The sequence below is a fragment of the Panthera tigris genome, chromosome E2, assembly GCF_018350195.1.
Source record: "Panthera tigris isolate Pti1 chromosome E2, P.tigris_Pti1_mat1.1, whole genome shotgun sequence".
In the NCBI taxonomy this organism is placed as follows: domain Eukaryota; kingdom Metazoa; phylum Chordata; class Mammalia; order Carnivora; family Felidae; genus Panthera; species Panthera tigris.
In genome coordinates, this window is record NC_056674.1 from 16,781,862 (window position 1) to 16,845,330 (window position 63,469).

The 63,469-nt window shown below is 37.8% G+C and overlaps 1 protein-coding gene and 1 long non-coding RNA gene across 2 annotated transcripts; both read right to left on the minus strand.

Moving 5' to 3' along the window:
- Positions 1–217: 217 nt before the first annotated feature.
- Positions 218–50,537, minus strand: LOC102956353. The gene is made up of 9 exons (XM_007096859.3): positions 49,054–50,537; positions 46,749–46,875; positions 45,667–45,765; positions 37,970–39,336; positions 18,812–19,142; positions 11,785–11,870; positions 9,376–9,502; positions 7,962–8,060; positions 218–2,136 (listed from the first exon to the last, which is right to left on the minus strand). The coding sequence occupies exons 1-9, from the start codon at positions 49,060–49,062 to the stop codon at positions 443–445; spliced, it is 3,939 nt and encodes a 1,312-aa protein (XP_007096921.2). The 5' UTR covers positions 49,063–50,537; the 3' UTR covers positions 218–442.
- A 3,541-nt stretch (positions 50,538–54,078) lies between these two features.
- On the minus strand, positions 54,079–55,681 carry LOC122234075. The gene is made up of 3 exons (XR_006211800.1): positions 55,570–55,681; positions 55,245–55,384; positions 54,079–55,039 (listed from the first exon to the last, which is right to left on the minus strand). It is a non-coding gene; the product is annotated as an uncharacterized LOC122234075 (long non-coding RNA).
- Between the last annotated feature and the right edge of the window lie 7,788 nt (positions 55,682–63,469).

The following is a 63,469-nucleotide window of genomic DNA, read 5'->3' on the forward strand; positions in this document are numbered from 1 at the left end:
TCCAATTTCACAGGAAATGGTGAAATAGAGATAGTACTCAATAAAAGATATATTTCAGATTACATTCCAAGGCTATAGATTGTTAAAATTGTTTAATAGGGGGTACCTGGGTGGCTTAGTTGGTTACGTGTCTGACTCTTGATCTCAGCTAAGGTCTTGATCTCAGGGTCGTGAGTTCAAGCCCTAAGTTGGACTCTGTGCTGGGCATGAAGCCTACTTTAAAAATAAAAAATAAAAACATGAAAATTAAAATAAATGTTTACTGTGTTTCAGAAGTTATTTCTGCATTCATTAATATAGGCTTTCTAAAAATGAGTTCATTATGAGCACAAGTAAAAGGATGTCCTACATTCATTACGAACATAATATGGGTTCTCTAATATTCCAGAGGTGTTGAATACAGTTGAAGCCTTTCTTATATTAAATCATATTCAAAGCTTTTTCAATTATGAAGCCTCATATGTTGAGTAAGTTGTGAATGACGTCTAAAGTCTTTACCACATTGGACACATGCATAAGGTTTCTCACCAGTATGGATCCTTTGATGTAGAGTAAGTTCTGAGCCACGACTAAAGGCCTTCCCACATTCCTTACATTCATAGGGTTTCTCACCAGAATGAGTTCTTAGATGTTCAGTAAGATGTGAACCACGAATAAAGGCCTTCCCACACTGCTTACATTCATAGGGTTTTTCACCTCTATGAATTCTCTGGTGCTCACTAAGTTGTGAGCCATAAATAAAAGCCTTGTCACATTCCTTACATTTGTAGGGTTTCTCACCTGTATGAATTCTCTGGTGATATGTAAGTTGTGTGGCACGAAAAAAGGTCTTCCCACATTCCTTACATTCATAATGTTTCTCACCATGAATTTTCTCATGTTGAGTAAGATATGCACCACGAATAAAAGCCTTTCCACACTCCTTACATTCAAAGGGTTTCTCACCTGTATGAATTCTCTGATGTTCACTAAGCTGTTTGCCACAAATGAAGGCCTTCTCACATTCTTTACATTTGTAGGGTTTTTCACCTGTATGAATTCTCTGATGTTGAGTAAGATTAGAATTAGAAATAAAGGCTTTTCCACATTCTTTACATTTATAGGGTCTCTCACCTGTATGAACTCTCAAATGGTAAGTAAGTTGTGAGCCACGAAAAAAGGCCTTCCCACATTCTTTACATTCATAGGGTTTCTCACCTGTATGGATTCGCTGATGTTCATTAAGTTGGGAGGCACATAAAAAGGCCTTCCCACATTCTTTACATCTGTAAGGCTTTTCACCAGTATGAACTCTTTGATGATAAGTAAGGTGTGAACCAAGAATAAAGGCCTTTCCACATTCCTTACACTCATAGGGTTTCTCACCACTATGAATTCTCTGATGGTAAGTAAGTTGAGAGCCAAGAATAAAGGACTTCCCACATTCCTTGCATTCATAGGGTTTTTCACCACTGTGAATTCTCTGATGGAGAGTATATTGTGAACAATAACTAAAGGCTTTTCCACATTTCTTACATTCATATGGTTTCTCTCCTGTATGAACTCTCTGATGTTCAGTGAGCTGTGAACCACGAATAAAAGCTTTCCCACATGCCTTACACTGATAAGGTTTTTCATTAGTATGAATTTTCTGATGTTGAATCAGATCAGAACTACGACCAAAGGCCTTCCCACATTCCATACACTCATAAGGCTTTTCACCATTCTGAATCCTCTGATGTTGAATATATGTTGGCTTTTTGCTGAAGGTCTTCCTACGTTTCTTAACTTCAGAGTGTTTTTCTTTATTATGGCTTTTCTCATGTGGAGTAAGGCATGACAGGTAGCTGAAAGCTTGTTCATATTCCTTACATTTGTACAATTTTTCCCTGGTAGGATTTAGCAGATGAAGAGTAGGTGACACAGAATGGCTTTGGGTGGCCTTTTCTCCATAGGTAATTTTCATGTGCATGTAAAGTCCTTCCTGACTTCCCTGTTGATCCTCAAATTTGCCTTTGCCCTCCATATTATCTCTAAGACCATTGTAATCAAAATTATGGCTGATAGGTTTCCTCCTATTTTCCCATTGCAGTGATTCCATTTCATAAGCTCCCTTTTCTGGAGATGACTTTTTGGTCTCACAACTGGATTCCAAGTCTGTAAGATAACAAGAGAGCAAATTCCTTCTTTTTTTTTTTTTTTTTTTTTTTTTTTTTAACAAGGGGAAATGAAACTTCTAAAATAAAAATGATAGGTAAAATAAAAATTCTGATAAGAACAAATGGCTTAAACAGTGCTGAAATATTTTGTGTAATTAAAACAAAAGGCACAAGGAGAATGCATAGAATGAGGGGAGTTTATAGGGAGCAAAGTAATTAGGAAAACAGTTTAAGTGTGTGGTTCTCAAACTTTGGAGTAGATTAGAATCCAACCAAAGAAGCTTATAAAATAACAAAAACACTCCCCTATAAACATTCAGTCAAATGTCTAGTTAGATATCCAATCTACCAACAAGACCTACTACCTGTCCTATTAAAAGTTTATCAAGGGACGCCTGGGTGGCTCAGTTGGTTAAGTGTCTGATGTTGGCTCAGGTCATGATCTCACCTGGCTTTGAGCCCCACATTGGGCTCAGGGCTGACAGCTCAGGGCCTGGATCCTGCTTCAGATTCTGTGTCTCCCCCTCTCTGTGCCCCTCCCCTGCTCACACTCTGTCTCTCTCTCTCTCAAAAATAAATAAACATCAAAAAAATTTTTTTAAGTTTATCAAGTACGACCACATCCACTACTATCACTCTAGGCCAAGCCACTTGCAATTGTCCCTGCAATCTGTTCTTCACACAGCAGCCAGAGGAATTCATTTACAATGTAATTCATATTACCTTATTCCCCTATAAAAATCTTCTGAGTTTACCATCTTAGAATAATATCCTAAGTTCTTACTTATTATGGCTCACAAGACCTTACTATGGTCCACAGACTCTACATGAGTTTGCCCTTGGCCACTTTTCTGATGTCATCTCTTGCCACTCCTAATTATTCATTTTGTTCTCACCACAATGGCTTCCTTGCTGTTCAAAAATACCAAGTGTATACCTCCGTGTTTACCTTTTGGAATGCTCTTTTCCCAGATACCTGCATGGTTTGCTCTCTCATTTCAGTTTTCCATTCAAATGACACATTATCAAAACACCCAATATAGAAATGCACCTATATTGCATTTATCACTAATGGATATACTAGTTTTAAAGTTTGTGCCTTGTCTGTCTGCCCACGCTTAATCAAAGCAATGACTTTGTTTCATTCTCTGCTTTATTTCTAGTACCTAGAGCCATTACTGGACACTCAGTATTTATCAGCAACTTTAAAAATACAAATTTTCTTTCATTTTTCATTTCCCCAGATGCTTCTGATATAAAAAAAAATTGAGAATACTGCTTAAAACCTTTCAATGGTTTACCCCTTTGTACTTCAAATAAAATCCAAATTCCTGTTCAAAGCCTAAAAGCCCCTGCATGATCCATTTCTTGATTAGTTTTTTCACCTCATTTTGAACCACCACTATCTTCAGGAACAATGCTCTAGCCTTACTGGTTTTATTGAAGTTCCTGGAACATATCAAATCCTTTCCCATTTCACACTCTCACATGCTGTTCTATCTGCCAGGAATGCTCTCTGCATGGCCAGTTCCTTTTTGTCTGAAATGTCCTAACTAAAATGGCAGCTGCTCAGAAAGACTATCCCTGAAAACTCGAATTGGGTTCATGATTTATCTTATTCTCTCATTTATCTGATTGTCTATACTTGTCATATAACTTTAATATGTAGAAGAACACTATCTAATGTGACTGGAACAGCAGCCACCATCTCTGACAACAATGCACATAAGCTGTAGAGTGTAATAGAGGATAGTGTTGAGAAAGGAAATAAACATAAATCAATAAATTGAAGATTGAACAGTCTTTAGAAATGAGTCAGAAATCCAAGGAAAACATGCTTTTGTTGAAAAGCAGAAAGAAATTGTAAACAACAACAAAAAGAAAAAACCCCACACAGCTCAGTTTAACATCAACTCATGTCAGCAAAATGTACTGAGATGAGAGTACCTGGCTTTTTACTTTGTCAGAGAAGCACAATATCATTTATAAAACACTAGGTAAGAACCCAACCGGAATATGGTGATCAAGGGAACAGTGTAAGGAACCAAATGAATCCAGTTTAGGTCCCAAACTGCTCTCCATGTCACATATAGTAACATGATTAAATAGTTCTTTTTTGATGTTTATTTATTTTTGAGAGAGAGAGACAGAGCACGAGCAGGGGAGGGGCAGAGAGAGAGGGAGACACAGAATCTGTAACAGGCTCCAGGCTCTGAACTGTCAGCAGAGAACCTGACGCGGGGCTTGAACTCACGAATTGAAAGATCGTGACCTGAGCCAAAGTTGGACGCTTAACCGACTGAGCCACCTGGGTGCCTCTAAACAGTTCTTTTTATTGTCGTTAAATTAATGGAAGAAAAAAATGAGAAAATACAAAAGGGGTGATGGCTGAAAATGACAAAATGGCGTCTGAAAAGCAGAAGTCATTTCGGGAGGCCTCTTTCATACTTGCCCCCCTCAACAACTCTGGCTGAATTGATTCTCTAAATCTCTCTTGAATCTGTTTCCTTATCCCCAATGCCATTACCAACACTCAGAAAGCCCAGAGAGCACCACACATTTGAAGCAGAACAATAATCCCCTCAGTCGTGTCCTGAGATCCCTTCTTCTAATTTCCATCTGGCAGTCAAGAGTGATATATTAAATATGTAAATCACATTATGTCACTGTCCTACTTAAGATTCTTCATTAGCTTGCAAATGCTTTGGGGACAAAATTCAATGAGAGATAAGAAATACATGTTATTTTATGGTCAAATACACACCCACAACATAAAACAAACAAGTCATGAAATAATCTTTACCTCTGCTACATGTGATGCATTCTGATATTTTTAAAAATTTTCTGCTCTATGTTATTGTATTTAAGAATCAAAACAAAACTGGGGCGCCTCCGTGGCTCAGTCAGTTGCACATCCAACTTTGGTTCAGGTCATGATCTCGATGTTCGTGAGTTTGAGCCTTGCTTTGGGCTCTGTGCTGACAGCTCAGAGCCTGGAGCCTGTTTCAGATTGTGTCTCCCTCTCTCTCTGCCCTTTCCCACTCACACTCTGTCTCTCTCTCTCTCTCTCTCAAAAATAAATATTCTTTAAAAAAAGAAAAAGAAACAAAACAAAACCAAAACAAAAAAAACAAAAATAAAAACAAATGCTGTTCACAACCTATCGGGTCATTTTTATAATCCCTAAGGTTCTGCCTGGCCTAGACCCTGGCAGACTCTCCAAACTCACACCTGGCACCCTTCCCTCACTAGGTTCCAACTATAAGGGCCTTCTTTGAATACCTCCTATTACACCAAGCTGCATCGCTCTATGGCCTTCAGGACACCGTTTCCTCTGCCAAGAATGTTTTTCTCTCTACCCTCGGCCTCCCTACTGCTTTACATCCTTTCAGGGCTCATCCTTTCACATACCTTTGCTTTTCCTCAAAAGTCCTTCCCAATCTCAGACTCCAGCAATGCCACACCTGCAATTCTCTCTTATAGTAAGACAGCCACAGCTCATGGGCTCATGATAGTGAAACTGAGCCCCACAATGGGCTCTGCACTGAGCATGGAACCTGCTTGGGATTCTATCTCTCTCCCCCTCTCTCTGCTTCTCCTACCTCCCCCCCCGCCCCCACCTCTCCACACTCTCTTGCTCTCTAAAGAAACAAACAAACAAACAAACAAACTAAACATAAACATAAAAAAAAAAGACAGCTACTCTACCCACTGCAGCCTACAAGGGAGGCCCCCCATAGCTTTGGATGCTGGTAAGACTGCCACATCCTGCTCTTAATGCTGGATTCTCCTAGGAGGTCTTGACTTCCATAAACTCTCAATGTGACAGTCCCACTACCTTTAGTTTATGACAGGAATAAGTACTCACCCTCCCCAAAGAAACTACTCCAAGACCTATCCTGTAATGCTTGGCATCTCTGGGTATCCCAATACTCCTGAAAAGCCCTGGCTTTCTGTATCCTTGTTCATCACTAGGCCTCTCATCCGATTCCAGGTCTAGACATCTTTTATTGTGACTCAGTGTTCTATTACTCTGACCACTAGGGCTCCAGGAACTCACTATATACTTTCTGCAAATACTCCACAACCTCAGCCTCCTTCCCTCTGTGTATTCTCTTCACCTCTTGCTCTGATTGCAACCTTGAGCACCCTGCTTCCCAGAAGCACTGTTTTCCTCCACCTCACTCCACCTACCGTCCCCTGAAGTAGACATAACAGACCTTGTTATTTCTAATTAGGACAGTACCTCCCAAAACTCAATTTCAAGTAACCATCCTTACTGACCACTACCACTCATATTTCCAGATCACTTACTCTTGTACCATCTCTCCAATATTTATCTCCACCTTAAAGACTCTCCTTCAAAATCAAAACAAAACAACTCCTTTGATTCTATGGTTCACCCTGTAGCTCCTATCCATTTACTGTACTCCTTCCTGGTAAAACTTCTCAAAAGAGATGTCTGTATTTCCTGTCAATACTTTTTCCCCTTTGTCTCCCACCCTTATAACTAACATTTTTCCCATATTTGCTTCCAGGATTTTTTTTTCTTGCACTTTTATACAGTTGAAATAATTCTACATATGTAAACTTAAACCATATTTCTTTGTCCTAATTATTAGGGCACTATTATAAAAAACTTCTAATACATTTTAAAACTCTATTTGTACTTTTGAGAATTCCTCAAATGGGTCCTCAACACTGCCTGGTGAGTTAAGTCATTACCCCACAACAGTTTTTATTGTTGGCTTATTTCTTCCCTAGTCTCTCATCTCGCCCCATCATCGAGAGATTTACCTTATATTTATCCCTCAGTCCTGACTACCATCTTGCAGGCTTTCAAATGCTTATCTAACTTCTCTGTCAAGAATATCTAATGGCCATCTCCAATGCACAACTCTTGACTTCCTTCTGCAGGCTTCCAAACTCTGATGCTTCTTTCTATTTCCAATCCTTCAGCAAATCCTATTAATTGTACCATCAGATATAACCCATTCTCATTTTCTTCACATATTAGACCCCATTCCAAGACACTATCATCTCTAAAGTGGACTCCTGAACTAGTGTCCTCTAACTGGCCTTCTTGCTTTCATTCTTAACCTCATTCTACATAAGCACCCAGAGTGATGTGTAAACAAAGATCCCTTACTCATCTGCACAAAACCCTTCAACAGCTCCTTATACTTAGAATAAAATCACATTCCTTGCAATGGCCTACATGGTCTTATGTGATCTGTTCTCTGCCTATTTCTCTGACCTCATCACTAATTTCCACTTTCACTCTCCTTGTTCTAGCCACGCTGACTTTGTTCTAGCCACGCAGCCAGAAGGCTGATCCTCAAATAAGTGAAGTTCAGCATCTCCTCAGGGCCTCTACACTTCTGTCCCGTGTGACTGAACACACACTTCCCTTTTTTTGCATGGCTAATTTCATTCAGGACTCAGTTCAAAATTACTTCCTCTGGGAGATCATCCCTGATTATCCTAATCTAAGAACACAGCAAGCTCTCCATAAACATTTGCTGGCTAGAGACACCAACTCAATTAAAAATAAATAAAAGGATTATCTTTGGAAGAAATGAAAAGTAACTTCCTCATTAAAACAAAAGGGGAATATGAGAGAAGAAGAATGGTAAATGGGAGTTGGAAAGGAAGTTCCTTTGGCAACTCATATTGATATCACCTTCCTGCTGAGACCTTAGGCTTCTTTCCACAGGCCTTTGAAGAGAGCTTCATGCAAACATCTCCAAGTGTTGCCACCTCACAGACCAGCTGTATTATTATGAGCAATAGCTGCTCCTATGTGACTTGCTCTTTATTCACCTGAGCTCCATCTTCTTGTCATGGCTCTTGTCACCATCCAGGGGTCCTTCCCTTGCTCCAATAAAGAAAACACATCTGGTTTAGGGATCGCACATCCAGCTTAAAAGAAAAGAAATGGGATATGGTCATGGTATAAGAGTCCCAGATTCAAATCCAGTCCACTGGTCATCAAAGACACTGAAGGAAGTGACAGAGGAATATGTGAAGGTCTGAAGGATGAGAAATAAGAAGGTACACAGTGGAGGGGCACCTGGCTGGCTCAATCGGTTGAGCGTCCGACTTCAGCTCAGGTCATGATCTCGCAGTTTGTGAGTTTGAGCCCCGTGTGGGACTCTCTGCGGACAGCTCAGACCCTGGTACCTGCTTTGGATTCTGTGTCTCTCGCTCTCTCTCTGCCCCTCCCCCACTCATACTCTCTCTCTCTCTCTCTCTCTCTCTCTCTCTCTCTCAAAAATAAATAAACATTAAAAACAATTATATAATGAGCACTGGGTGTTGTATGGAAACCAATTTGACAATAAATTTCATATATTGAAAAATATATATATAAAACAAAAGAAGGTACACAGTGGAGCTGTCTACTTCTGTTAGCTAGAATGAAAGGGGAAGTTATTCCAATAAGAGGGCTTAAAGCTATCAGCAGAAGGGAGGAGGGGAAAAGACAAAAGCAGAATCAATAATTGTTTTGCAGAATTGTTTTCCAGAATCAATATTTCCAGCCAAGGAGACACCTAAATAGGTGTTTCACCTGACAGTTCCTTGCTAAGTATGTCTAGCCCATTAGCTCCTTATGTGAGCCAGTCTGTGCCAGAATAGAGCTGAGGACCTGCACAGAAGCCCCCCTGAGCTGACCTGAAGTTACCTTAGCTCATTATAATAATAAGATGTCCTCTAGGGTGCCTGGGTGGCTCAGTCAGTTAAGCATCTGTCTTGATTTCAGCTAAGGTCATGATCTTGCAGTCGTGAGATCAAGTTCCATGTCAGACTCCATGCTGATCATGCAGCCTGCTTGGGAGTCTGTCTCTCCCTCTCTCACTGTCCCTCTCTCCTCCTCAAAATAAATAAATAAACATTAAAAAAAATAAGATCTCTTATCATGGATAGAGTTTTCCACCATTTTTTGAACATACGATGTACATACTGGCATGTTGACATGCTGGACATGCTAATTGAACCAAAAGTGTTTACTTACACAAACTCCCTGCCCCCACCCTGATACACTGCATAAAAATTTCCTGTAATAATCCCACAGGGAGACAGTGCATTCAGACCAATCTCCCTGTCTCTGTAGCAAGTAATACAAAGTTCTTTGCTTTCAACATTTCCTTGGGTTGTGTGCAATTTAGTGCACCTTGAGTTCGGTTACATCTCTACCTCCAAAACACTCAAACCTTTCTGTACAAGATGATCTTACCTAGTGAGATCAGGTTGCTGTAGTTCTCCAACATCACATCCCTGTACAAATCCCTCTGAGTGGAGTTAAGGCATTCCCACTCCTCCTGAGAGAAGTCGATGGCCACATCCCTGAAAGTCACCAACCACTGAAACAACAAATCCATTTATTGTTGGTGAAAATATGGCAATGACTTCGAGGTAAAATGAGGAAAGAAAGAAGAGGGTGTGAAGGAAGGGGATGACAATAAATAGGCCATGGCTGAACACATTGTAACATTAAAGAAATTAGGTGCCTGAACAAAGACAAAACTTCCAATGTATAGTAAGACAATTCTATTATCCAGAAAAGTCTAGGAATACAAAAGGCCAGATGAATGCAGTTCTCCAATTAAATGAAATATTACATGTAATCACACAGTATATTAAGCTTTTCAGATTCTCAAAAAATAATAAATTCTCAACAAATATGAGTTCTTTCCTTTTCTTCTCCCCTTAAAGAAAAATATAAACAAATTTAATGAAATCTTTCCAAACAATTTTTAACAAATCTCTAGGCTAAAACATAGAATTTGGATATAACTTAAGAATTTTTTGAAGATTAAGGCACCTGGGTGGTTCAGTCAGTTAAGCATCTGACTCTTGATTTTGGCTCAGGTTATGCTCTCACAGTTCGTGAGATTTAATCCTGAATCGGGCTCTGTGCAGAGCCTGCTTGGAATTCCCTCTCTCCCTCTGTCTCTGTCCCTCCCTGGCTTGTGCATACACACACACTCTCTCTCTCAAAATAAATAAATATTTTTTAAAAAAGAATGTTTTGAAGATTTGAATTCTTCAAGTCACAATATTATGTTTCCATTTTATGTATGAAATGATCTGCTTATTTGGGAGTATTTCATTTAATTCTCCAACGTCTTTGAGCTCTAAGAATCTACAGTTCTCAAGAGAGTAGGCATTTGGCAGGTTTTATTTCTACTTTCTGTGTTCCTAGGCTACAGCTAGTTTATGGATGCCAATCTAGGTGCCTCGGGTATCACTGACACATTCTGGCCAACTCCAAGGTAAACCTGACTGCTGGTCATCCTCTCATTGGTTCCTGGGTAATAGGACTGTGGTACATAGAATAACACCCTCCCCAAGATGTCCACATCTGAATCTCTGGAACCTGTGAGTATGTAACCTTATAATGCAAATGGAACTTTGTAGATGTGATTAAGGATCTTTAAAAGGGAAGATTATCCTGGATTATCTGCTTGGGACCAATGTAATCTTAAGAGTATTTTAAATGGTAGAGGGAGGGGCGCCTGGGTGGCTCAGTAGGTTGAGCGTCCGACTTCGGCTCAGGGCATGATCTCACGGTCTGTGAGTTCGAGCCCCATGTCGGGCTCTGTGCTGACAGCTCAGAGCCTGGAGCCTACTTCTGATTCTGTGTCTCCCTCTTTCTCTGCCCCTCCCCCACTCATGCTCTGTCTCAGAAATAAATAAACATTAAATGGTAGAGGGAAGCCCAGAAGGAGATGTGATAATGAAAGCAGAGGGCAGAATGATGACTGCTGGCTGTAAAAATGGAAGGGAGCCACAAGCCAAGGAACGTGGGCAGCCTCTAGCAGCTGGAAAAATGCAAGGAAATAGATTCGCCTCCAGAAGAACACAGACCTACCAACACCTTAAATTTAGCCTGTAAAACTAATTTCAGACACTCACCTCCAGAAATATAAGATAATAAACTTATGTTGTTTTAAGTCACTTAGTTTATAGTAATTTGTCATGGCATCAACAGGAAACTGCAAGAGGCAAGATCTCTTCCTTCTCGGGACTCAGTTCCTCACCCAATCTTAAAAGCCGTGCAGAAAATCTTATCATACACTGAGACTTAGAACACCCAGCAGAAATGCTGTCACTTCCAAGTGGGAAACCCAGGTCTATAGAGAAGATCAGTTTGCCATATGTCCCATGTAACTACCTCACCAAACCATTATACTAATACTGCTCTTAAGGGGAGTATTAGTATTAGGAATACTGCTTTTAATACTGCTTCCTTAGGACTCCTGGCAGAAGACTTTGCATGTAAAATATGTAGAATGATCTGAAAAAAATACTTAAACACTCTCTGGTGAGAGGAAAAGCATTTAGAGAAGAATGGAGCTCTTTGCTAGGATTAGCCACTGGAATGGGAGAAATTTGGGAGTGGTTCCTTCAGGCAGCTAAGCAAGGCAGAAAATTTGGGGATAAATAAATCTGGTGCTCACATCACACAACACATCACTTCAGGAAGGAAAAATGAGGGGCCCCTGGCTGGCTCAGTCGGTAGAGCATGCAATTCAATCTCGGGGTTGTGAGTTTGAGCCTCACATTTGGTGCAGAGATTACAAGAAAATTTAAAAAAAAAATCTTAAAAAAAAAAAAAAGGAAAAATGAAACAGTAACTCACATGGGGCATGTTTTCTAGAACTATCAGGACTGATTGGTTTTCTGGGTTCTTTTCCTGGAGATGTGCAAAGTTCAGAGAACGCAGGGCTGGAGAGAGAAACAGAAGCCATGAGATAAACCTTGCCTCAGAGCCCACAAAATAAGCACCTTGACACTAACTTTATTTCACATCTTTTTTTTTTTTTAATTTTTAATGTTTGTTTATTTTTAAGAGAGAGAGAGAGAGAGAGTGTGAGCCTGCCTGAAACAGGCTGCAGGCTCTGAACTGTCAGCACAGAGCCCGACGTGGGGCTCAAACCCACGAGCTGCAAGATAACGACCTGCACTGAAGTCAGATACTTAACCAACTAAGCCACTCAGCCACCCCTACTTTACCTCTTCGAGGGAGTTTGGAAAAATCTTAGCTTTCCTGCAAATCCAATGGAATACAGCTACAGCAGAAAGAATTCAGGCCAAACTTCTCCTGAATCCCCCTGATGCTGAATAGGACCTCACAGGGTGCTAGTTTTCCAGGGCATCTCACATCTTTAGGATAGGGGCATACCTAGGGAGCCCTGAGATCAGCTTCCCCAGATACCTCCCCTCCCCCCCCTCCCCCCGCATATACACACAAAGTGAGATGCTTTGCTCCCACAGCTTAAGGGCTCAATCCTACAAGACTGCTCCTGATTCCAGAAGTCAGTCTGAAATCCCTGGCCACCAGTACTTCTGATCACTCAGCTATAAATTGGGGCCTCCACAGTCCCCTCCTAGGTTTGATACTTTGCTAGGATGGCTCACAGAACTTAGGAAGCCACAAAAAGGATGAAGTATCTAGGCCTAAGGTTGACAAGAAATGCATAAAACCTGTAGGAAGAAAAACTTGAAATACTTCCTGAAAGACATAAAAATAGATTTGTGCAAATGGCTAAAACAGTATTTCCCAACATTGTTTTCTATCATTGCCCCTCTGAGGAGCCATTTTAGACATTTTTTCCTAGTTGTCCCCCTCCAGCATGAAATTTTAATAAGTCAGATACACTGTAATATATGTATTTATGTAAGTATATATAAGTTATATATAAGTTTATATAAATATATATAAGTTTATATAATATAGAGGAGCCTGGGTGGCTCAGTTGGTTAAGCGTCCAACTTCAGTTCAGGTCACAATCTCAGTTTGTGAGAGTTTGAGCTCAGTTTGAGCTCCACATTGGGTTCTGTGCTGACAGCTCCAAGCCTGGAGCTTGCTTCAGATTCTGTGTCTTCTGCTCTCTCTGCTCCTTACCTGCCTGTGCTCTGTCTCTCACTCTCTCTCCAAAAATAAAAAAACATTTAAAAAAAAAAAAAAAAGTATATAATATAAACAATGTAATTAAAATTTTAATATATCATTCAAAACCATTCTTTTCCAACAAAAGGTAAAACAATTGAAAAATTAATTTCTTAAAAATTATTTTTAGTGAACTTAACTTCTACTAGATAGAAGAAACTTTTAACTGGTCTCTTGATCTTCATTCACATATTGTCAACATTTTAACTTCTCAGCCCTTGACATAATTGGTGGGTTTCACAATGTTAAACTTTATCCAAGAACTATGATCCTGAAAAATAGCCATAGCCACAATGAGAGATACCCCCTCATCCTTTATAGACTAGGAAACAGGTGAATTAAATGAACCTCCCTTCCCTCTATGACTTAGATAAGACTGGAGGATGACCCTTCCCCCCTTTTTTAACCTATGAGAAGGCCAGGCAGAACCTCCAAATGGCCATTCTTTGTCTCATAAATGACTAGCTGAGCTGTTTGACCCCACTCACTAATCTGGACAAAAATGCCCGATAACTTTACTTGACCAAACTTTAGTCAGGCTTCTTTCCTTCTCTCAGGCCTTTGAACTTTGGCCTACCCTGTATTCTGAGCCAGCAAAGGATGCAAACAACCCTCTTAACAATGATACAAGCTTCAGAGAACAAAATCTACACTTCTGACTCCCCACTTGTCCCAGTTCTTTCTGGCTTTATCTTCCTTATAAAAAAAAATTCTTTTCTGCCTGACCTTTTAGATGCCTGCAGATCTTATGGTTGGAGTGTTCTCCCAATTACAAGTCTTCCTTCCCTCACTGCAGTGATCCTTTAAATAAAGTCATTCCCAGGGGTGACTTCAGCTCAGGTCATGATCTCACAGCTCGTGGGTTCAAGCCCCACGTCCGGCTCTGTGCTAACAAGCTCAAAGTCTGGAGCCTGCTTCTGATTCTGTGTCTTTCTCTCTGACCCTCCTCCACTTACACGGTCTCTCTCTCTCTCAAAAAATGAATAAATGTCAAAAAAATTTTTTTAAATAAATAAATAAAGTCATTCGTTAGCTAAGTCCAAATTTGTCTTTTATGAGACATGGTGAATAACTTTTGTAGAATCAAACATTACTTTTATTTAATCCTCAAATCCCAAGTCAAATAAAAAAGCATGATCATACAAACAACATCCACAAGGCAGCCAATGGGCATACACAAGGAATTATTTCAGATTAAATAAGACTAAAGAGATGTGATAACTAAATGAAATATTTGATCCTAGATGTGATTCTGGAATGGATCCCAGATCAAGGGAAAAAAGGCTATAAAGGGCAGTACTGGGGCAACTAGTGAAATTTTTCTATGAATTCTGAATTAAATAATTATTATATCTATGCTACATTTCCTGATTTTAATAAATGAATGATAGTGGTAGTCCTTGTACTTAGAAAAATACACTGATGTATTTTTATGAATAAAGGAACATGATATCTGAAAATTACTACCGACTGGTTCAGAAAAAAAGAACATATGTAGAAGGAAAGAGCAAATGAAAAGCTAATGTTAACAATTTAATAAAACTATAAGGGCATATGAGAATTCATTCTACTATTTTGGGGGTGTAATATTATATCAAAACAAAAATTTTTTGAATAAATGTTATGAGAACATTTATACTTGATTAAGATACTAAAGAGACATAACCAAATGTAACACATGAACCTTAAATATAGGAAATATGATAACCAAAATAAATTTACAAACATTCCCTATTTTGATAGTTGTAATGTTGCTATTGTTGTTTTGACACCATTATAAGTACATTTTCAGGTAAAACAGACTAATTATATTAACGTTGTTAGCAACCAAGAATGTCAGTATAAAAGGAGAGACAAAGTTATAAAATCAAATAGAAAAAAACCTTGTTATCATTGGTCTAAATGGAAATATGATTATGAATTCATGATTATGGTTTATACATTAAAAACAAGTTATTAGCTTTGTCCTCTGAAAAGCCTTAGAAGAAATGACAGCCCTATGACAATGAATATTCCTAATATCCAAACTGTAGTCTCTATATGCCATGATCCATAAGAGGAACCAGAACTCCTTAGAGAGATGGCTCATTTTGGATCTGGCACAGAAAATGTACAAGGTGAACTTGGGACAGCTTGTGCCAGAAAGTAAATAAGCTATCAATTCTTATATGATCATGTCAAAAGACATAGGAACTGACCAGAAGGGACTCCCACTGGCTAAAGAGAGAGCAGTTCAGGGTACCTGGGGGGCTCAGTCGGTTAAGTGTCTGACTCTTGATTTCAGCTCAGGTCATAATCTCACAGTTGGTGAGTTTGAACCCTGTGTCTGACTGCATGCTGACAGCACAGAACCGGCTTGGGATTCTCTCTCTCTCTCTCTCTCTCAAAATAAATAAATAAATTTTTAAAAGTAATAAATACATAGAGGGCAGTTTGAGATAAAAAGGAATAATGAGGGGTACCTGGGTGACTCAGTTGGTTAAGTGACTGACTCTTGATTTCAGCTCAGGTCCTCATCTCACAGTCATGAGATCAAGCCCTGCATTGAGCCCTGAGCCCTGATATTCTCTCTCTGCCCCACCAGCTCATGTGCACATGTGTCCTCTCTCTCTCTCTCTCTCTCTCTCTAAAAAAAAAAAAAAAAAAAAAAAAAGATTACAGTGGTTGGAAACCTATCAAATGTATTTCCAAAACCCATGAATACTCAAAATAAACTGACTCACTTACTTTTGGGACTCTTTAGGAGGTTGTAGGATGCCAACTAATTTCTTTGAAAACTAATATATAAAGGCAAAGAATTAAATAGATTATTGTCTTTCTATATGAACTGAATTTGAGAATAACCAAATAGTTTTGAAGCAAATTTCTTATTTATAGAAGTCCAACTAAGAAATGCAGAAGGAAGTGAGAGAATTTTTAAAAATCACTATATGTAGGGGCACCTGGGTGGCTCAGTCAGTTAAGCATCCGACTTTGGCCCAGGTCTTGATCTTGCCGTTCATGAGTTTGAGCCCCGTGTGGGGCTCTGTGCTGACAGCTCAGAGCCTGGAGCCTGCTTCGGAATCTCTCTCCCTCTCCCTCTCCCTCTCTCTCTCTCTCTCTCTCTCTCTCTCTCTACTTCCCTCTGCCCCTCCCCTGCTCATACTCTCTCTAAAATAAATAATAAAACAATTAAATTTTTAAAAATCACTGTATGTAATCTTTAATGAAATAACAGATCTCACCATCAATCATAAATGGATGTTATAAACTTTAGGTGTTTCTTGACCTTTTTTCCCCTTGTTTCCCCTAAAAAGGCTGAAAGAGCCTTTTTAGACACCTTTTTTTTCCCTAACCACTATTCAACTATAAAATTTTAATGCCATGGTTATACTGTATATGTGTTTATGTACTGTGTGGCTCCAAGGGCCACAAACCATTGCAATATCTTAAGAGTTTGCCCTGCTAAGAACCAAGTTTTATCCCCCGGGGGGGAGGAGGGTGGGTGGGTGGACAATACCTTCCTCTATTAATAGGTGAAAAAAGGAGAGCCTTATAAAAAGGTTAAGTGGACAGCCCTTGAACACTGATCAATATGGCATCACCAGAAGTGGGACACCAGACTTTAAAAGCCTCAGGATGTGATGTAATAGGAAGTACAAGGCACCAACTATGAATTATTTTTGTCTGAAAATGGGATTTAGGCAAAATATGATCTGGATTTGATCAAGTTTCTAGAACTAACTACTCATTTACAGAAATACGGGGCATAGGAGAACAAATTATATGACACCCTAAGGAAGCAATTAGCCAAAAGCAGAATGTAGAATATTCTATAAACCTAGTTTTTTTTAAAAAAGCAAATCAGTAATACCAATTAAAATAAAACAAAAGCAAAAAATAGAAGGGAAATTTACAGATTAAAGAAATTTAAGATGTTTGGCAACCTTATGCACTGTGTAGACCTTATCTGGATCATGATTTGAACAAACCAATTGTAAAAATCTATCTTTGAAAATACTGGGGAAACAAATATGTATGTATTGCATATATGATATTATGGAATTACTGTTAGTTTTTCAAGCTGGGGTAACATCACTGTGGTTATCTAAAAATATGTTTTTTGGTTATATATGTATACATATGGATAAAATTATACAATTTTTGAAATGCTACAGAAAAAAAGGAGGAAGGATGTAAGGCTATTTGCAAACGTTTTAAATTATAGGTGGGTATTGAGCACATTGGGTTTATATTACTTTCTATCCTGCTTGAAATTTTCCGTAATAAAGTTAAAATAAAAATCTTCAAATTTCCTCCGGAGGGCGTAGTTCTCTGTCATCAAAAATCTTAGAAATGGCTGATTTGCCATTGGGTGGAGAGAACAGGTGTAGTGTGGTTGGGAGTGGAGTTAGCCTAGTGAGCTCATCCCTGGAGCGCCATCATTTATGGGGATAGCTAATGCCTAAGGACAAGTCACTGAATGGCTGGTTCTTCCTTAAGATGTTGCAGAACGTACTGCAACATCTTGAAAAGTAAGAAACTTGAGGGGAGGAAGAAAATGGTAACTCATTTTAGGCAAGTCTTTTAGATGTGCAACATTCTTTTCCTTTCCTGTGTGGCTCTGTTAGAAAAAGTAGAAGGGACTAAACAATCATAGGCTACCAAGCCTTTCTCACAGCCAACAAAATATTTAGGATCATCTCCCACAACTTCAGGCCAGAGAAAGGGATTGATTTTCCCCACAGGGCTCTCAAAGTAGAATGGGGCATCCTATTATGGTGGTCTTCTCCCTTCCTAGGGCGCTTCAGGTGTAAATCCTCATTATACAGCTTCAAAATAGTCACGTTCTCAGCACAGTAAAGTGAGGAAACTGCAGCACCTGGAACCGCGCGATTCTCAACGGACTCTGTCCGTGTCATACGGGGGTAAAGTACACAGGTGCGAAGTATCCCTGGCCGCCAAAAGCATTAGAAGACGGCAGGCAAGCCCATCGCGCCGCCACAGAAAGGGACACACACATCCAGCACGGTGGAACGTTAAGGGTAACATATTCCCTATCCCGTCCTACCGGAACCAAAGATAAGGCGCAGAGTTTGCCAGCCGGGAGGGGCGCTAAGTGCACGCCCACATCACAGGGGCTGAGGGAAAAAGCTAATAGCACCACGCCTCTGCCGGTCTGAACCGAAGTGACGGTGCAGATATTGCCGGAGAAGAAGGTCACAGCTACTCCCCAGGCAAGGCCGACTTCCGTAAGGAATCAACCTGGAGCTCTATGACCTAATGGAAACGTAGTCCAGAGCCGGGATCGTCCCGATTCCTCACAGCACCGAGCCCCAGCTGGCATACCGGTATTCCCAGCACCATATGAGAACTTCTTTCTGGATGCTCCAAATTAAATGCAGCGTGCGGGTCCCAGTGAGACGGTCCACTCACCTGACCGCTGCAGACTGGATCCCTGCATCAAGACGTAACGGAATAAGTGTACGAAATGGCGCAGGGACGCGGTGGCCTCTGGGAAATGTAGTCAAAAATGTGACCACCCTCCCCCCACCCCCACCTCCCGCCGCTCGATCCAACAGAATGCAGAGGCACTGGCCACATTCTGCGGCCCGGAATCGGCCCGAGCCTTGAGTCTCCCTTGCTCGAATGGGGGAATCTCAGGCTACTACTACGTGTGTGCTGACCTATCTCATTGGACTCAAGTGGCTCCTCCAGAAAATCCCAAGAAGATTACCAGAGTTTGGGTCTTGTAGTGAAGCCTTCAGACAAATGTAGTCCAGGGCTGAAAAAGCTGCAGAAGGCCAGGAGGTAGGGTCCAGATTTCTCAGACAAGAGCTGTGGCTCAGACGCAGTAGCTGTGACCACCCGGGTTTCTGCTCAAGAGGCATCAGAGGTTTGACACACTTCACGGACATGTGTTTGTTATCCAAGTGTCTTCTGCAGGGGAAGAGACGTCTGTGGGGAATGTGCTGTGTATCAGATTGTGTTTTAGACTGTAAGAGGCATGTTAGTGGATATGCGTGTGATCCATTTGGGATTGTGAGAGTGTCTCGGGAACAGTGTGACTATAAGGGTGATGCCTGGGATTAATTAGACAATCTAAGTATTTTATGACTTACAAAATGCTTTTTCTTTGCATGGTTATGAATTTAGAATAGATTCCTATATAATTATAGAAATGTTAAATGAATGATACATTGTGAGTTCATCTGTAGCAGTGAATATGGGAAAAGAAGTGAATGCAGCACTGTGTATCTCAAAACTTCAGTTTTCTCACCTTTAAAATGAACCTTTATGTAAGTTTTTGGAGTACAGCTGCCCAATAGAACTTTCTGTAAAACTCAGTTCTATGTTTTGTATCTGCACTGTCCAGTATAGTAGCCACTAGCCACATATGACTATTCAAGCCCCTTAAGTGTGGTTAGTTTGACCAAGGAATGAATGTTTAATTTTGTTTAATTTTAATAAACTTAAATTTAAACAGTTACCAGTGGCTACCTAAATTGGAGAAACAAGAATTTCATCTGGCAAATAATTTGAAAAATGAGTTTTATATTGAAATGAAGAGAGATGGGAAAAAGTGTAATTTCAGCCTTAGTCTTTTTTTTTAGAGGAATAATTTACATAAAGTCTACAAATATTATATATACACCTCCATGATTTTTGTATACACAGGCAATCACCACACACAGATCAAGATAAAGAACATTGATTTCCAAAATGCCAGAATGTTCCCTTGTGCCCCATCCTGGTCAACTGTGACTCTACTTAGAAGGGACCATTATTTGGACTTCTCTAACACCACAGATTACTTTTGTGTATTCTTGAACTTCATTTGAATACAATCAATGTAATGATATGTGCCTGGCATGTTTTTGTCAACATTAAGACTCCGAGATGAGTCCTTTAGCCAGCAAATAAATATTTTTGGTTTTATGTGCCAGATGTTGTCTGTCACACCTACTCAACTCTGCTATTCTAGCATGAAAGCAACCATAGATAATATGTAAACAAATTAGTGTGGCTGTATTCCAAGAAAACTTTATTTATGGACGCTGAAATTTGGATTTCATATAATTTTTTACATATTGCAAAATACTACTCTTATTTTTTCAACCATTTAAAAATGTAAAACCTTTCTTAGGTCATTGGCCATACCAAAATAGGTGACGGGCCATATTTTGCCTGCAGGCTGCCATTGTCTAAATCTTGATACAATATATTCATTCTGTATTGATACACATTTGTGTGGGTTTCAGTTTTTTCTTTTCTTTCATTTTTTTTTTTTTAAGTTTATTTATTTATTTTTGAGAGAGAGAGAAAGCATGAATTGGGGAGGGGCAGAGAGAGAGGGAAAGAGAGAGAATGCCACGCAGGCTCTACACTGTTAGTGCAGGGCCTGATGCAGGGTTCAAACCCACAAACTGTGAGATCATGACCTGAGCTGAAGTCGGGCACTTAACTGACTGAGCCACCCAGGTGTCCCTCCAGTTTTTCTTACTAATAAATCTGTGGTCAATCTTACATATTTTGGGAGACATAGCATTCATTTCTATTAGGAATCCAAGAGTGGAATAGCTGGATCGTAAAGTAGATTTGTATGTACCTGTGGGGATACTGCCAAATCATTTTCCAAAGTTGTGTCAATTTACATTTCTATCAACAATGCAGAGGGTTCCAGTTGCTTCATATCCTTTTAGGCACCTGGTATTATCAGTCTTTTTAATTTTTACAATACTAGAAGGTGGATAGCGGTATCTCAGTGTGATTTTAATTTGCATTTCCCTGATGAATACTCACTTTAGCATCCTTTCATATACCAGTCACTTGGATAACTTCTATGTTGAGTTGTCTGTTTAACTTTTGACCATTTTATTAAAATGAGTTTGTGTTTTTTCTATTTATTCATAGGTATTTGTATATACTAGGATATGAGGTCTTTGTAGGACATTTGCATTATATCTTTTCCAGGCTATGGCTTGCCTTTTCACTCTAATAATGAAGTCTTTTGAAGAACAGCTGCTTTTAATTTAAATGAAGTTCAATTTATTAATATTTTATTTATAGCTGATGTCTCATTCTGTTTAAAAGCTTCTGCCTACCATAGGACCTGAAGATATTCTATTTTTCTTCTAGAGATCTTATTGTTTCACCTTTCACATTTATAGTTATGATTCATCTCAAATTAATTGTTTTGTTTCTTTCTTTTGAGCTGAGGATCAAGAGATTTTTCCCCCATACGTATAACCAGTTGCTCCATCACTATTTATTGAATTGCAGTGGTGCCTTTGTAATAAGTCAAGTGACTTTATATCTGTGAGCCTATTTCTGTACTATATTTCCTCATTGGTATATTTAGCTATCTTGCACTAATACCAAGCTGTCTTTAGAGTAAGTATTGAAATATCATGGTATACATTTTAAACTTTATTCTTTTTCATTATATTGGGCATTCTAGGTCCTATGCAATTCCATATATATTTCAAGAATCAGCTGGTTGATTTACACAAAGAAACCTGGAGGGACTTAACTGGCTTTCTTTGACCCTGTAAATGTAGGATGAATTGATATCTTAATACTAAGTCTTGCAATTCACAAATCTTAGCATATCTCTCTATTTCTTTGAGTCCTCATTAATTTATCTCAGCAACGTTTTATAATTTTCATTGGAAAGCATTTATGTCTTTATAAAAAACAGCTTTATTGAGATATAATTAACATACCATAAAATCCTCCCATTTGAAGTGTTCACTTCAGGGGCACATGGGTGGCTCAGTTGGTTGAGCATCTGACTCTTGATTTTGGCTCAAGTCATGAACTCATGGTTCGTGAATTTGAGCCCTGCAAATTGTTCACTTCAGTGGCTTTTAGTATATTTACAGTTATGCACCCAATTACCCCACAGTCAATGATTTTACATTTTCATCGCCTGAAAAAAGAATCCCACACCCCTTAGCAGTAATCCCAATTCCTGTCTCCTGTCCCCCAGTCACAGGCAACGATTTATCTTCTATCTGTATCTATAGAATTGCCTATTCAGGATAGTGCATATAAATGGAATCCTACAATATTTGTTTTTTTGTGACTGGCTTCTTTCACTTAACATAATTTTATCAAGATTTATCTTTGTTGTAGCATGTAACATTACTTTGTTACTCTTTATTGCTGAATACTCTTCTATTGTATGGATTTTCCACATACCTTGGGGGAAATCATTGTCTTAGTTAATTATGATGTTAGCTGTCGATTTTTCATAAATTCCCTTTACTAGAATGAGGAAGTTTTCCTCTATTCTGACTTTGTTGAGTGTTTTTATCATGAAAGGATAGTAGATATTGTTAAATTTTTTTTCTTTGTCAGACATCATGTGCTTTCTGTCCTTTATTCTATTGATTCATTACATTGATTTTTTGCATGCTACACCACCAACCTTGCATTCCTGGCATAAATCTCACTTGGTCCTGGTGTATAAATTATTTTTTTATTTTTACTAGATTCAATTTGTTAGTACTTTGTTGAGAATTTTTGTGCCTTTTTGTTATTTTCGTGTTTTCTTGCTATGAGAAATACTTTTGTTTTTTTATTTTACTGTTTAATTTAAGCTGGTATATAGAGACACAAATTATGTTTTTATATGTACTTAAATCCAGTGATCATGCTAAATTTGCTTATTTATTAAGAGTTTTAGAATTCTAGGGGTGCCTGGGTGGTTCATTTGGTTAAACTTCCGACTCTTGATTTCAGCTCAGGTCATGATCTCGAAGTTCTGTGGGATTGAGTCCCATGGCATAGCCTGCTTGGGATTCTCTCTCACCCTCTTTCTCTACCCCTCCCCTGCTCACATTTTCTCTCTCTCACTCAAAATAAACATTAAAAAAAAAGTCTTAGAATTCTTTTTTGGATTTTCTACATATAAATTATGTTATTGACAGATAACTGTTATATTTCTTCTTTTTCCAATCTTTATAGTTTTTCCTTTTTTCCTGTTTATTGCACTGGCTTGGGTCTCCAGTATGATAATAAATGCAAGTATCAAATGTAGATATCCTTGTTTTATTCCCTTGAGGAATCCATTAGGTTTGTTATCTGAGATTATTTAAAGATGTTCTTTATCAGATTGAGGCAATTTTCTTTCCTGCCACTTTTGTTGAGAATTGTTTTAATGGATGTTGAATTTTTTTAATGGATAGCCTGCACATTAGATGATCATAAGATTTTTCTCCTTTATTCTGTTAATGTGGTAAGTTACACTGATTATTTTTTGTATGTGAAACCATCTAGCATTCCTAGAATACTCATTTGGTCATGATTTATTATCTTCTTTATCATTCACTGAATTTGCCTAGCTATATTTTGTTTAGGGCTTTGCTTTTATGTTTTTCTTGTCCTGAAATTTCCAGGGTTAATATAAAGATGTTTTTGGCTTCATAGAGGAAATCGGGAAGTCATTCCCCTTTTTCTTTTCTTTGTAAGAATTTGTACATGACTGATATTTTCTGTTCCATCAAATATTTGGAAGAATTCACCAGTGAAAACATCCGGAACTGGAATTTTCCTTGTGGGAGATTTATAAATGAAGATTTATTTTTTTTAACAATTACTCAAATTTTATATTTTTTCTCATGTCATTTTTGCAAGTTGTATTTTTTAAGAAATGTTTTATTTCTTTGAAGATCAAATTTATTGGTGTAAAGTTGTCCATAATGCCTTCTTGTTTACCCTTTAATATCTATAAAATCTTTTTCCATACCTGATATTTGTGGGATTGTTTTCTTTTTTGGTCAGTCTTGCTATGGCTTATCAATTCTGTTGATCTTTCAAAGAACTAGCTTTTGGCTCAGTTTATTTTCTCTATTACAAGTTTGCTTTCTATTTTAGTGATGTCCATACATATCTTTATTTCTTCTTTCCTTTTACTTTCTTTTGGTTTAATTTGATATTCTTTCTTTTAGTTTCTTATGATGGAGGCTTACATTATTCATATTCAGTATTTGCTCCTTTCTAATATATGCATTTAGAGCTACAAACATGCCCTCAAATTACTGCTTTTACTGCATCCCAGTAAAAGCAAAAATCCCTTTTTGATTTTCACTATCAAAAAGTTCAAAATATCTTTTAAATTCCATTGTCATTATTTGATCCACTGCTTTTGTAGAGTTATGTTGCTTAAGTTTGGATAACTTGGGAAGTTTTCAATGTTTTGTTTTGTAATGGTTTTTGGTTTTTAGTTTAATTCCATTGTGGTCAGACACGAGACTATACATGATTTCAATCCTATGAAGTATATTAGATTTGCTATATGGCCCAGTGTATGGTTTATTTTGCCACACAGTCCACATTCACTTGAAAAGAATATATATTCCAGGGCACCTGGGTTGCTCAGTCAGTTGAGCATCAGACTCTTCATTCTGGCTCAGGTTATGATCCCAGGGTCATGGGATTGTGCCCCACATTGGGCTCCATGCTGAGCTTGGAGCCTGTTTGGAATTCTCTCTCTCTCTCTCTCTCTCTCTCTCTCTCTCTCTGTCTCTCTCTCTCCCTCCCTCTGCCCCTCTCCCCTGCGCACACGCACACACACACACACACACACACTCTCTCTCTCTCTCTCTCTCTCAAATTAAAAAAAAAGAGAGAGAATAAAATTTAGAATTAGTTTTTCTGTTGAATTGCTCCTTTTATCATTATGTTCCTATTTATTTTTAGAAATATCTATTTTCTCAAAGTCTATCAGCTATTAAAATAGCTACCCCAGCATTTTTTTGGTTAGCATTTGCATGTTGTTCCCTCCACCATCTTTTTACTTTCAACTGTTCTCTGTCATATGTAATGTATGTCTTGTAGATCTTTTTACATAAAATCTAGTCTGATAGTCTCAATTTTTTTTAGAGAGCCAACTTGCCAAAGCAGGGGAGAAGGAAGGGGTGAGAAAGAGAGAGAGAGACAGAAGAGAGAGAGAAAGGATCTCCAGCAGGCTCTACACTCAGCACAGAGCCTGATGTGGGGCTCAATTCCATGACCCTGGCTGGGATCATGACCTGAACCAAAATTAAGAGTCTGATGCTCAACCAGCTGAGCCACCCAGGCACCCTCGTAGTCTTTATCTTTTAATTGAAATACTTAGATCATTTTTATTTAAGATATTTACAGACATAGTTGGTGTGGTTAACTATAAAAACAGTCACAGTAATTTATGCCATTCTATATTCACTTCGTAATGTGACTTTGCTGCTCCTTCCATCCTCCATTAAACACAGCAAAATGAAGCAGTGTTTATTTCTCCATCTCCTGAATCTGGGCTTAACCACATGCTTTTGCTATTGGGACATCAATAAATGTGATATAAGCAGTGACTTGACCAATGGAATTTGCCCATTTTTGTGTGTGAATGGTGTGAATGAACCTGGTGTGAATGAATCTGTTGTAGCATGCTAGAATAGTCATCTAGTAAAGAACCAAGATACACTGGTAGCCAACTTGCCAACCACCGGTGAAACTATCCTAGACTAACCAGCCCCAGCCAAACTGCCTAGAGCTTCATGGATGTGTTAAACTGAGACTCTCCTTGCCATAGTTTTTTCTTTAAAAAATTTTTTTAAGACTTTATTATGGAGCAGCTTTAGGTTTACAACAAAATTGAGAGGAAGGTACAAAGATTTCCCATTTACCCCCTGCCTGACACATATGTAGTTTCCTCCATTATCAATATCCCTGGGGAACCTGGGTGGCTCAGGTTCCCCTTTTCCAGATTTCCCTTTTCCAGAATATCATATACTCAGAATCAGACCATCTGTAACCTTTTCCAAGATTGATTTCTTTTACTTAGTAATATGAACTTAAATTTCCTTCATGTCTTTTTTTTTTCACGTTTATTTGTTTTGATAGAGCACATGCCCAAGTGAGTGGGGGAGGGGCATAGGGAGAATCCCAAGCAAGCTCCATGCTGGTAGCTCGGAGCCCAACATGGGGCTCCATCTCACAAACTGCAAGTTCATGACCTGAGCCAAAATCAAGAGTTGGATGCTTAACCAACTGAGTCACCCAGACACCTCTCCTTCATGTCTTTTGGTGGCTTGGTAGCTCATTTCTTTTTAGCACTGAGTAACTATCCCCAGGAGGTACCATAGTTTATCCATTCACCTACTGAAGATCATCTTGCTTTCTTCTGAGTTATGGCAATTAAGAATAAAGCTGCTATAAATATAAACATCAGTGTGCAGGTTTTTATGCAGACATAAGTTTACAACTATTATGGCTAAATACAAAGGAATTCCATTGCTGGACTATATGGTAAGAGTATATTTAGTTTTGTAAGAAACCATCAAACTATCTTCCAAGGTGTCTTTGCCATCATTTCTTAACTGTAAAATAAGATTACCCACTTCATAACATTATTAGGAGTGGGGGATAAGGTAATAGTGTCAATTCCTTACACCAGCCCCTGGCACATACTAAAAGCTCAGAAAATTTTACCTGTTATTATGATGTGGTAATTCTTAGCCAGTCCCCCTCAGGTTTCTGTAGATCGACAACGACAATGTAAACTTAAATTTATTGGCACTTGTAGGTAAGAAAATGAAGCAAATGCTAAAGTCATATAGAATACCATTTAACTCTATGCCATTTGCCTTCATTTGTGGACTTCCAGGAAACAATTGATTCATTAATTTTCCCCCTCACCTTTATTGAGATATGTTTGACATATAACATTGTATAAGTTTATGATGTACAATGTAAAGATTTGGTATATGTAAATATTGTGAAATTATTACTACATAAGGATAGTCATTACCCTTAACACATCATGACCTCACATTACCACATCACCTAACACACATTAACAGATAATTATCTCACAATTAGCTCTTTATGTGTATTCATGTGTGAAAGAACATTTAAGATCTACTCTCTTAGCAACTTTCAAGTATACAAGTATATGGTTGACTCTAGTCACCAAGCTGGACAGAAGATCCCTAGAGCTTATTCATCTTCTAACTGGAAGTTTGTACCCTTTAACCAACATTTCCCCATTTTCTCAATATCCTAGACCCTGGCAGACACTAATCTACTCTTTGTTTCAGTGAGTTCAGTTTTTTAAGGCCCCACACATAAGTGAGAAGATACAATATTTGTCTTTATCTGATTTATTTCACTTAGAATAATACCCTCAAAGTTCATTCATGTTGTCTCAAATGACAGGATTTCCTTCCTTTTTATAGCTGAGTAACATTCCATTGCGTGTGTGTGTGTGTGTGTGTGTGCGCGCGCGCGCACATCTATATCTTTATATACACTAAATGTGTTATATATATACATATGATAACATGTACATATGTTAGGTACATGTATATATAACATTTTCTTTATCCACGTGTTGGTAGGCAAACAGGTTTGTTGCCTTCCCTTGGCTATTGTGAATAATGTTGCAATGAACATAGAGGTACAGACATATCTTTGATATAGAGATATGAGAGAGTAATTTCATTTCCTTTAGACATATACCTAGATGTGGTATTGCTAGATCATATGATAGTTCTTAAGTTTTTGAGGAACCTCTATACAGTTTTCCATAATGGCTGTACCAATTTATATTCCCACCAACAGTGTGCAAGGGCTCCCTTTTCTCTGCATCCTGGACACCACTTGTTATCTCGTCTTCTTAAGGATAGCCATTCTAATAGATGTGAGGTGATATCTCCTTGTGCTTTTGATTTGCATTTCCCTGATGATTAGTGATGTCAAGCATCTTTTCATATAACTGTTGACCATTTGTATGTATTCTTTAGAAAAATGTCTATTCAAGTACTCTGCCCATTTTTAAATCTGATTGCTTTTTTTTTTCCTTGTGAGTTGTATGAGTTCCTTACACATTTGGGATATCAAATATATGGTTTGCAGCTATTTAGTTTGCAAATATTTTCCCCCATTCCAAAAAGGCTGCCTTTTCATTTTGTTGATTCCTTTTGCTGCACAGAAGCTTTTTAGTCTGATGTAGTCCCACTTGTTTACTTTTGCTATTGTTGCCTGTGCTTGTGGTGTCATATCCAAAATATCATTGCCAAGACCAGTTTTCCAGTGTTTTCCTCTAGAAGTTTTATGGCTTCAGGTTTTATATTTAAGTATTTAGTCCATTTCAACTTAATTTTTGTTAATGATTATGTTTTTTATTTACTTTTTTAATGTTAATGTTAATTTTTGTTTATGTTAATGATGTAAGATACAGGTCCAATTTCATTCTTTTACATTTGAATATCCGCTTTTCCCAGCACCATTTATTGATTATCCTTTCCTCATTGAGTATTCTTGACTCCTTTATCAAATATCAGCTGGATGAATATATGTGATTTTATCTCAGGGCTCTCAGTTCTGTTCCATCAGTCTAGGTGTCTATTTTTATGCCAGTATCATATTGTTTTGCTTACTATAGCTTTGTAGTATAGTTTGAAACCAGGAAATGTGACATCTCCATCTTTGTTCTTTCTCAAGATGGCATTTGGATATTCAGGGTCTTTTGTGGTTTCATAATTATTTTAGGATTGTTTTTTCTATTTCTGTGAGAAATGTCAGTGGAATTTTGATAGATATTGCATTGAATCTGTACATGGCTTTGGTAGTATGAACACTTTAACAATATTATTCTTCTGATCCATAAATACAGAATACCTTTCCATTAATTTGTGTCTTCTTCAATTTCTTTCATCAGTGTTTAATAGTTTTCAGTGTACAGATCTTTTACTTCCTTGGTGAAATTTATTCCTGAGTATTTTATTATTTTTTACGCTATTTTTTTTGTAATTTTTAAGTTTATTTATTTATTTTGAGAGACAGCAAGCAGGAGAGGGGCAGAGAGAGAGAGGGAGAGAGAGAGAGAGAGAGAGAAACCCAAGCAGAGTCTGCACTATCAAGTGAAGCCCAATGTGGGGCTTGAACTCACAAACCATGAAATCATGACCTGAGCCAAAATCAAGAGATGGATGCTTAACCAATGGAGCCACCCAGGCGCCCCTATGCTATTTTCAATGGGGTTGTTTTATTTCTTTTTTAGAGAGTTCAGTGTTAGTATATAGAAACATAATTGATTTTTGTATGTTGATTTTATATCCTGTTAAATTTACTCAACTTGTGTGTTAGTTCTAACAGTTTTATGGTGGCATCTTTAGGATTTTCTATATGTAAGGTCATGTCATTAACAAACAGAGACAGTTTTACTTTCTGATTAGGATGTACTTTATTTTTATTGTATTGTATTTTTTATTTTATTTTATTTATTGTATTGATGGGTCTGGCTAGAACTTCCAGTACTATATGAATAGGTGGTGAGCATGGATGGGCACTCTGTGTTGTTCTTGATCTTAGAGGGAAAACATTCAGCCTTTCAGTGTTAAATAGGATGTTAGCTGTGATTCTGTCAAATACGGCCTTTATTATTTTGATATGTATTTCTTTCATACCCAGTTGTTTTTAAGTTCTCAATATGAAAGGATGTTAAACTTTATCAAACACTTTTTCTTCATATAAGGTGATCATATTTTTAACCTTCATTCAATTAATGTGGTATAACACATTTATTGATTTGCAAGTTAATCCATTCTTTTTCTGTAATTTTTTAAAATGTTTATTTTTATATGAAATTTATTGCCAAATTGGTTTCCATACAACACACAGTGCTCATCCCAACACGTGCCCTCTTCAATGCCCATCACCCACTTTCCCCTCCCTCCCACCCCCCATCAACCCTCAGTTTATTCTCAGTTTTTAAGAGTCTCTTATGGTTTGGCTCCCTCCCTTTTTTTTCCCCTTCCCCATGGTCTTCTGTTAAGTTTCTCAGGATCCACATAAGAGTGAAAACATACGGTATCTGTCTTTCTCTGTATGACTTATTTCACTTAGCATAACACTTTCCAGTTCCATCCACGTTGCTACAAAAGGCCATATTTCATTCTTTCTCATTGCCAAATAGTATTCCATCGTATATACAAACCATAATTTCTTTATCCATTCATCAGTTGATGGACATTTAGGCTCATCCATTCTTGCATCCCAAGGAGAAATCCCACTTGATAGTGGTGTATGATCCTTTCAACATGCTGTTGAATTTCGTTTGTTAATATTTTGCTAAGAATATTTGCATCTATATTCATCAGGAATATTAGCCTATAGTTTTTGTATTAACTGTAGTATTTTAAAAATTTATCAAAAATACTTTTTAATGTTTATTTTTGAGAGAGAGAGAGGCAGATGGAGTGTGGGCGGGGAGGGGCAGAGAGAGAGAGAGAGGGAGACACAGAATCTGAAGCAGGTTCCAGGCTCTGAGTTGTCAGCACAGAGCCCTATACGGGGCTTGAACTCACAAATCACGAGATCATGACCTGAGCTGAAGTCAGACGCTTAACTGACTGAGCCACCTAGCCGCCCCTTAAATTTATTTAAAGTTAGTTAACATACAGTGTAGTATTGGTTTCAGGAGTAGAACCCAGTGATTCATCACTTCTCTATAACACCTAGGGCTCATCCCAACAAGTGCTCTCCTTAATGCTCATCACCTATTTAGCCCACCCTCCCACCTCAGCAAACCTGTTTGTTCTCTGTATTTAAGTCTCTTATGGTTTACTTCCCTCTCTCTTTTTACCTTTTTTCCCCTTCCCCTGTGTTCATCTGTTTTGTTTTTTAAATTCCACATGAGTGAAATCATATTTGTCTTTCTCTGACTTGTTTTGCTTAGCATAATACACTCTAGTTTCATCGTTGTTGCAACTGGCAAGATTTCATTCTTTTTTTAAAAAATGTTTAAATGTTTATTTATTTTTGAGAGGCAGTGAGAGGGACAGAGCGTGAGCTGGAGAGGGGCAGAGAGAGACAGAGACACAGAATCCAAAGCAGGCTCCAGGCTCTGAGCTATCAGCATTTAAAAAGGAACAAACTATTGATAGATGTGACAACTTAGATCTCAAAAACATTGAGTTCTGAAAGCCAGTCTCAAAAGGTCACATACTGTAGGATTCTATTTATGTAACTTCAACAAAAAATTATAGAGATCTAAAACAGATTAATGGTTTCCAGGGATTAGTGATGGTAGGTGACGTGCAGGTGTGATTATAAAGGGGCAGCATAAGAGATCTTTGTATTGGAATAGTTCTGTATCTTTAGTGCAGTAGTGATTACATGAATCTATACTTATACTCATGATGACATGTAACTACATATATGTCATATTAATGCCAAATTCTATGTTTTGATATTGTACTTTATGTAAGATGTGACCACTGATGGAAACTTGGTAAAATATACCATTTCTGTAGATTCCTGTGTACCTATAATTATTTTCAAGTAAAAAAGTTAAAAAAAAAAACTTAATGGACTGAAAAACAGAATGCATACAGCTGAATTGTGAATTAGGAAGCCAGATTTCATTGCTATACAGGTCAGAGGAACCAAATGTAACAAAGTGATGCAAAGTATTAGAATAAAACTTGACATAAAAGATTGAAGTAGAAATTCCACCATCCATTTAAAAGAAGCCCCAGAAGATAATAGAAATAATTGAGGAGAGATAATGTTTGAACTAGTAATCAATGAAAGTAACCTCAAAACCAAGAAGGATGTTAAGTACTCAATTTGAGAGAGCCCTAGCAAGTTAATAAAATTCCAATTATCATTAATTCTGGTACACATTTTGATTTTAACATCTGTGAGACCAGAATGCATCTTAATATCAGTGACGTAGCATAGTTTAATTCAGTGTTTTCTTTCCTTTAAAATGGTAAATAAAATAACTGGTTCTAAAAGTGATGGCTTTGAAAAAATTAAGTAAAATAGTAATACCTGAAATACCAAAAATAAGTTTTAAAAAATACTGAAAGTTTCAAGAAAAATTTAAAAAGTAGTTTACATACATAAGAATAAGAAATACATTAACGTTATACTTTCACAGATTATACTCATGTAGGAAGACAATGGAGTAAATCATCAAATTCAGAGAGAAAAACAATTCGTACCAATTTCCAGACTGTGACAAACTCTCATTTAAGCATCAATGAAATAAACTAGGCATTTAAGAAACCTCTGAATGTATTCCTGGAAGCTATAATCCAAAAAAAAGGCAAAATAACCAAACAACAGAAATAAGGTGACAAGGTTGCAATCTTCATACAAAAATCAATAGCCTTCTTATATATCAGTAATGATCAATTAGATACTGTAACAGAACATTTCCAGTCATGAAATCAACAAAATGTATAATGCATCTATGATTGAACCAAGCAAGGAATTTGTAAGCTCTTTACCTAAAAGTGTAACGACTAGGGGCGCCTGGGTGGCTCAGTTGGTTAAGTGTCCGACTCTGGCTCAGGTCGTGATCTCACAGTTCCTGAGTTTGAGCCCCACATCAGGCTCTGTGCTGACAGCTCTATGCTGACAGAGTTAAATTAGTTTTAATGCATGGAAGATCTAATATTGTAAAGATTTCAATTTTTATTTTCCTCTTTAAGTACCCTGTCTGAATAGGATACAGTATAACACCTTGCAGCTTAACAGATTTTCTTTGGTAGAAAGGAAAACAGAAGTGATCTTGATTTTTTTTCATTATGTTTCTGTATATTTTCTCAATTTTTATAGAAAGTTATTTATAAAGAGCAAAGGTAAAAATGTTTAGAAGGATACAATACTAATATATATTAAAGGACATTAAAACAGCAACAATAAAAAAATTATAATGGATATTCTATGCCATTTTCCTGTCTCTGCAATGCTATATTTACATATATATAAATATATATTATACATATTCATACACACACACACACACACACACACATATTTCAGAAGCAGACAACAGGACACAATAAGGGAAGAAATTATTCAATAAATAATAGAGTGTAAAAATTGAAAAATTTTCCAGCCTCAGTTAATTATTCCCCTTCACAAGTCAGGATGATATAAAAATTACATGCCAAGCACCAGTCTATCATCAAATTAGTAGTAACTGATGAGAAGTAATGCCAGGAGGAATACTATGACAATGGATAAGGCATTCTCTAAGTCCATGGATGGTAGTTTTATCAGAAGCTTGGCATGCAGGGAAAGTAAATCCATATCCAGAGTTAAGTTTCTAGTCCAGTAAGGTCAAAACGCTGCCTCTTCTATGATGGAAGTGATCGAAGGTAACCAACCTGCTTCCGGTAGCTAGCTGAACACCTCAAGGAATAGTGTTATGTTGGGGGGCTCAGTATTGTCTCTGCTTCTGGCAGATTGAGCACTCAGCAATGATCATAGCCAGGTCAGCCTTGGTGAGTGGAAGTCCATGTTGCTGATCACATGCATTACCTCCATCCCTGCCACCATGGCCACTTTGTTCATGGGTCCATTGGATGACAAGGGTGGCTGGGGAAAGAAACTATTAGCCACAGAATGGGCCATCCTGTCCACTTGATTATTAAAATCCTCCTTTGCTGAGGTCACTCATTTATATGGGACACAGGTATCTTCAATTTTTTTGCCCTAATTCAGAGAGGTCTACCCACCTACCTCTCCCCCAGATTTCATTGTCCAAATTTCCAATCATGTTCCTTCCACTACAATGCCACACACTTAGTATCCATTTCCACACTTGTTCCCTGGATTTCTAAGTTAGAAAACTCAGGTAGTTCTTTTGGACTGTAGCACCCCTCCTCATGGGTCACACTTTGCACTGCACTTTTAGGAGCCTGCTGGGACAGAGTCTAGTGATAGGTCTAGAAAAAAAAGGGGGTGGTTGTGGGGGTTTCTGAGAAGTAGCATTGTCTTGCACGGCCACTACCTCAAGGGAGGTCATTAGTTTCCTCAAGCAATGCATAGTTAATTCCATCAGATGGAAATGGAAAGGCTGATGTCACTGTGGGTGGGGATGACACTGCCACTAGGGATGGAAAGGCCACCTCTGCTGATGAGGCTGCTTCTACTGGGAAGAAGACTCAGAATGTAGGAGCTCAATGTCACAGCTACGTCAGAGCCTTCCCACTTGTCCCCATACCATCTTACAGGATCCCATTCTTTCCCAATCAATACTCTCACTTTAACACTACTTAACTATTCAGCTGAGAATTTCCCAAATCTCATTTGAAAAATTCCATTGTTAAGTAATTTCTCTCTACTTGGCATTTTTTTGTAATCAGCCAGGAGCCAAGCCACACCTTCAACTTCATTATTGTTTACAAGTTCTACTTTCCACAAAACACTAGAATGGAATGCAATTTCAAGTTCTTTGTCACTTTATAAAAAGAACTGCCTTCCTCCGGTTTCCAATATGTTCCTCACTTCCACCTGAGACTTCATCTGTACTGCCTTTACCATTCATTTCTGTGAACATTCTGTCGATAATGTATTCTCTAAGGTTGAAGTTTTCTCTTCAGCTCTTTTCTGAGATATCACCAAAATCACCATTAATGTCTCTATTTTTTGCATGCATCTAAAAACTCTTCCAGCTTTTACCTATTATTCAATTCCAAAGCCACTTCTACATTTTTAGCTATTTGTTACATTAGCACCCCACTTCTGGTACCAATATCTGTCTCGTTCATTTCAGTCTGCTATAACACAGTACAATAGACGGGGTGGTTTATAAACAACAGCAATTTATTTCTCACAATCCTTGAGGCTGAAGTCTGACATCAGTGTGCCAGCACGGTTAGTTTCTGGCAAGAACTGTCTTCCAGAGTAAAGACTGCCATTTTCTTGTATCCTCAGATGGCACAAAAATGTAAGAGAGCTCTCTGGGATCCCTTTTACAAGGGGACTAATCTCAATCAGGAGGGATCCACCATTGTAACTTAATTTCCTCCAAAAGGCTCCACTTCCTAATGTCATTATATTGGGGGTTAGGATGTGAACACATGAATTTCAAGGCCCAAATGGCTTCACTGGAGAATCCTACCAAACATCTGAAGAATAATTAACAATTCAACACTATCTCTACCAGAAATGGAAAGGAAGCAATTCTGTGAAACTCATTTTATGAGGCCATAATCACCTTGATAGCAAAATGAGGCAAAGACAGTAGAATGCAAGAAAACTACAAACTAGTATTCCTCATGAACATACATACAAAGATCCTAAAAAAAAAAAATCCTCAAAATATTAGCACATCATAGCAATCTCAGCAAATCCAGCAATGTATTTATGTACTACATACAAAATGTACACTACAAACAAATGGAGCTTATTCCAGTGATGTAAGTCTTGATCGATATTTGAAAATTCATAAATGTAATCCATCATAACATAGCAAAAGAGAAAAATCACATTTTACTCCTATCAATTGCTGCATATTTCAAATAAATTTCAAGGAAACATAGAGGGTTCCATGGCAGTGTTTCCAGAGAGCAAAGGGTTTTCAAAGTTATAATGGGCCTGGGGTGGGGGTGGGAATCAAATATATAGCGCTGTCCTGAAAATATAGCCTCCAAATAATGATGAACCCAACTTTTATCTTTCCTGTGAAATACTAGGGCTTCTAACAATTTCAAACTCATTTTTCTACAGCAGCCTCATAGGGAACCTAATAGAGAAGAGCCTGTTGATTCTTTGAGTGAACCCTAATAAAATTCATAGAAAATACAGTTTTTAGGGGTGCCTGGGTGGCTCAGTTGAAGATTGACACCACATCTTGATTTCAGCTCAGGTCATGATCTTAGTGTTGAGATGGAGCCTGGTGATGGTCTCCATGCTGATAGCACAGAGTGTGCTTGTTATTCTCTCTCCTTCTCTCTCTGCCCGTCCCCTGCTTGTGTGCATGCTCTCAAAATAATAATTTTTTAAAATTAAAAAAAAAAAGAAAATACGTTTTTTAAGACAATGGTACTACTTGAAGCACTGCAAGCTTGAACCTAATGGGACAGAAATAGTACAAAGTGAAAGGGCCTTGGGATCCCAAGACATCTACAGGCTAAAAACAGTCTGAGAAAACTATTCAGCTATAAACACGGGCTACCTTCCATGAAGGGGAGGAAAACAAAGGATGATTCAGGGTAGAACCAAGACCTCAGTATGCAAACATGCCACTTGAAAGCAGAAAGACACTTAAATTGGGTTCTGAATATCCCACTGAATATCACAGCAGAGAAACACTGTGAGAAACAATATACATTACATTCTTTTAAAAACTAAATCTTCAAAACCTCATGTGTATTTTACACCTAACACCATTTTAATTTGAACTAGCCACAATTCAAGTGCTCAATTTTGAGTGCTCAACATGTTGCTGGCAACTATCTTATTTGACAATGAAGGTCTAGTCCATTAATTTCCACATTTAGTTGTAGTAACTGCTTTTTAAACTCATTCTTTAAACATATGAAGTACTGTGGGACAGGCATGGTAACAGGGGTAGTAATAGGTGAACTAGATAAAATTTGGATCTTCCATCTGTATTTCCCAAATACAGTATAGCATATTTAATATCCCAATGTGCAGAACTTTGACAACACCCAGAAATTTTGATATGCAGTCATTTAAAAAAATAATTTACTTCAACTTGGTTAAAATTCCAGAGCTAATTTTATCTTTAAAATAATATTATGGAAAAATTCAAATACATAAAAGAAAATAGCAAGAACAAAATAAACAAAAACTATGTACTCAAGACTTATCTTACCATCACTTTAACAAGCTTATCCTTTTCTTTTGCATGAGCACTTTTTTTTTAAAAAATTTTTTAACGTTTATTTATTATTGAGAGACAGAGCACGAGCAGAGGAGGAGCAGAGAGAGAGGGAGACACAGAATCCAAAGCAGGCTCCAGGCTCCGAGCTGTCAGCCAAGAGCCCGACATGGGGCTCAAACTCACAAACTGTGAGATCATGACCTGAGCCAAAGTCAGTTGCTCAACTGACTGAGCCACCCAGGTGCCCCGCATGAGCACTTTTAAAAAGTTCCAGACATCATACCATCTTATGTGTATAAACTTATCTCTAACATTTTTATATAACTACGATGCTACCTAACAAAAACATAATTTCTTAGTATTATCTGTCAATATTCCCATTTCCCCAACTGTCATAAAAATGTCCTTTTTACATATTTGTTCAACTTGTGATCTAGTTCACTGCATTTGATTGATATACATTTCTTCAGACTCTTAATATTTAAGAGCTCCACCTCCCTTTTTTCAATGCTATTTTATTGAATTCGAAGGCAGGTCATTTCTCTTGTGGAATTACTCACATTTTAAATTTGTTTCATTGCTTCTTCTTGTGTCATGTTCTTCTGTTCTGTGATTCTTCCCTAAACTGGGAGTTAGATCTTGATGCTTAGATTCAGTTCAATATTTTTTGGCAACATGTGTATGTCTTACTGTAACTTATTAGGGGGCACAAAATGTTTTGTCCTATTTTGAGATTAAAATTGATCAGTGGGTATCTACTTGTCTTAACCTCCACTGAGAATTGTGCCTAGATCCATTATTTCATTATGTGCTGCAAAATTCTCTAATAAAGAACTTTAGCTCATCAACTTCTAGTTACTCTAAAATACAGTTCAACAAGAAATGCAGGCTAAATGATTTTCCTTTCAATTATCAGTTTTTGGAATGAGATAGTGCCCTAGCAACCTTCATAGATATATTATACAGATGGGAAAAATAGAGGCGATGATAGGTAAGATTAAAAGCTCTTCTATATTCACTCCTTTAAAAAAGAGTTTCTTTCTAGAACACATTTCCCAAAGTTTAACATAGTTTTTAATGATGAGAAAAGGCTTCTAAAAATTCATGAAATTTATCCTTTCCTTCAAAGAAAACCTAACTATTTAGGTTAGCTGTAAGCACGAAGCAAAGGGGATTCCTATATTCAAAAACTTTTCCCCTAGAATTTATTTTCTAATGCCCCTTAACACAAAATTCACAGTGGAAGGCTTTCCTAAATTATTTAGTTACATTATGAATTCGCTGATGGTAAGTAAGATGTGAATGTTGTCTAAATGCCTTTTTACATTCCTTACATTTGTATGGTTTTTCACCAGAATGAATTCTCTGATGTTGAATAAGTGATGAATGAAGTCTAAAGGCCTTTCCACATTCCTTACAGTCATAGGGTTTCTCACCAGTATGAATACTCTGATGTTGAGTAAGTTGTGATAGCAGTCTAAAAGTCTTCTCACATTCCTTACATTTATAAGGTTTCTCACCAAAATGAATACTCTGATGTTGGGTAAGTTGTGAGAACAGTCTAAAGGTCTTCCCACATTCCTTACAATCATAGGGTTTCTCTCCAATATGAATACCCTGATGTGAAATAAGTTCTGAGTAACGACGGAAGAACTTCCGACATTCCTTACATTCGTAAGGTTTCTCACCAGTATGAATTCTCTGATGGAGAGTGAGATGATAGCCACGACTAAAAGTCTTTCCACATTCTTTACAATCATAGGGTTTCTCACCAGTATGAATTCTCTGATGGAGAGTGAGTTGTTGCCGCACCCTGAAGGCCTTTCCACATTCCTTACATTCATAGGGTTTTTCACCAGTATGAAGTTTGTGATGTACTCTAAGGCCTGTACTACACAAAAAAGCCTGCCCACAGTCCTTACATTCATAACACTTCTCAGCAATATTAAGTCTCTGATGTCGTGTAAGGTGTGCATACTGTCTAAAGGTCTTCCCACATTCCTTACATTCATAGGGTTTCTCACCAGTATGAATCCTTTGATGAAGATTAAGTTGTCCTCTTACTCTAAACGCCTTCCCACATTCCTTACATTCATAGGGCTTCTCACCAATATGAGTTCTCTGATGTACTCGAAGATCTGCACCACATGTAAAGATCTTTCCACATTTTTTACATTCAAGGAGTTTGTCAGAAGTATGAATTCTCTGATGTCGACTAAGGTGGGCACACTGTCTAAAGGCTTTTCCACATTCTTTACATTCATAGGGTTTTTCGCCAGTGTGAATTCTCTGATGGAAAGTAAGTTGTTGGCGTACTCTAAAGGCCTTCCCGCAATCCCCACATTCATAGGGTTTCTCTCTATTATGGATACTCTGATACAGAGTAAGAGAAGTGAGTTTTCTGTAAGTGGGCATTTTTTCAGAGGTGGTTTTTTTCACTTGCCGGAAATATCCCTCTTGAAGGTGTTCTTGTCCCTCGAACTTGTCATATTTATAATCTTTTCTGATAAAGGAGTTTTCAAGGCCACAACTTCTAATTCTTCCCATTATCTCCCACTGAGATAAATTCATTTCACAAATATCCTTTTCTTGAAATAACTTTTTAGTGTCATATCTGGATTCTAAATCTGAAAGAAAACAAGATAAATACATGCTATCTTCTTATTCTAGAAAAAGCAAACAAGCATATAAAAAAACTTTATAATAGAAAATAAAGCTCAATTTCAAGTAAACGAGCTAAAAACCTCACCAAAGTTTGAGAATCTTTAAATTTTTTAATGATTACTCTTTTTAATTAGAATAATGCACAAACATCTTACCATGAATAACATGGCCTTTGTTTACTATATCATCTCAAGCCACTGCCTGCTTTGCTCCCTATATTCCTATCCCACTAGCCTCCTTTCAGCTCCTAGAATATGTCATAATCTTTCCATTTCTTAGAGCTTTTCACTGACAATTTAAATTCATAGGAATTTCAACTTGCATTTTCTACATAGTTGGGTTCCTTTCATCCTTTAGATACTATGTTAAAAATCAGACCCATTCTGGGCACCTGGGTGGCTCAGTCGGTTAGGCAGCCGACTTCAGCTCAGGTCATGATCTCGCGGTCCGTGAGTTTGAGCCCCGCATTGGGCTCTGTGCTGACAGCTCAGAGCCTGGAGCCTGCTTCTGTTTCTGTGTCTCCCTCTCTCTCTGCCCCTCCCCCATTTGTGCTCTGTCTCTCTCTGCCTTTCAAAAATGAATAAATGTTAAAAAAAAAAATCAGACCCATGCTGACTTCATCTAATTTATATACTTTATTTTTTATCCCAGTAACTTGTTCCATGTTTCTTAACGCTTTTTTGATTTTGTTGTTACATATTCATTACTTTTCCCATTTTTAAATTCTCTTTATTTTCTTACCTTAAACCTTCCCAAGGGCAGAAGCAACCTTTCATTTATCATTGAATAACAAACTCACAGCATATAGTAACTATTAATTATGAAATCTCATAATTGGTTAACAGTTATTGCATATGTTCCCTTGCCTCTAATCTTATACCTTATTACAGACTAAATATTTTCTATTACTTCCTATAGAGATAGGAAACAAAAGCACATCTAAGCTATCTCAGTCAAATATATAAATGAAAAATGTGATGTCTTCACATCTGATCATCTTCCCAATTGTCTACTTTCACTTAGGTATCTCCACTACATCTGATTTTCTACCTTGCATAGTCACGAGTAAACTTTGCCTGTTCTCACAAGGTAACAAGAAGCTCATCTTTATTTCAGTTTATATATCTACACACATCTATGTTACAAACAGCCTGTTTAGTTCCTTCATGCCCTTCCCTATACTCTCCCCAGAGTCCTCAAAGCCAATGCCATTTAGATTCTACCTAGAGAGTATTTTCGTGATTTTTCAGGCATAAGAACAGTTTTATACCATACTAGCATGCTAATAAAATTCTGAGCAAAGAGATGTTTTTCTCAAATGTGTATTTCCTCAAAAAAATTCCAATTAAGAGTTCACTACTTTTCAAAATGAAAATGGTATTTTTAAAAACTGAGAATACAGGAACACTAGTTTTAATATGCCCAAACTGGAAAGAATCCATCAGAATGGCTATGCAAATTAAAACATACTGAAACAACACAATACTGTATACCAAGGAGAATGAATAATATACAAGTACATGCAACAACATGGATCAATCTCACAAACATAATGGTGAGTAAAAAAGCCAGACATAAAAGAACATATACTGTATGGTTCCATTTTATAAGTTTCAAAAAAAGTAAAATTAATCTATGGAGTTGCTAACAGTCAGGATAGTGGTTAATTTCAGTGGGGAGGAATGACTCGAAGGAGTTAGGAGGGAGCCGCTACTTCTCTCTCTCTCTCTTTTTTTTCTTTGAGTTTTTTATTTATTTAAGAACTCTCTACACAGAATGTGGGGCTCAAACTCAGGACCTTGAGATCAAGAGTCACATGCTCTTCCAACTGAGCCAGCCAGGCACCCCAGGAGGGAGCTTCTAATATCCCAGCAAATCTCTATTTTGCTGCCGGTCAGATGGGTGTGATCACTTCGTGAAAATTCAGTAAGCTGTTTCCTTATGATTTCTGGATTTTTTTTTTTTTTGGTATACATTTATGTTTCAGTAACTTTGCTTAGAAAAGGATTACTGAAAACATTAAAAAGTAACAATGATTTAAATAGTGTAGATAAAATATAAGCAGAGACAGGTAAATGATCATAGAAAATATCACTATCGGGGCACCTGGGTGGCTTAGTAGGTTAAGTGTCTGACTTTGGTTCAGGTAATGATCTCACAGTTCATGAGTCTGAGCCCTGCGTCAGGCTCTGTGCTGACAGCTCAGAGCCTGGAGTCTGCTTTGGGTTTTGTGTCTCCCTCTCTCTCTGCCCCTCCCCCACACGTACTCTGTCTCTCTCTAAAAAATAAATAAAACATAAAATTAAAAAATATATATATCACTATGAAATCTGTGTGTCTTCCTCCCTCCCTCTCCCCTTAGTTCCTTCCATTCTCCCACTTTCTCTCTTCCCCTTCTCTCTGTCTCCATCTCCCTACCCCAAAAAAGCAATAAAAAATTATGGCAACTTTGTAAGAATCTTTAGGAAAAAGTCAATTTAAGTCTTCATTAAGATAAATAAGATATAAATGACATATTAAATGACTAGTAATTAGCTAAATAACAGTAGTAAATGAGTAGGAGGCTATAAAGGTATGACAAACGTTATAAATGGTAATTTCAAAGGATTTACTTATAAATTTAAAAAGTAAAAACCAGCAATGGAAAAGGAAACTCATAAAAAAATTTAAAAACAGGAAAGTCATAGTTAAAATAAAAGTAAGCCAAAATATTTGTAAGAAAATGAGAAAGTGTTCACAGCATAAATGCTCACACAAATTGACATAAGAAACATTAAACAATGGAATGGAAAAACAGAATAAAGGAGATGAGCAGACAGTACACAAAATATATATAAATATACACAAACTTAAGACAAAATGTCCATATTCTCACACACACACACACACCACAAAGTAGAACAAGTTATAAAATTTATCCTATAGAGGTGCCTGGCTGGCTCAGTTGTTGGAGCATGCAACACTTATCTCAGGGTTGTAAATTCAAGCCCCACATTAGGTATAGAGATTACTTAATAAAATCTAAAACACACACACACACACATCCTATAAATTTAAAGGTTTTCATTAAAAAAAAAATTTCTGAAAGTGGATATAGTGAACCTGAGACTCTCATATATGCCCCCACCCGTTATAAGACATGCCAGATTAAGACCCTGGCATGTTGAAAATTCTCACCTAGGAGACTACTCTATAGTATGAACACTGAACTATAATCTTATGATTTCTGTAAACAAAAAGCCATATTTGTTTATGCCAGTTCTTATCCTTGCAAGCTACTAAGACAATCATTTCTATAAAAACAAAGCTAAATATTTTAGGTTCTTGTTCTACTTTAAACTGAAACTAGAAATAATAGCCTATGTAATATATATATGATCTATACAAGAAAAAATTGGCTGGACCTACAATGAAACCAAAGGCCAAACTAAACATCCAAAGACTGGCCTATGGTAAGGAATTTTAATGTTTTGATTTTTAAGATATATGTAAAATATTTAACTATTTAAAACTAATAAACCAAACACTACTTTGGATTCTACTGAATCAAGAACTTTAGTAAACAATGCTAATAGGAAAACACAGTGTTAGCCCATCTTAGATCAATATGAAAGGAGAAATGTTCTTTCCTTTTGCAGGGTATCAGCTTAAATTAAAAAGAAAACGAGGATCATGTTACCTGGTCACAGAATTAATTTGTTTTCTGAGGTATGATGTCTTTCATTACCTTTCTTTGTTGTTACTGATACAAGATAATATGGAATACAGAATATTTATGACAGAGGCAGTATTGGTTACATTAACACCAGGGTTAATGTATCAAGAAGTCTGTAAATATTAAAACCCTATGACCACAGAATTGTACTTCTGAGAATCAATACTTACTAAACACTAAATAATCCATACTGAATCCTAATAAAATACTAAATAATCCTCACATTCTGCTGATAATCTTACTGCTTACTTAAACAAGGAATCAGAAGCAACTGAAAGAAAAATACGTATTCTCCCCTTCACATTATTCAACCAATCTGTGTCCGTATCATTGTCATAAGCATGGGTTTTCTTCATAAATTGGCTCCTATTCTTTCCCATCTACTGAAGGCCATTCCGTACAATATTATCGATCTTTCTACTCCATCAATTTTCATTTCTTTGAAATCATTCCCTTCAACATTTAATATGTTCTAATACCTCATATCGTAGAAGACATTTCCTGTATCCTATGTGTCTACTTTTATGGCAGAATTCCTTCAAATAGTTGTATATATTTTTAACACGGTCTCATCTCTCATTTTCTTTTTATTTCCCAAAAACTTTAAAAGATTACCACAGAGCACCTTTAACATACACAAAAGTAGAATAGTTTAATAAATGTCTACACATCTATGACCCAGCCTGAACAACCATCAACCCCTGACCCAACCCAGGCCAATGCACACCCCAATCCACTCTTCTCATATTATTTGACACAAATACCATATATTCATTTTTTCTACTTACAGGATTTATCTCTAATAATACCATTATCCAAACCTAAAAAAATGGACACTAACTCTTTAAGAATATCAAAAATGAGTGTTCATACTTCCAACTGTCTCAAAGATAAAATTTTAAGTAATTTAAAAATAGTAAATTTATTCCCCCAAGAAGTCCATAGAATACAACTGGTTGACAGGTCTTTTACATGTCTTTTAATCTATAGGTTGGTTCTCCTGCAATCTTTCAATTTCCCTTGTAATTTATTTGTTGAAGAAACGGTTCTGACCCCATAGTGTTTCCCATTTCTTAATTTTGCGGACTACATTCCTAAGGGGCAGTAGAACATGTTCCTCTATCTTCTTCCCATAAATTGGTAGTTGGCTTTAGAAACTTCATCAGACTTAGGACCAATTTTATTGGCAAAGTTACTTCATAGGTGATATTGTATCCTTTCATTAGAAGAAGTATGTCTGATTTTCTCTATTTCTGTGACATTATCAGTATTAATGTTCAATGCCTAGATTCAGTTGTTCATTACGGGTTCCAAAATGGTAATACTCTAATTCTGTCATCTTTCATTTATTCACTGAATACTTTTAAGAAAAACATCCATCTAATACCTATTGGTACAGTTCTTATAAAGAATGCAGAATACTTCTTTTCCTTTATATTTATATTTTCTAATAAGTTAAATCTCTAGTAGTTTCCAATGGTGAACAATTTACTATTAGTAACACTAAGAATGTATGGAATTAAGCATATTTTATGTATTATAACATATTGCAGTTATGTGTATAGTCAAATAGTTCCATCTTTGACCAGCTAGAGCCTCTTCAAACTGCTTCCTGTTCTCTGACCACCCTATTTAAAGTTACCCAACTCACCCATCATAATTCTCCATATTCTTACCCTACCTACTTTTCTTTTTTTTTAATATGAAATTTATTGTCAAATTGGTTTCCATACAACACCCAGTGCTCATCCCAACAGGTGCCCTCCTCAATACCCATCACCCACCCTCCCCTCCCTCCCACCCCCCATCAACCCTCAGATTGTTCTCAGTTTTTAAGTGTCTCTTATGGTTTGGCTCCCTCTCTTTTTTTTTTTTCCCTTCCCCTCCCCCATGGTCTTCTGTTAAGTTTCTCAGGATCCACATAAGATACTTTTCTTCATAATACTTAATCACTTATGATATTTGGTAACCCATGTGTTTGTTTATTGTATGACTTCCCTACTACAATGTAAACTTTATGAAAAGAGCAATGAAGAAATACATATACAAAAAATGGATTGGAAACAAAAAGATTAGATCCAAAGTACAGGTAAAATGGTTGTCATTACAGGGGTACCTGGGTGGCTCATTCCATTAAGCACCTAACTCTTGATACCAGCTCAGGTCGTCATGTCACATTCATGAGGTGGAACCCACCATGCTCAGGGCTAAGCATGGAGCCTGCTTGGGATTTTCACTCTCCCTGTCTCTCTGCCCCTCCCCTACCCATGCTCTCTCCCTTTCCCACTCTCTCAAAATAAATAAACATTTAAAAATTTTTCCTTATTTAAAAAAAAGGTTGTCATTATGGAAGAAAGCTTTCCCCCACTGAAATGACAGGGAAATAGAAGTGAAGAAACAAGTAGCAAGCCATAGTACAGATGAAATTTCCTTGGTGGCTCATGCTGAGATCTAAGTTTTCTTCCCAGGTTTCAGGTCTTTTCTTCATTACCAGTATCTATGGTGTGCGTTTCCTTCCCAACCAGTAGGCCATGCCATGCCATAACCATGTATCTCTGCCTGATTAGCACTTACTCACCTAGGCTCCTTCTTCTTCTCTCATCCCTCACAACCATCCAGGGTTCTTTCCCTTGCTCTAGTAGAGTAATCACATCTGGCTTAGAAATGGTATACCCTGCTTGAAAAAAACATAAGGGTATGTAATAAAGAATTTACTTGATCAAGCCTGCAGAATGAAATAGAGTAATGGGATTGAAAAAAACATTCATAATAGTGTTACTTCAGGATCACAAGGAATAACAAGAACAGAAGTAGGAACATTGTCTTACTTAAACTCATACAAACTCTGTCTCTTAGGAGGAAGGAATGATTTTTTTTTTTTTTAAAGAAGAAATAATGATTTGAGAACACTGGTTTTCAAATCCTGGCTCTGCTACCTGGGTCACTATGGCCTTATTTTTCTGTTGTAAAAAGGAAATACTGTATCTAGCCAAAGGACTGTTGTGAGGTTTGAGTTAATAAATGTAAAGTGTTTGGATGAGTGTTTAGTACACAGTACACGCTATGCATACTTATTAGGGACTTTTATTAGATATTTTTGCTATTTTTTGTTCTTCTGCTAAGAGGAAAATAATTAGTTTCTTGCCAGGATATTCATCCAATATCAAATGCAAAATTCACGTATTTTAAACTTTTACGCATAAATCACTTAAAAGGTAATACGTCTGTTGTGGTAAATTCAATGGTCCACTTGAGTTTTAATAAACTGTTGATTCAACCCAGCAACACATATGTTGTATAAGCTTTTTAAATAGATATGCGGAGCCAGATACCTCTGGTCTTCCTACTCACATTCAGGTGAAGTGACAGATAATAGACCATTTATAGCAATAAGAAACCAGATTTCTTTGATAACTGGTTTTTCTATAAGTGTCTCAGAATTTATATCTAGCTGTCATTAAAGAGAAGTAATTACGGAGAAGGCAAAGAAAGACATAAAGGTCACTAAATTATCAGGGAAGCTGAAGGAGCTATTTAAATGCTTAATGGCTGCAGGTGCCTATTCCTAAATACAAAGAAAATATTCAGCTAGCTTCCAGAAAGACAGTCGTGAAATTCAGTCCTATGAATTTCTAAATTATATGACACAGATAAGCTTACCCACTGACACCAAGTTGCTATAGTTCTCTAATATCACATCTCTGTACAAATTCCTCTGATATGAGTTCAGGCATTCCCACTCTTCCTGAGAAAAGTCTACAGCCACATCTCTGAACATCACCAAATGCTGAAATGACAAACCCATGTATTATTTCTAAAATTATTTATTTCTGTAAAGGGCCAATATTTTAAGCTTTGCATGCCACATATGGTCTGTTCCATATCCTTTCCCTTTCCCTTCTTTTTTTAAACAATTCCTTCAAAACATAATTAGCTCAAAGGCTGTATGAAAACAGGCCAAAGGGGGCACATGGGTGGCTCAGTCGGTTAAGTCGGTCCGACTTCGGCTCAGGTCATGGTCCTGTGGTTCATGTGTTTGAGCCCTGCATTAGGCTTTGTGCTGACAGTTCAGAGCCTGGAGACTGCTTCAGATTCTGTGTCTCCCTCCCCTCTGCCCTTCCCCTACTCATGCTCAAAAATAAACATTAAAGAAATTTTAAAAAATTTTAAAAAATAAAAATAAAAACAGGCCAAGGGACGAATCTGGCTCATGAGCTGTAGTTTGCCAACCACTGCTAGAGACAAAACTTCCTGTGGGAAGGGGGATACTTCCCTTAATTAAGCACTGTGGGATACTTAATTTTATTTACTTCTAGATATGTTCACATAAATTAATCAGAATTTCACAATTAACTGGAATAGTGATCATAAAAACACTGCTTGCAATGGGCTTAAATTGGCCTAAAAAAATTCTCAATAAATGTGTTTCATTCTAACTCCTTTTCCTTTAAGGATTAGAAAAAAAATTGATGGATTTTTTTCCCTTCCTTTAAGGATTAGAAAAAAAATTGATGGATTTTTTTCCCTTCCAAATGAACCATAAAATTTCTATTTTTAAAAAGTAGAGTTTGGGGGTGCCTGAGTGGCTCAGTCGCTTGAGTGTCTGACTCTTGATTTTGACTCAAGTCAAGATTCCAGGGTCGTAGAATAGAGCCCGTGTTGAGCCCTGCTTTGAGCCATGCTCAGCATGGAGCCTGCTTAAGATTCTTTCTCTCTCTCTCTCTCTCTTTCTTCCTTCTGCCCTTCTCCCCCACTTCTCTTTCTCTCTCAAAAACATAAAAAAATAAATTTAAAAAGTAGAGTTTGTATAAAACTAAAAAATTTCTTCCAGACCTCTCTTCATCATTGTATCATTAGCATTTTTTCTGTTATAACAAATACTTTACTGAATATTTATAATTTACTAAACAATAGTCCATTTGTGTTAGACTTAGTAATGATTATATTCATATGTTTCTATACTTTTAAATATACTAAGTCATATTTAAAATTTAAGTTATACAAAATCTCTGAAGCTGCAATGTCCAGTATTCTAACTTAGACACATGTAGTTATTGAGCACTTAAATTGTGGCTAGTCCAAATTTAGATGTGCTATAATTATAAAATACATACCTGATATTAAAGACTTTAGAAAGAAAAAAATGTAAAATATAATTTCCATACTGATTACACTTTAAATGATAACATTTTGACTATATATACTGTATTAAATAAAACATTAACTGTACATGTTACTTTTTACTTTTTTTAATGAGACTACTAAAAAGTTCAAGATGACATAAGTGCCTTGCATATTATTCTATACTCTTTATGAGATGATATGCTGCCTAGTGCACTTAAGGCACTAATTCTTTGGGGTGCCTGGGTGGCTCAGTCAGCTGAGTGTCCAACTCTTGGTTTCAGCTGAAGTTATGATCCCAGGGTTGTGGGATCGAGCCCCACATCAGGCTCCACTCTGAGCATAGAACCTGCTTAAGATTCTCTCTTTCTCCCTCTGTCCTTATCCCCAACTAGTGTGCGCTCTCTCTTTGTATATCTCTAAAATTTTTAAAACGACACTAATTCTATACTTTTAATATGTGACTACTAGAAAATTTTAAATTACATGGGTAACTCATATTATAATTCCTTTAGATGGAGCTGCTCTACAGTGATCTCCAGTACTGAGTCGCAGATCAAACAATTTCCTCTATGGACTTCACTTCTATTTTATCTCTGCTCTAGGCAAAGACTGAACATTTAGGAGATGCTGAATAATTTGGTCAATATACACATGGACATGGATGGAGAAGAGACAGGCACACAGAAGGGGCCTGGGCTGCCTGATTCCATCCCTTGCTAGAATGGAAGACTAGGAAGAAGTTGTTAGGTGGGGCTCTATTAAGAAGTTTCAGGATATCTAATGAGAATGTTCACATAACCTGAAAAAAATTACCGTACTTTAAATAGAAACACCAACTTACATGAGCCATGATTTTAGAGTTGCAAGAACTGGTTAGTTTTCCTCAAAGGTCACTTGCTGGAGAAGCTGAGTCCATAGAAGCTAGAGCTGGGGGAAGAAGGTGAAGCCATAAGAACAAAATTGCCTCAGAGCTCCCAAATTTTAAAAAGTCATACTACTACTCCCATCCTACAACCCTCTCCCCCCAGCAACACACAGACAAGTTATAAGAGGTAGTATGTAGTTTAGACAAACAGATGTCCTCAAATCCACAGGAAAATCAGTTGCACAAGGACAGACACAGAGCAGAGACTCTTTTGCATGGAAGCACATATTCATATACTTTAGCAGGAGCGTTTCCAGTTAGTCTTCTGCCCCAGGGAGGCTGATCTGGACCTGAGAATGGATTGTCTAGGCCTGTCCTGAGCAGATCCATTTCCCTCCATTCCCACCTTCCCAGCCAAGAAGTGGTTATATCATCTAACCCAGAACTTCTTTCTAAGACTCAGGAATGTGGCTGGGGTCCCTAACCTAAACATAGAAAATACTATGGACAAGAATTTCCTAAACTTTGCTAGACACTGGAATTACCTGCAGGTCTTTAAAATATACTGATGCCTGGCTCACATCTCTCATTTTTATTTAATTAGTACAGAGTGTGACCTGGGAATCAGGATTTTTAAATTCCCCTCAGATTTTATAAAATTTCTGCCAGGTTATCATAATGAGCAACAAAGTTTGGTAATCAAACTTTGTGTGCATCACATTCCCCTGGAGGGCTTATTAAAACACAGTTTGCAGGGCCTCACTCTTAGAGTTTGGAATTTAGTAGGTGTTTAGGGTTGGGCTTGAGAATTTGCAGTTCTAACAAGTTCCCAAGTGATACTTGATGTTGCTCGTCCAAATGTCACAATTTGAGAAAAACCTGCATAGCCCATGCTAGCGGTCTTTATCATGACAAAACTATACTTGCACACTGGGATCCCTTCCAGGGGGAGGATGAACTACCATTCGCAGGCCCTCAGAGCTCACCAGTCACTACATATCTGTTCAGAATCATTAATACTACCTGCATGATCTCATTTATCAACCCATCTCTCTTGGAACCCAGGCTGGGGAAAAGTGAACTTGTGAAACCTGACCATGGCTAATTCTCTAGAAAGTAGAAATAACTCATTCGTTAAAACTAACTAATAACTAAGGAAATCCATATTAAAGGAATTGGACTAGATTTGAAAAATTGATAATACTACTTATTACTAAAGTTGTGGGGAAATGGACACTTAAGGTATGATGTAGAATGATGTATGGGAAGTGTTTATAATGGGACCAAAAAAGCTGGAAAGAACCTAAATATCTTTTAGCAGGTTAAATGAATTATTGTGCATTCACACAATGGCACTAAAAACCCATGAAAAATGAGGGTGCCGGGTTAGCTCAGTGAAGAGTGTGCAACTCTTGATCTCAGGGTCATGAGTTCAAGCCCCATGTTGGGTGTAGAAATTACTAAAAAAGTAAGTAAACTTTAAAAAAGTAAAATAAATTTTAATTTAAAAAATACTAAAAATGAAGGTAAAATTCTTATTTGATATAATGGAAAGATGGTAACTACAAACTGCTGGTAGAAGGTAGGTTAGGAAATAGTTTTATAGTATAATTGTATATTTGGCAGGAAAACTACTTACATAAACATACATGTATATGATGAGGGAGCATAAGGCAAGCTAATACCTCACAAACCCTCCCCTCCCCCCCCCCCCCCCAGGGGGATATGTGTGATATTCCTCAGACCCTTCTGGCTGCCCAAGAACAAAGGAAAGGGAAGAAAACAAATGGTTAACTGATAGAGATCACAGTCATGAAGGACATGAGTCTCCATCAGTTTACGTATGTCTTAGTAAATGACAAAAAAAAAAAAAAAAGAGGGCAATTTTATCAATAACCCAATCTCCAGAAACCTATAGACTCAGTTTCCTGGAGCCCTAACATCACCTTCCTCTCCACAGTGATGGGGGGGACAAAGGCCAAGAAAGAAATGGCAGGTAAAATTAAATTTTATGGTCTACTTCATACTAAATCCTTCAGAAATTCAGCCAAACAATTCACAGAGTGTCACCTATATCCCACTTGGTAAAAAGTGTTCCTGTCTCTGAAATGACCATGAAGTGAAAAGGTGGGTAAGTAATAGCACATAGAAAGCCTGTTGAAAGAATTGCTCGGGCAGTTTGAACATTACTACCCAATAACTGATTTCTTAAATAATTTATAAAACATTCATAAAATGGAATACTAAAGTAATCATTAAATGCTAAGTTTTAGAAAACAGTTAAGGAATAGAAAGTATTTTCAAGATACACTGAAAGAAAAAAAATCAGTTTACAAAACAATATATAATATGATTAGTTATTTTATTTATTTATTTAATTTTTATTATTTTTTAACATTTATTTATTTTTGAGAGACAGAGCACCAGGTGGGGAGGGGCAGAGAGAGAGGGAGACATAGAATTCAAAGCAGGCTCCAGGCTCTGAGCTGTTAGCACAGGGCCTGACATGGTTCAAACTCGCGAACCATGAGATCATGACTTGAGCCAAAGTCGGATGCTTAACCAACTGAGTAACCCAAGCGCCCCAATATGATTAGTTATTTTAAATCATCAATATGAAACAGATATCAATAGATGGGGGGAAAAAATCTCTATATTTCAATTCTGACATTTTAAAATTAATTTTAATTAAGTCTCTCAATTTAATTTCCATTTCTATCTTAAGAATTGTAATTGCTTGGAAGATTTCTCAAACAAGAAGGGGACTACTGGGATTTTACCTTTCCCCATAGATCCATGATTCAAAAATCCATGAGGACACTGAATGTCTCTTTTAAACTAAGAACTAGAGGGGGACTCCTGGGTGGCTCAGTCGGTTAAGGGCCCAACTCTTAGTTTTGGTTCAGGTCATGATCTCACGGTTTGTGAGACCAAGTTCCACAACAGGGCTCTGTGCTGACAGCAGGGAGCCTGCTTGGGATTCTCCCTCTCCCTCTCTCTCTGCCCCTCCCTCACTAGCACTGTGTCTGTCTCTCTCAAAATAAATAAATAAACTTTAAAAAATTAAACTAAGAACTAGAGGTCTTGATTTCTTTTAAATTTTTAATTAGGGTTATACCATTATTCAGAAATAAAATCGTACAGAAAAATACATGCTTGTAGAAATATTTTGGGAAAATATGCTCTAAATATTAATAGTGATTATTTCTGGATGTTGGGACCATGGATAATTTTATTTCACAAGCCTGCATTAATTCCATCAGAAATATCGTTTTAAAAAGCTATTCTCATTGGAGTGCCTGGGTGGCTCAGTGGGTTAAGTGTCTGACTCTTGATTTTGGCTCAGGTCATGATCTCATGGTTTGTTTGGGGTTCTGCATTGACAGCACAAAGCCTCCTTTCTCCTCCTCCCTCTCTCTGCCCCTCCCCTATTCATGCACTCTCTCTCTCTCTCTCTCTCTCTCACACACACACAAAGTATTTTTCAAAGCTAAAAACAAATAAATAAAAATTTATAAAAAGCTATTCTCACTAAAAATAATTTTTTAATGATTTGGGAGAATGGGATACCTTATAGTCATTAAGAAAACTGTGATTAGGGGTGTCTGGCTGGCTCAGTCCACAGAGTGAGTGACTCTTGATCTCGGGGCTGTGGGTTCCAACCCTACACTAGATATAGAGATTACTTAGAAAAATAAAATGTTTTTAAAATTTTGTGATTAAATTGGCCTATGTAAGTGGTAAAAACAGGGAAATGAGAGAGAGAGAGAGAGAGAGAGAATCCCAAGCAGGCTCTACACTGTCAGTCCAGAGCCCAATGAGGGGCTAGAACCCATGAACCATGAGCCTCCGCGCTACCAATTCTTGAATATTGTATTTCGTCAACACCTGAGAACCTTCTGTGAAGGATCACAATGCTTTTCCAAACTAAAGACAGGGGAAAAAATGCTTATTTCATAGCATCTGCTCAAATATTTGAGCTTAACTCTACTGGGCTCCAGTTAATACACTAGTTATTAAACCCTTGTAATGTATCTTATAAATTGTTATCTTAGTGTTCAAGATACATCTATAACTTAATTTCTTAAAGATTTTTATTCAGAATAAATACTTCTTAATGTTACATTATATACATATATATTTTTCTAATGACTAACTAAATTACTAATAAATAGAATTTTTAGTATCGTATAACTTCGCATCACATGGATGGAGTGTGAGTTACTTAACCATTTCCATATTGCTGGATGCTACTTTTATAAAAGATTATAACAAAAGTCATTCCCAGTTATCCCAAACTTCGATTCTACACCAGTAAGAATCAACCTTGTTGGGTCTTATACAACTTTGATTAGTATCATGAAATGACAGACTTCCTCCCCACCAAATTACCAACAAGTATATACAACAATCCTGTACATAATCTTAGATTTTTGTTGGCCTGAAAACCCATAAACACAGTCCAAAGACTTCATGTTAAGAACTCCTCTTTTGGTCCATTTGAGTATGTGATTCATTTTCCTGCTAGCAAGCATCCATCCTAATTAAGCTCACATTTTCATTACTCTTGGGAATACAGAAAACTGATAGAGAATGACTAACAATCATCATTTAATACCAATAGGTAATATTAGTTAAGCAGTCTTCTAATGTGCGGGGTACTCCTCTAAGAGCTTTACAGGTACTAATTCAGGTAATCTTCAAAACCACTCTGCGACATAAATACTATTATAATTCTGATTTAATGGATGAAGAAACTGAGACACAGAAATATTGCTCAAACTCCCTCAGATTTAAGTGGTGGGCAAGATTCAAATTCTCTCAACCTAGGTTCAAAATCCTTTTATTTTTTATATATTTTTAACGTTTATTTATTTTGAGAGAGGCAGAGAGCCAGCAGGGGAGGGGCAGAGAGAGAGACAAAGAATCCAAAGCAGGCTCTAGACTCTTGAGGTGTCAGCACAGAGCCCACCACTGGGCTGGAACTCTCTGACCGCGAGATCATGACCTGAGCGGAAGTCCCATGCTTAACCGACTGAGCCACCCAGGCGCACCCCTAGCTTCAAAATTCTTAAATACCTTATACACCTCAGTCTATCCAATAACATGCCCTAAATAAACTTATGCTACAAACTCTCAGTCATAAGTAAACTCTGAAGACCTAATGTACAACATGGTTACTATAAATAACGATAATGTATTATAGGCTTGAAATTTGCCACAAGAGTAGATCTTAAGTATTCTCACCACACACGTTTGAAATTTGCCACAAGAGTAATCTTAAGTATTCTCTCACCACTCACCATAGTTATTTACACAAAAGTAACTATGGGAGGTGATGGATGTTAGTCTGACGGTGGTAATCATTCCATTCCACAATGTATACATATACTGAAACATGTACATATTTATGCGTTAAACATATACCATTTTGTATTTGTCAAAAATAAGCAAAATAAACTCATGCTACCAAATCTCTACCACATCTGGCAAGAGTTACCAAAAATCTCCAATGGCGGAGTCTCTTGGAAAAAAATTCCCACCCCTACTCTGGAATCAATCATTGAAGATATCTAAACAAACCCTGAACTACTCCTTAACAAATCACAGTCGAAAACAAAGCATGAACTTTCACTTCCAAAAGGGGCATTTCCATAATCAGAATATATAGCATATGGTTAAACTAAACGTAGAACTGTATTAGACGGGCACTAAGAAGTGTTATCTATTAATTAGGTCCTCTGCCATTAACTAGGTAGGGAAATCTTAAAGCACAAATCAATGAATAGATCATTCTTAAGCAGCACATAACAAGGGAAGAAAATTTAAAAAGCCCAGTGTCCATAAAATCAAATCATTTCACGGAAACAAAGAATCAGCACAAACTCACACAGAACCTGGCTTTTAGAGGCGCGGCAGCGATTCGTTTCACTTCAAAGGCCTTCTCTGGAGACTGGCAGGGCTAGGGAAGCAAAGTGTTCATTACACCCCAGGCTTTTCTTAGTCCGTCAAAACCCACCCGCTCTGCCCCTTGCCCCTCGCCCGTCGCTAATCGCCGCAGGCATGCACAGACAGAAACCAGAGGCAAACGAGGAAAGGTTTGCGGTCACCCGAGTCCGGGTTCGCAGCTCTCGGTACCCAATAGCTTGGTCGTCGCTACTGCTCACCGCCTGGGACGGCCCACTGCGTCTTCTTCGGTCCAAGGGGTCGTTCCGTCCTCACAGGCCAGCCCTGAATCTGGTTCCAGCGCTCTGCAGGGTACCTTTATTCTGGGGCTCCACCTCCGACTTCCCTCTTACAGCCAGGCCTGGGTGGTAGAGAAGACCGAGGTGAGTAGGACCGCAGGGTCTCGCATTGCAGAACAGGCCGCGCCCACATACCCGGCCCAGCGGCGCTACTGGCGCACGAATTTAAACCCAAGCCGTCCGTGTCTCTAACTGCAAGCCCTCACTCGGGAAGAATCGCACAGTAGCCCGAGGCCCCAGGACCCACCCCGGGTCGGGTCTGCGGAATCTAGTTCTTCAGAAAAGCAGTCCGCGCACTCCGGCCGCCACTGGCTCTGAGGACCGCCCAGCCCTCAAGTCTGCCGTGTGGGGCTTCTAGAGTGTCTATCTCGGCACGAGTGCGCAAGCGCGCAGGGGGCGGGGAAAGGGCCTCGGCTCTTCAGAAGGGCTCGCGGGGGGAAATGGGGCCAGATTACCGCGGCTGGCCTGCGGAATGGAGAAGCATAATTCTGCAGGGCCAGGACTCCTCAGGCCCGTAATGGTGACTCTGTGAGTGATCGGTGCTACCGAGGGTAATCCGAGCCTGCTCCCCTTTTGGAACAGTAGTCCAAAAATCACAAAAGCTATGTATTCTGGCTTTCCTCTTTCGGTTCTCGGCTCCGCCCTCGGTTTGAGCCGCGAGCACCGCACCGCCCTCAAGAGGAGCGTGGAGGCTCCGGGGAGTTGCAGTTTCCGTTCCGAGTACGCAGGCGCTGGGGTGGGGGGGGGGGGGGGGGGGCGAACCCTGTCCTTTACTGAGGTCAGGGAGCCTCTTGGAGCCACAATCGCTGGAGGGTAGGGGAAGGGAAAGGGGTGCAGGTAAGAAAGGTTGGAGCCAGGAGCCCGGCTTGGGCCTGGGTGTCCAGATCTCTAGGCTCGTAACGGGGACCCTGACCGATACCCAGTGCCCTGTGTGTGGTTCACGTGGAGCTTCTTGAGGGACTGGCGTGGCACCGCCAAGTGCCTGAGAGTGTAATTGCATACTGGGTTGTGTTTTTTCCTACATGGAGCGATTTCCCCGCATATGTCATTCTTTGGATGTAAGACTGAGAAAGCGCCACAGAGAACACTGTGCATGATTTTGCCTGACTAGGGATCTCTGAAGTCTCTGTGGTTTGTAGCATTACGAAACAGACTCAATTGGCTAGATCTAATCGGCTTTATTTAACTCTTAATGAGTTGGCAGCATCCCTTCTAGTAAATAGACATTCCTAGGAGTTTTACAGAATGGAAGGATTTCCAGGCAGGATGATGGGGCAAGGAAATTATTAGCAAAAGAAAAGAAAGGGTTGTTTCAGGCCAGGTCATCTTTTTGAGGGAAGGGAATAGGCAGGAGTCTTATTTTGCAGATTACTAGTGCTGTTCAGGAAATTTCAGGTTGACTGTTTAAAGGTCACATTTATGGGAGTGGTTGGAACTGCAACTGTTGATTAATTAAAATTGTTAATCTTGGTTTGCTCTCTAAGGGTAAAATGACTCCATCTGGAGCTGGTTTCTTTTATTGTAACAATGAAGTGCCTCACATTGTGTGTATCCTTGAAGATGGCTGTGCTGTGAAGGTAACCAGAGTATGTCACCTCTATATATGCCTCTTGGACAAAAAAATTATTTTGAGCTGAAAGCAATTTAGAAGCATGAAAGTCAGGAAAGCTCTCTCTGCCCTCCCCCATTTCTGCCTAAATTCAGGGTATAAATTCTCGTTTTATACCCTGTTTGAGTTTTATACCCTGTTGTTGAGTTTGTTGAGTTGTTTGAGACAGCTCTAGATTCTTAGCCCATAGATGGTACCAAAGGAATCTGTAAATAGGTTTTACTCCCATTAGTTTCCTTTCACAGACTGCCACACTTGGGATTCGAAAACTGCTTTTCTTTATCCTGTCATTTCTCTACAGTCATATTATTTGTTAAAGATGCTGTATAAGCTAGAGTGCTAAGCCACCACTTTTGAGTTACTCTTGTTTTCTCCCATAAGACATGTGCACACATGTTAATAAATTGTTTATGTCTCCTATTAATCTGTCTTTTTTGTTGCAGAGCCCTAGCAGAGAACCTAAGATGAGTAGAGGTAAAATATTTTCTCCCCGAAGCCCCATTGTGTGTTATTTCTGGCACGGTTTTGATAGGCCTGTACTTCTGGTTCTTGCTTTGCATGGATACCATGTTTGTGGGTGTAGGGGAGCAGAATTTGCCACCCAAAATGTGTCTCTTTAGCATAAGGATTATTATAGGCTGATTATTTTTTTAAGGAACTGCAAACACAGAAGCTCTGAAACTGAGTACAAGTTACCTTTTTGTAAGAAACATTTACATTTGTAAGGGAAATCTCTATTTTTAAGGGTGTCTCCCTCACTGTACCAAGAAGAAGACGGTACCTAAATCTCTAGAATGTTATCCCTGGAGAAGGCATGGACTTAAGTCTGCATAACAACCTTATCCTTATTTAATATGCTTTTCCTGGTAACCTCCCATAACTGACCCTCCACCCCAACATCTTTTGTCTTTAACTGAAGATGGTAATTAAGGTGATGGCTTTGGCCATTTCAGGGAGCCACACAGTTTTCCTAGGTCTCTCCCTTGTATACAGGAAGTATATGTTTTATTAAACTTTTGTTTGTTTATCTTCTGTTAATTTATGGTGTGTCAGTTTAACTCTTAGATCAGCCAGAAGAATCTTGAAGGGCAAAGGATAATCTTTCCTCCCCAGCATGGATCACTGTGTTACTAGGTTCTGGGATTTTGATGGTCAGCATCTTGGCCACTAAGTGTGCTCTCAAGAATGTGGTGCTATGGCATTTAAGTGAGTAAAATAATTACAGGCACAAAAATACTGGAAGTGAGGATGTAAAATTATCATTATTTATGAGTATAAGATTGTAGGAGTATATAATCAGGAAGTTGAAATTAATAGGACTTCATAAAACAAAAGAAGGGCACTTTATTTTCTCTTATAAATGTACTTGCAATATTCATCTGCATATGAGGGTTTTTTTGTTTTTGTTTTTAACTGCACTTAGATGAAATCTTGGATGAATTCAATGTTTTCAATCACTCTTGGATAATAAAAGTTTCTTAAACACTTTTAGTTAAAAGATCAGTCTTGGGGTGCCTGGGCGGCTCAGTCAGTTGAGTGTCTGACCTTGATTTTGGCTCAGGTCATAATCTCACAGTTTGTGAGATTGTGCCCCACGTTGGGCTCTGCACTGACAGCATGAAGCCTGCTTGGTATTCTCTCTCTGCTCCTCTTTCACTCATGCACTTGCTCTCTCTCTCTCTCGCTCTCTCAAAATAAATAAATAAACATTAAAAAAAGATCAGTCTTATTTTTAGCAGTTAAAAATGTCTTTTTTAATAAAAATGTCTGTGTAATAATCAATATTTCATTTAAAGCAAAAAACTTACACCTTTTTCTTTCTCCTTGACCACCTCCAAATATAATTATATCTCAAAGTCAATATGTGGTACTTATATACTAATTATGTAAATTATTTTTTATTCAAAATCAAGTAGATTTTCTAGTTTTTTTTGTTTATTAAGGATTTCATTAGTTTTCTTTGTACCTGTTCTTAGTTTTTATAGATGTTCCACAGATAAATGTTCCACATTTATGTTAAATATCCACAGATGATTTTTTTAAATTGTTCAAATATCCAATTAGAGGGGTGCCTGGGTGGCTCAGTTGGTTAAGCATCTGACTCTTGATTTTGGCTCAGATCATGATTTCACAGTTCGTGAGATCAAGCCCCACATCGGGCTCTCCGCTGAGAGCACAGAGCCTGCTTGAAATCCCCCCGCCCCTCCCCCCCCCCCAAAATAACTAAATAAACCTTTTTTAAAAAACCAACAACAAATATCCCATTAGAATCTCTCAGTCTACCATTCTGGGGCTCCAGTTGGACTCTACAGTTGTCATGAAGCTCACTTTCATTGTTTTCCTGAATCGGATTACTGTTTCCTGGAATCAAGTTAATTTTTCATTTTCATTAAGGTTCATTAAGGTTCTTTTTTCAATAGCTTCCTTTAGATGCATGTGTTAGAGTTAAATTTTTTAGTTCTTTCATGTTTGAAAATGTCTTTATTCTACTCTCACACTTCTCCAGTATTCAAAATTTGGAAACATCACCTCAAGTCTTCTGGTAGCTTATGTTGTCAAATCTAATACTAGTTGCTTTCCATTCCTGTATATGTAACTTTATGTCCCCCTCCCCATTCAGATACTTATTGTTATTTATATCTCCAGTGTACTGAAATGTCCTAACTTATGGTATGGATTTTCAAACATTTTTTATGCTAGGTGAGAATTTTAGTCTTTAGACTCCAGATCTGAGAATATTTCTTATATTTTTGTTTTTGGACAAACATTTTTAAGTTTTTAAAAAACGTTTATTTATTTTTGAGAGAGAGACAGACAGATGCAGGGGTGTGGAGAGGGGCAGAGGGAGAGAGGGAAAGATTCCCAAGCAGGCTCCACACTCAGTGCAGAGTCAGACACGGGGCTTGATCTCATGACCATGAGATCATGACCTGAGCTGAAATCAAGAGTCAGACGTTCAACTAACTGAGCCACCCAGGCACCCCTATTTTAGATTTTTTATTCCTGGGATTTGTATTTGCTGGAAGGACTATTCATGAGTTGTGCCTAATTTTTCCTTTTTCATAGGTTTCTCTTATTATATATGGATGCAGTATAATTTTCTATCAGGGTAATTACAGTTGTTCAAAGTTTTCTTCTCCATTTTTGTCTTTTATGTCCAAATCAAATTCTTTTTGCAAAAAAACCTTGAATTGTTTAATTTACATGGGATCCTTTCCTGAAATGTGTGGTAATCCTTGCCTCCAGTCAAGAGGTAAAGTTTCTCAACTGGCAGATATTAGAGCCAGCCTTTTTACTGGAAGACTGCCAGAGAGCTCTGTTCTCTGTTCTTTCTGCTCTGTTTAGAGCAGAAAACATGTCCAGTCTCCTGAGTTACTGGTGTTTGGGGCTAGGATAAGGAAGGTCCTTAGTGGCCTGATTTTTCACTCAGGCTGCCTGTGCCTCAATCCTGTCTTCTTTTGTGCAGTTGTACATCCTTTCTAGGTCGGTTTATCCAGAGATCAAACCCTATGTGCAGTGTATTTGATTACATAAAAGAGGAAAAGTAAAGGGGGAGAGCAACCAGTTTGTGCACAAATTTTCAAACAAACTGTTTCCAGGTACATACCTCTCCAGGTTTATCATCTTTACCAGAATATAGGACTCAGCAGCCAACAGGGTCTGACATTTATAGAACATTTGTTCCAACAGCAGCCGAAAACACAATTGTTTACAAATATTCATGGAGCATATAATAAGATATGGCAAATCCGTGGTCATAAAATAAACCTCAAAATACTTAAAAGAATTGGGGCATGTGGTGGCCCAGTTGGTTAAGCATCCAACTCTTGATTTTGCCTCAGGTCATGATCTCATGGTTCATGAGATTGAGCCCCACAATGAGCTCTGTGCTAACAGCTTGGAGGCTGCCTGGAATTCTCTCTTTCCCTCTCTTTCTTTCCCCCTCCTTCGCTCGTGTGTGCTCTTGCTCTCTCTCTCCAAATAAATAAGTAAATAAGCATCTTAAAAAATGTTTAAAAAGACTTGAAACCAATTCTTTTGGACATTCTCTGACCACAATGGAATCAAACTAGAAATCAGTAACAGAAGGCAGGAAAATCTCCAAACGCTTAGAAACTAAACAACACTCTTCTAAATAAACTGTGGGTCAAAGAGGAAACCTTAAGGGAAATTAGAAAATTACATTAAGTTGAATGAAAATACAACATATCAAAATTTGTGGGACACAGCTAAAGCAGTGCTATGGGGAACTTTTTAGCACTAAGTGAATACATTAGAAAATAAGAAGAGTCCCAAATCAATAATCTAGTTAAGCTTCCACTTCAAGAACCGAAGGGGAAAAAAAGCAATATAAACAAAGTAAACAGGAGGAAGAAAGTATTAAAGAGCAAAAATTTTAAAATGAACCTTATATGAAGATCAAAAAGGATCACAGACTTAAACATTAAAAGTATAAAACTTGTAGGAAGAAACAGGACAAAATCTTTAGGTTCGAGGTTGAGGTAGAGTACTTAGACCTGATACCAAAAGTATAATCCATAAAAGGAAAACTGAAAACTTGGGCTTCATTAAAAGTAAAGCATTTGGCTTGTGAAAGTCCACATTTAAAGGTTGAAAAGACAAGACATAGTCTAGGAGAAAATATTTGTAAACCACATATCCAAAAAAGGGCTAGTATGTAGAATGGATACGTAGATTAGCTTGAATGTGGTGACATTTCATAGTGTATGCATATGCCAAGCTGTCATTTTAATATTCAGTTACACCTCAATAAAAATGGGGGTGGAGGACAGAATGAAAAGGTCTAACATAGCTCTCATTGGAGTGTCAAAAGGAAACAATGAATGAAAAAAGGCAGTATCTAAAGAGATCATGAATGCAAAGTTTCCAGAATTGAAGAAAACTATGAGTCCACAAATCTAGGAAGCACAGTACATCCTAGGTGAGATGAATGAGATAAAAAAGATGCATACTGGGGCGACTGGGTGGCTTGGTCGGTTAAGCGTCCGACTTCGGCTCAGGTCATGATCTCAGGGTCCGTGAGTTCGAGCCCCGCGTCGGGCTCTGGGCTGACAGCTCAGAGCCTGGAGCCTGTTTCGGATTCTGTGTCTCCCTCTCTCTCTGCCCCTCCCCTGTTCATGCTCTGTCTCTCTCTGTCTCAAAAATAAACGTTAAAAAAAAAAAAAGATGCATACTTAAATATATTATTAAAAACAGCAACAAGAACAACTTGAGAATACAAAAGACAAAATTAAAAGCACCTAAGCTAAAAGCATTAAAAACAGAGTACCTACAAAATTATTGCAGTTAGAAAACAGCAGACCTCCCAACAGCAACAACGGAAGCCAGAGACAGAATCATATCTTTATCATTTTTTTAAGTTTAATTTAATTTTTTAAATTTACATCCAAATTAGCATACAGTGCAATGATTTCAGAAGTAGATTCCTTAGTGCCCCTTCCCCATTTAGCCCATCCCCCCTCCCATACCCCCTCCAGTAACCCTCACTTTTTTCTCCATATTTATGAGTCTCTTCTGTTTTGTCCCCCTCCCTGTTTTTATATTATTTTGTTTCCCTTCCCTTATGTTCATCTGTTTTGTCTCTTAAAGTCCTCCTATGAGTGAAGTCATATGATTTTTGTCTTTCTCTGACTGACTAATTTCACTTAGCATAATACCCTCCGGTGCCATCCACGTAGTTGCAAATAGCAAGATTTCATTTTTTTTTTTTTTACATTTATTTATTTTTGAGAAACAGAGTGAGACAAAGCGTGAGCAGGGGAGGGACAGAGAGAGAAGGAGACACAGAATCTGAAGCAGGCTCCAGGCTCTGAGGAAGCAGTCAGCACAAAGCCTGATGCGGGGCTCGAACCCACAAACCATGAGATCATGACCTGAGCTGAGGTCAGGTGCTCAACCAACTGAGTCACCCAGGCGCCCCGATTTCATTCTTTTTGATTGCCGAGTAATACTCCGCTGTATATATATACCACATCTTCTTTATCCATTCATCCATTGTTGGACATCTGGGCTCTTTCCATACTTTGGCTATTGTTGATAGTGCTGCTATAAACACTGGGGTGCATGTGTCCCTCCAAAACAGCACACCTGTATCCCTTGGATAAATACCTAGTAGTGCAGTTGCTGGGTCGTAGGGTAGTTCTATTTTTAGTTTTTTGAAGAACCTCCATACTCTTTTCCAGAGTGGCTGCACCAGCTTGCATTCCCACAGAATCATATCTTTAAAGAGTTGAGGGTTAAAGCCCATAACTGGGCATCTAGGAAGTGAGTCTTTCAAGAATGATGATAAAATATTTACAAATTAAAACAAGAGTTTACTACCAAGAGATATCATTAAATGAACCTCAAAAGGATACACTTCAGGAAGAATGAAAATGATCCCAGAAGGACAATCTAGTGTGCAACAAAGAGTGGTGAACACAACAATGGTAAACATGTATATGAATAAAAACTAACTTTACAGAAGCATTAATTAACATAATACCATCTAATTGGCAGTATTAAAAGGAAAAAACAA

Coding starts and splice junctions, on each gene's coding strand:
- LOC102956353 (XM_007096859.3), bottom strand. Junction 11,871..18,811: donor ACTACAAGACCCAAACTCTG/GTAATCTTCTTG, acceptor TTCTCTCTCCAG/CCCTGCGTTCTCTGAACTTT. Junction 2,137..7,961: donor GACAAGAAGATGGAGCTCAG/GTGAATAAAGAG, acceptor GTTATCTTACAG/ACTTGGAATCCAGTTGTGAG.